Below are 72,089 nucleotides of genomic sequence, written 5' to 3'. Positions count from 1 at the left end.
CAACAATGCCCCACACAAGGGAGAAAATGCAACAAATGTGGAAAAATGAACCATTTCAGCAATGTATGTGAAAGTTCATCCGCAAACACTGTTCATGATGATTCACCCGACCTTCAAAGAGATGAAGATTTTTCACTTTTGACATCCATCACAACATCAATGGCTCCGTTATGGCTAGATGGAATACCGCATGGGCAGTGGCTCAACAACGAATTGTTACCCGAAAAGCCCGAACCACCCCCAACAATAGAAGTGGCAATCTCTTTGAACGTAAAAGCGCATCAAAAATTGGGACATCGTGTGCCAATTAGACAATCATGTGAGTCCTATAGGGTTCGTGCTGTTGCCGACACAGGCGCTCAAACATGTACCGCGGGACCTGAATTGCTAAAGCAAATGAACTGTACAAACAGAGCATTGATATGTACGCGCCATAGTTTACGAGATGTTAACAACGATGGATTAGTCATACGAGGCGCAGTTATCGCAAATATTTCGATTGCCGGTAATACTTCTTCTCAGCTTATATATATGTGACCAGGTTAAAGGATTGTACCTTTCACAAACTGCGCTTAAACAACTTCAAATCATTGATGAAAACTTTCCCAACCATATGATCGGTGTAGTGTCGGCATCCACCATGGAGCACCAACCATCTATTGACAATGATGGGAACCTAGAGACATCTTGTGGTTGCCCCCCCCCCACCCCCCCGCACCTCCCCACCATCGCTGCCACAGCGAATACCGCTACCTGCTACCTCCGAAAACCGCGAGGAGCTCGAGAAATAGATCAAAGAATACTTTGCTACTAGTGCTTTTAACACATGTACCCATCAGAAACTCCAAACCATGACTGGCGAAGCACTTAATGTCACCTTCCTCAACGACCACCACCCGATCGCCGTTCACAAACCGATTCCGATACCGCACCATTGGAAGGACGCAGTCAAAGCTCAGCTCGATGCAGATGGTACACCAACGACATGGTGTTATAGGATAATTACCGTGCCCAAAAAAGATGGCACGCCTTGACGTACCATTGACCTACAGAATCTGAATGCCGCCACGAGACGCGAAACGCATCATACTCCTTCACCTTTTAACGTTGTCAGTGTCGATCCGATCAATCAAAAGAAAACTGTCCTTGATGCGTGGAATGGGTACCATAGTGTGCCATTATCCCCAAACGCTAAAGACGCCACCACATTCATCAAGGTACCGATATTGCCGTGCTCCCCAGGGTTTTCACGCCTCAAACGACGGATATACAAAACGTTTTGACGATATCACATCAGACTTCCCACGAGTAGCGAGGATCGTTGACGATTCTTTATTATGGGACAACGACATTTCCACGTCATTGTGGCACACCATGCAATATATCAAGTTGTGCGCGGACAATGGAATTGTTTTCAATCCTGATAAATTTCATTTTGCCAAAGACACCGTTGAATTTGCCGGCTTCGACGTTACCACAACAGGATACAAGCCATCGCATAAACTATTAAAAGCAATTGCAGAATTTCCAACCCCCACTAATATCACTGGCGTACGATCATGGTTTGGTTTAGTAAATCAAGTATCATACGCTTTCGCTCAGGCGCCAGTGATGAATCCATTTAGAGAGTTGTTACAGCACGGCAGCAGATTTTATTGGGACGAGACACTCGAACGGTTATTCCATCAATCGAAGGAAGAAATCTTGCACAAAATACACGAAGGTGTTAGAACGTTTGAAACGAATCGACCAACGTGCCTCGATTCTGACTGGAGCAAGACAGGAATCGGTTTCACGCTATCACAAAAACATTGCTCCTGCCCATACGCCGATGACCCACTTTGTCGCGAAAGTCACTGCAAAGTCCTATATGCTGGATATCCTTCTTTTACTGTGGATTTCTTCAAACGGGACATCGTCGGGGTTATAAACTATTATCGAGTGTAGATTGATGCCTTCTGATTTATTTGAATTCATTAAGAATGCCTTCATTTGAAGAAATGAATTGATAATTACTTTGCTTCACCTAGCACCCCAATGTTTTTCCCTGCCACGCAAATGCCCAAGTCGAAAGAGCTTTCCACTGAAAATGTAAACAACGGAATTCATCTAGCTATATACTCTATGGGCATAAAAATACATCTTACTATCCTGCAAAAGTTCAAGTCTTTGAAAGATTTTGTAGGTAGCTCATAAAAGAAGAGAAATTTGGAAACTATAGTAGTTAGCTATAGATAATTAAAAAAGAGGAATAACATCAGAAGTCATAGGTTAAAGCTAGCCCATGGAATGGGGAGCTGGACTTGGAGGCTAACATTAGCTAGCTAACGGTAGCTAAGACCCCCAGTTAAGTATACTTAAACTGGGAACACTTAGCTAAAACTAAAGCTAGCTATTTATGCTAGTAAAACACATGCAAAGAGAAGCAATAGTAATGTAAAATAAATAACATTATAGTGAGCAGCAAGTTCAACATACCAAAGTTTTCCGTTTGTTAGTCAGCTAACAGCTTTATGTAGCATTTTGAATTTTAGGACAAACCCATTAGTTACGCGCCAGGGGAGACATTAATTATGCAACAAAATGTAAACAAATATGGTGGCTACGTTTTTTTTAAAAAAAAGCGCAAAATATAAAACTTCAAGAATTTGAGGCATTTCTTGGAAAATGCGAGTCTGCTTGCTCCAGTGACATAAAAACTAAACGTTTGAAAACATCAAAGTTCTTACTATTTGTGATTTCAAATCCACTTCAAACTCTAACCTTTATTTTCTACTTCTAATTTTACTACTTTACTTCTAGCTCTAGCTACCACTTCTTACTTCACTTCTTGGACTTTTCTTTCTCTGAATTAATTTTTGCGCTTTTTTCAAGACAAAGGGACCGTTCTTTTGTTGTTGTTTATTTCGGTGTCGAGGGACACCATTTTTGTAAAGAAAGCCGTTAAATTTATTTCAGCAAATCAATTTAACGTTAAAGCAATATTGACGTCAAAGGAAAGTATATTAAGATTAGTGAAGCCATTGTATTGCACTTTTAAATTTAAGGCTTAATAACTTGGAAACGGATGGAAACAACTGACGTCATCTCCTGCGTGGGTAACAAGGGACTACCTGGGAACAATTTGGGTAGGTTTTCCAAACCTAGGTCACCGAATCCGTTTTGGAATGGACAGGTTAATGACGTCATTAAAAAACCTTTAAGCCCTAAGATCTCTGCATCCGTTTGTCAAAAGTACACGATCCTATACATTTTCTTGATCAGCGTTTCAATATCTATACGATGAAGGCAACAGGCATACAAATTTCTGAAAAAATTTTTTGGTGTTCTGACAGGTCTCTGCTGACGTCAGCAAAATTTAAATGACCGTTGTTTTTCTCTGTTATCCTGCCTAAGTGGATTTTTCCACGGGCCTTATTGACTAGTCTCTTATAATAATACAGAGCTTCTGTCTGTGACTTTTGCAAATACGATGTTTTTTAACAACCGAGTGCGCGAGTTTGCCGAGTTTTTTTGTTTTGTTTACATTTGTCTCGCACCTGTTAGAAACCACGTGATAGAAAATAAGCAGTATGATTCGCTGAAATGCGTACTTTCGAACGGGACGGCATTCGAATCAAAAGTTCCGTTAGCGTAAAAACAAACAAACATAAAAATTTCTCGACAAAGTTCTCGACACAAAAGGCGAACTGAAGAAGCGGTTAAAAAATGTCTTATTTTCGACGATCCCTTAGTCACATAAAAGTGCAGATATTAAAAGCAAGAAAAGTCAAAGTGGAGAAGTAGAAGTAAAAAAGTAAAGTTAGAAGCCACGAGAAGTTGCTTCGAAAGTGAAGAGTGCAGCTAGAAGTAGTAAAGAAAAGTTAGAAGTAGAAAATAAAAGCTTGGGCTTAAAGTCGATTTGGATTCAACTTTGATATTTTTAGATGTTATGTTTTTATGTAGCTAGAGTTAAGTGTCCGGCAGACTCGCATATTTAAAAAGAAAAAAGTCCAAGTGAAGAAGTAGAAAAAGTGAAGTTGGAAGTGGAGCTACGTGGAGCTAGAAGTAAAGTAAATTTAGAAGTAGAAAATAAAGGCCACCAAAAAAAAAGCACAGAAGAACGATCCCTTTACCTTGAAATAAAGGAAAAAAAGTGGTTTAAAAAAGCATAGCTATATATTTAAAAAGAAAAGAGACCAAGTGAAGAAGTAGAAAAGTGAAGTGAGAAGTGGAGCTAGATGTAAAGTAAAGTTAGAAGTAGAAAACAAAGGCTAGAGTTTAAAGTGGATTTGAAATCACAAATAGTACGAACTTTGATATTTTTATTCGTTTGGTTTTTATGTCGGTGGAGCAAGCAGACTCGCATTTCCCAGGAAAAGCTACAGTTTCATATTTTACCGCGTATGTAGCCATATTTGTTTACGTTGCATAATTCATGAGCCCTGGCGCGTAACTAATGTATTGTCCTAAAATTCAAAATGCTACATAAAGCTGTTGGCTGACTAAAAAACGGAAAACTTTGGTTATGTTGAACTGTAGCTAACGTTATTAATTTTACATTACTATTGCTTCCCCCTATATGTGTTTTACTAAGCATAAATAGCTAGCTTTAGTTTTAGGTAAGTGTTCCCAGTTTAAGTATATTTAACTGGGTGTCTTAGCTCTACTGTTAGCTAGCTAATGTTAGCCTCCAAGTCCAGCTCCCCATCCCATGGTTAGCTCTCTAACCTATGACTTCTGTTGTTATTCCTCTTTTTTAATTATATATAGCTAACTACTATAGTTTCCAAATTTCTCTTCTTTTATGAGCACGAATTATGATGTAACAAGCTAGCTAGCTACCTACAAAATCTTTCAAAGACTTGAACTTTTGCAGGATAGTAGGATGTATTTTTATGCCCATTGAAGTTGTCTGATTGAATACTTTCGACGGAAGAACTTGATGGGCTTTCGGTGGTAACAGCTCAGTAGAGTCGATAGAGCACACGTCATCGGGTAGGTGCATCTTGTCAGGAGACTTGGGTCTACTTGGATGTCTAGACATGGTGTCTGAGACGCAATTCTTTCGGCCTGGGATGTAGCATATCTTGAAACGGTATCGAAGGGTCTTCTCTTTCAGGTTTCGTAGGCGGCCATTGGAGATCCTATCGAGTGAGCGATCGGAGAAGATACCAAGCAAGGGCTTGTGGTCCACTGCAACGATAAGATCGTCGCAGCCCAATACGAAGTGTCTGGCCTTGTCAAGTGCATCGGCTACCGCGAGGGCTTCACCTTCGATGGGAGCGTAACGTGATTCAGCAGCATGAGTGAACCGACTACCAACAAGTACCACCTTCCAACCAGTGTTGCAGCAGAAAGGTTTGATGTCAGGGCAGTTGCAATGTTTCTGGAACAGCCAGTAACCAATGCCAGATTTCGACCAATCGGTGGCGAGGCACGTTGGTTTCTGTTTGTCGAATATACGGACGCCATTCTCAATCTCTGCCGCAATTTGACGTTTTGATTTGTCGAAGATTGCTTGCAATTCCTCATTCCATTGGAACTTCATCGTTGGCTTCAGTAGTGAGCGGAACGGTTCCATGAACGATGTCATGCTGAAAGTGTATGTGACTTGATTCACAAGACCAAACCATGAACGTACGTCTGTGAGATTCTTTGGTGTCGGAAAGTCCATGATTGCTCTGATGATCTTCTCGTTAGGACGGACGGATGTAGGCGTGATCTCGAAACCAGCAAACTCGACGGTGTCGGCACCAAATTCAAATTTATCAGGGTTCAAGATGATACCATTACGAGCGCAAAGGTCAAGCCACTGTGCAGTTTGATGAAAGCTCTCCTCCAAGGTATCGGCCCATAGCAGAGAATCATCTACGACTTTGATTTTGTTTGGGAAGTCACAGGCTATTTCATCAAATCGTCTTGTGTAGCCGTCACCAGATGAAATGTAGCCTTGTGGTGCAGTGCGATACCGGTAACGACCCCAAGGGGTGATGAAGGTTGTGAGGTGCTTGTCTTCTTCACAGAGGGGGACACTGTGGTATCCATTCCAGGCATCTGTGACAGTCTTCTTGACGTTGTGGGGCACCGAACGTACTTGATGGAATGGAGACTGAGTATGATGAGTTTCTCTCGTTGCACAGGCGTTCAGGGCTTGGAAGTCTACGGTACGACGAGGTTTTCCATTTTTCTTGGCGCATACTACCATGCGATGACACCAGGTCACAGGTTCTCCTATTGGCACTTTTTCGAGCACTCCAAGCAGAACATCGCGGTCCAGATCGGCTTTGACTTTCTCTTGCCAGTGAAACGGAACAGGGATTGGAGTGTGATGAGCTGTAGGTTCTGCGGATTCGTCGATCTGAAGGGACAGTGGGGGTCCAGTCATCATCGGCAGCGGTTGGTGCTCACACGTATTGAAGGCACTGGACTTGTAGTGATTTAGTAGGAAGTCCTGTAGTTTCTGCCGATTCTCGTCTGTTGCGGCACATGGAAGACCAGTAGGAAGGGCTGGTGGAGGTTCACGTTTTGGGCAGTCGCAGCCAATTGTTGTTGGTGTTGAAGATTGTTCGGGATGATTGAGGTGATCTGTCGCTGTTTTGAGAACGTCAGCTGATGCAACTTGATGATATTTGTTGGCGATGGCTGGGAAGCTGGAGGGGATGATACCCAAGTCAATGCAAGCACCTTTGCTGATGAAGAATTGGTTGGTTTCGTTGGTGACATACACAAGTTGTCGTGTTTCCTGGGCGTTGTTCGAGTTAGTTGGACTGTTGATTTTTAGGATGATGGCACCAAGTACTTTGATGGGATTGCCGTTAGCTGCTCGCATCTCCATCGATACGGGAAGAAGATCCGCTTTGGTCAGTCCAAGTTTCTGTACGCACTTGAATCCAATAAAACAACTTTGACAACCGGTATCAGCCATTGCAGGGATGGTGATGGTCTTCTCTGGGGGGTTTCTGATGGCTTGGTATCCAAGTTGGCTGTAACTTTCGTCATCGACTGAGACGTTGAGGTCGAGGTATGGTTGAGAGCTGGATCTGCGTTTCTCCCAACTCTTTGAAGACTTGTTGTAGATGTGGTGGCTCGTCGGCTTCCTTGGTTGTTGAATAGCTGATTGAATGTAGATTCTTGGTCGAAAACAGCACCTTGATTCTCTGGTTCCATCTTGTTTCGTTTTTGTTTGTCTTTGCTTCTACACACGCTCTCGTAGTGATGTGGATGATTGCAGTGACTACATATGTGGTTGTATGCTGGGCATGTAGTCTTTCTTCGTTTGGCAATAGCTTTGGCACCATGGCCCTTCTTTCCACAGTATGTGCATGGAGTTGAATCGGTTGATCCGGCATTTTTGTAACTGCTGCGGATCGCGTTGTTTTTGTGTTGTTGGAGAAGTTTGGATGCAGAGCGCTTACCAGTTTCTCTTGCTTCTATGAAGTGTAATACCTCGTCAAGGGTCATGTCCTGGTTCGTTTGTCCAAGCAAGTCAAGTTGAATGTCTGAGTCTTCTAGGCCTCTGCAAATGACATCTCGGAGGATTTGCTCAGTGTAGTTGACCTCATGGTCACAGTTTGGACAATCTATAACGTACTTGCAAACATTTGCTTGTCCTCTCAGACGGGCGCAGAAGGACCGTATTGGTTCATCTCGATCTTGGTGGGAATTATTCAGTGTTATTCAGTCATAGTGTTCTCATCTCTTACTGCCAATGACTTTATAGCAGCTAGCACAACTGTTTCAGATTTATCAGAAAGGGTTCCTACTGTGGACCTGGTAAGGTCTTTGCGAAGTTCATCATCACAGCATTCTAGCAGCTGGAGGACTCTCTCTTTTCCAGTAACTTTGGTTGCTGCAACATATTCGGCCCATCTGGTCGTGAAATATTGCCATTCTTCGCTGGTACCGGCGGATGATATTGATGGCCTCTTGACTCGTTCCACTTTAGCAGCACCTTGTTTATCTGGTGAGCTGGTATGGACAGTAGCATGTGCTGTGATGAGGGCGGCAACAATTGTGGCATCCAGGTCAGGTGTGACGTAGTCACAAGACTCAATTGGGCATTCGACAGCAGGCATCCTGTTGAACAACCAAGCGATATCAATTCAATAAAGATCAAACATAGATAGGCACGTTCACCATTTACTTAGTATATATAGATATTTGTAATGTTTGATCTAGAATACAAGAAAGGAAATATAATACATGTTACACCTACTAAATATATATAACTCTCTAAATTCCGTTGTTTACATTTTCAGTGGTAAGCTCTTTCAGCTTTGCCATTTGCGTGGCAGGGAAAAAGATTGGGGTGCTAGGTGAAGCAAAGTAATTTTCAATTCATTTCTTCAAACAAACGAAGGCATTCTTATGACTTTTAATGAATTCAAATAAAACAAGGCATCAACCTACACTCGATAATAGTTTATAACCCCAACGATGTCCCCGTTAGAAGAAATCCACAGTAAAAGACCTTTCTTTACTAAATCCTAGCATCTTTTTTCCTGACACCCAAAAGCCAGAGCCAAGGAGCTTACCGCTAAAAAGTAAACAAATCACGTCACGCTGGATTCATCTATAATTTTTTTCACATTACCTGTGCACTTTACCACATGCAATATGACAAGTGGAATGAATTTTATAGAATTTAAAGTGTGTGTGTTAGTTATTTATTATTGTTTTGTTTCTGATTTTGTAATCTAATGGGCGATGACTGTATGCACTGAAATGACTGATTTTTCTAAGATGGAAGATTGATGCAATATACGACATGCTGAATGAAATTATTTTTGTTGATTTAGATGTGTTTCTCAAAAACCAATCTGTTTTACATTTTGTGTAAACTTTTGTTTACGAACCGTATACAATGTTTCCAAAATAATGATCTTTTTTAATTCAAGTTTATTCTTTGCTTATTGATTTTTTGACATTTAGGTTCAGAATTGTTGGTAAAGGGCAGTACGGATCATCATACTAAAAAAGAAAAATTTTTGTGTTCTTAACTGGTTGATTTTTACATTGTGTGTAAATTTTTGTGGGAGAGAATGGTATGCAACTGAAATGACTGATTTTTGTAGATTTACGTTTAATGTTTTCTAAACTATGGCTTTTTCATATTTTTGTATAAGCTTTTAAGGGAAAGACAATATTTAAAATGTGTAAAGAACTTATTTTTGTTGATTTGTGCTAACTCTTGCAGGCCAACTTTTTGACATTTCAGAATAAAATACTGAGGGTTTTCAACTTAATCACTTATAAGATGTACATATTTGAGATGCGTTATTTCTGACATTGTTATTTCTGACATTGTTATTATCCTTGTTGTGACTGTTGGTGTTCTTACTGTCGGTTTTGTGAGTATTGGTGTTGTGAGTGTCGATGTTGTGAGTGTCGTTGTTGTAACTTTTTATCAACTAGATTTTGCACCTTGCAAGCTGTTCTTTTTTGTGTAAGATTTGACATTTGACATTTTGTGTAAGATTTTAAGAACATTTTTTTTCTATATGCATTTCTTACGTCAGCAAAAAACATCTAAAGCAACTTATTTTTTTAATAGCCTTTTGCCTAAGTGGATTTTTCCACGGGCCTTATCGACTAGTCTATATAATAATACGCCAGTTCTGTCTGTGACTTTTGCAAAGTGGATAAAATTTCTTTGATAAAGTCTATAAAACATCACCTATAAATTTGTTCTGTAAATTAGCAAACTTTGACGTTAGAGCAATATTGACGTCAAAGGAAAGTATATTAGTGAAAGATTAGTGAAGCCTTTGCATTGGACTTTTAACTTTAAGGCTAAATGACTAAATAACTTGGAAACGGGTGGGAATAACTGACGTCATCTTCTGCGTGGGTAACTAGGGACTACCTGGGACCAATTTGGGTAAGTTTTCCAAACCTGGGTCACCGAATCCGTTTCGGAAGGGACGGGTTAATGACGTCATCAAAAAACTTTTTAACCCTAATATCTCTGCATTCGTTTGTCAAAAGTACACGATCCTATACATTTTCTTGATCAGCGTTTCAAGATCTATACGATGAAGGCAACAGGCATACACATTTCTGAAAAAAAAAATTTTGTTCTGACAGGTCTCTGCTGACGTCAGCAAAATTTAAATGTAGGTTGTTTTTCTCTGTTATCCTGCCTAAGTGGATTTTTCCACGGGCCTTATCGACTAGTTATTATATAGAAGATCGATAAGGCCCGTGGGAATATCTGTGCTATGGCAGGTAAGAAATTTTTGGGTATTTCAAGCCCATCCACAAAAATGGACACTGAAGATGTCCTCAAGATGGTTTCCTATTTTGCAGCAGGGAGAGCAAGTCGTGAAATGGCCGTATCCAAAGGATGGTTGCCGGCTAGTATAGTGCCGAAGCCTAAATAGAGTGGACAAACATCAGTTATGGAAGGAGTCAAGTGCTCAAGACGCCATAGTAAATGGGCGTGTTATGTTGTAGAACGTGCAAAGAGATATTACCACCGCATAGGTTTAAAATTAGGGGCAATGGTCGAACCAAAACCTGTATAGACTGCCTTGATAAAGCCAAAAAAAGGCGGGCTGTAGCAAATAGAGATATTGAAGACGTTGAACACAAGTTGGATACCATTGCTATTGACGTGGAAATTCGAGGGCTTGAACAGAATGAGAATTACCTCATCCTGTATGACCTACTCACATACGGGATTATAAGTCAATATACCAAACTCATTGGGGATAGCCCGGAGAATGAACTACTAGTTAGGGTAAATTAACATATACTCCGCTACCCCTCGAATACAAGGCCCGAAATACTAAGTTCTGCCCTGCCTGTCTAGGGTCCTTGGTAAATAATTATGGGGTGTATTGATTTGCTCTACATGTGCCGGGGTATGCCCTAAAATTCATGATAGAAAGTGGAGCAACTATTGAAATAAAAATGCTGGATGTCGTAGGAGATCCGCATACAGCAATTTTCACAGGCCCGACAAGCTGTGGGAAAAAACTACGTGTACTGAACCTCCTCGAGCAGAAATATGAAAAGCACTATCACAACAGTCATTTTTGTCCAACTATACGGTGAAACAGCACCTACCTCGAAAGGGCCTCACTTTGGAAAGACCCCTATATATTTCTGATAGACCCCGGAAATGAGCTGTTTGAATGGATTTAGAAATTGTCCTCATTACTGGCAGGTGAGGAAAGTCTCTTCATAGTCGATGATTGTATATCGAACGAGGATTTCGATAAACGTCGACAATCCCTGCTTGAATTGGCTATCAGTGGTAGGCACAGAAAGCACAGCTTGTGGCTACTCACGCAGTCATATACAGCTCTCCCCAAAAATTTGAGGAGGCAAAAGAAGACCTTGTCCCTCTGGTTTCCTCTTGCACAGGATGACGACGAATACCATCATCTTCCCTATTACTGCACGCGTGTTCAGAGGCGTAATATTAGCAGGAAGAGATTGTGGTTCAGTGACAATTACCCAGGCGCGGAGGAGATTGTCGTCATCGACAACCCCAACGGTATACAAGCCTTTAATCGGTTTGAAGAGGAGGAACATGTGGAACGTTTCAGGAACCATTTCAGGCTTATCGATCTTACTAGGGATGAGCTATATGATTTGGGTGTTCCGGCACTAGACGACTAAGCAGACGCTAATTTTAATACCCTTGCGGTATTAAAGTTATCATTTTTGATCCTCTCAGCTGTATGTTAAAAGATACTGATATATCAACAATATGGAAGCATACATAAAACAAAATCAATTTACAATCAACTACGATATTCAGGCACCTGTGCTACAATGCTGTATCAAGGTAGGGTCAGTGACCGGATATTGCCCTACCTGCCTGGAAAATTTTAAATATCGAGATGGGGTATACTACGAGAGGTTTGAATATAAAACCGACGAGGAGCTTTTAAACAGGGTAGCGTCGGGCGAAAAAGCATGGGGTACATTTGTAAGAAGTGAGATTGACGAAGATTTAGAGAGTGATGCCGAACGCCTAGGGCTCTATATCGTTGCGGCTAAGGAGAACAACTATGGTGCACTCTGTTACCAGGTCATTAAGGATAAGGAAATGAAGCATCAGATTTGGCTGATATATCAACAATAGGCAATATACTTAACTTTCCGATACTGGATAGACGTCTAATTGGTATTGATTTGGAAAATGAACCCAATGTCATCAAAGGTATCGTCTATGGATACCCGTTCTATACCCTACATCCTTTGGATTATCTGCGAGATCCGAATGAAGATGATGATGATGACGAGGATGAGAATGAGGTTGACGAAAAGATTTGGATGACCTAGAGGAACTCGTGAAAGCATATTACCATTTTTTGATAACTTCCGGCGGTACCTGAACATCCTCTGGTACCTGCATGAGTTCTTCTGACACGAAGCTGCGATCAGGACCATCCTTTAGGTAGTGTAAAACACGACTACCTGCTACTATACGGTCCAACCTGTAAGTATGTTTGCTCCAGAAAGCATCAGTTGCGCGTCTCTTTTGATCAGCGTGCTCCTCTCCTGGCTGTAGAAGATAGAGGTAGAAGCCATCCTCGGGTAGAGGCTTCTCTTCGGGATATTCCTCGGTTTTTGCGAGTGGTATCTCATCAAGTTTGATAGCCTTGTTAGGTTTCATGCCGATCATGGCAGTCTTGGTATTGTTGAGACTTTTTACGATAGTATATAGGTGTTTCACCCAAATGGTACTAGTCTCCCCGGAGACTAGCTCCCGCGCATCCTGGGGTTTAAATAGTCTTTCTGCAAGTACCTTATTGTACGATTCGACGAAGGCCGTGAATGTATGGTGGTACTTAGTGGTGGCCCTCTTAATTTCAACACCCTTATCCTCCAGTAGTTTCGTTACAATTGACTTGAATTCAGAACCGTTATCACACTGGAAGGTTTTAGGGTAGTCTAAGGGTCCTGCCTTGTAGATATCTTTGATCATGTCAGCGACCTCGCTGGCTCTCTTCGTTCGCAACGGCCTTGCTACTTTGTAACGTGAGGCAACGTAACCGCCTGTCAGGATGTATTTATATGTACTACCGTACAAACGATCGTGAGGCATGTACAATAGATCAAACTAATGCATCTCATTTGGTGTTATGATGGTAAAATGAGGGTAGTCTATACGTTTTGGACCCTTGATATGCCGTAGCCATAACAGTTGCCTACTCAACCAATGAGTTACTAGTTTTTTGGAGAGGCCACTCTCCTTTGCGAATAATTTGACGGCTCTGCGGCCGAACCAGAGATGTTCCGGGGTATAGAAATTTGGCCTAATTTTTCTGCTTCTTCCTCTGTAAAGATATGTGATGCTTTTGACATGTTTATTATATGTCAAAAACGTTCTTACATATACTTATATGCTATGAACCCTAGTAGGGATAAGGAGCGAACAACGAATGCCAATTCCCCATCTTGTTGGGTTTTTGAAGGGGTGTAGAAATCTTTCAATTGCGGTGCATCCTTCTCCGAGGCAATATAATAATGATACATAGTATCATCGAGTTCACGAAGGCTCTTACCTGCCTTTATTTGTTTCTCTCGTTCTTCGCCGAACCAATCGAGTGTGGCCTGCCTTTTACGTATCCATTCCGCCTGAGCTGTATTAAGCTTTTCAATGGCTTGGTCATGCTTTTTCCGTTCCGCTTCGCCATGTCCCGAGAGCTTCGAAAATAGGAAGTTCGTTCCGCTGAATGCTAGGGCGTTCATTGCGGCGCGCGCGATAATGACGGCAATAGTAGCCATGTCTCTTTATTCTGAGACATATCGGTTACCCTTGGCTATATTTTCGCTTGCCCACATAGGTTGGGTATTGGTGTAGTGCAATCTCCTACCTACCTCATCAAGCGATGGGGCATTGCCATTTTCCTTATACCTGAACGGGATTTTGTGATCGAAATGCCACCCCTTACCATAATTGTCCCATGTTTGACCATTTTTCACCACCCTGAATGCATCTGGTAAAAGACTGTTTTTGCAATTTGGGCAGCATCTGGTTCCCTCCAAGTGTTTGCTCTTTTTGCATTCCTTGCAGCGATGCCTCAATTTCTCATGTTCGCATATCTGGTTGCCCCTGCACTCCTTGCACTGGGCTTTCCTTTTTTCATGCTGGCAGATTTGGCTGCCCTTGCACTTCTTGCACTAGGCCCTCATCCTTAGATGTTTGCAAATCTTACTGCCCTTACAGTCTATGCAGCAAGCCCTCTGTCTCTCATGGGGACAAATCTGACTACCTTTGTAGCTTGGCCATTTTTCATCACCCTAAATGCATCCAAGGCCAACACTTTTTTACAATTTGGGCATCTCTTGTTTTCTTCCATATTGATTTGTATTTGCCTCTGAGGACAAATATAAATTATGGTCACTAATATTCCATAGAATGGAATCTACCGTCCAGGATATTCAGCTGCGCTTCCTGTAAGAGGTAGATGTAAGCCATGAAATCTCCGGTTCCGTCTGCTTTCTTTGTGATATATAAAGTAATCCCATCACTTATACGTTGTAGAGGCCTTCCGCTACCATGTAGGTGGTGATCAAGAGACGCCCGAAAATCTACAAACAGAGCATACCTTTCATTGAAAAAATGTCCGATGGTTACGCTGGAGTCATGGCTACCAAAGAGGTTCACAATCTGCTCAAGGTGATCCTTGGGCAACATGGCATGAGAGTGCAATCCGATGGGCTCTCCCTCGACAGTGACGCTAACCTTCTCAATTTTGGGGTTATAGAAGACCTCGTTAACGCCGGCGTAAGCTTTCACTTTCCCGGGATCTATGAAGAGTAGCAACACACCCTTAAACGACTTCGAGGGGTGTCAATTTGGAGGTTATATGAGGTATCTTCTTTTTTCATAGTGATAACTTTGCTACGGAGTATGTGTTCGTATGACAGGGCCAATCTTGCATACCTCGACATCATAGCGCTCGCGAGACTTTCCTGGCTAATCTTGTCAAATTCAAGCCTAATGTTGTTTATACCATAGGTGGCATCAGCCGCCTTGGCTGCGGTAGACCCCGAGGCCGCTGTCCCGGCATCTTTGATGACGTCACAATAAGCCGCGAAATGTATTACGAATTGCAATCTTTCGTACAGGCCGCTGCATAAAAGGGTAGGTCCCTCGTCAGTTCAAACATTTTTCCTAATGGAATGCAGAAACTGTTGCCATACGCCGCAACAATCGCCTTTTCTTCATCGGTACCTACGTAATTGCTCTCAGTGACCTGTAAGGCCCTGTTGGTCCCGTCGTTGGGGTTAATGCCCTCTAAAACAAGGTTGTTGTTCCTATCAAATTTTGGCAGCCACAAGTCCCTATATACGGCTAGGATATTGTAATCCGATATGATCTGTATCTCGTTGCCGTTCAAGGTATACGTAGGCTTCGTACCAGGCTTTTACCAATATTACTGACAATGGTACGCTTTTTACTGGTTCCCGGCAGCGTCAGGTCAAATAAGAGTTTGATGGACCCCGAAAAGATGACATCATTCCCGGACATATTAGGCATATCCACACGCAGGTCCTCGTTCTGGTTGATTGTTGAAAGTATGTGACTTATTTGAAACCTTTGTTTTCGGCCCTTAATACCAAAGAGTTACTTCATCTCTGCATAGGGGTATAGCGTCGTTCCAAATGCACTCATATTTATTATATAGGGAAATCTTAAATAAAAGAATGCCAACCAATCCAGTATTTGTACCTGACATTGATATTGATGATGATGAGGAGAAGGATGGAAGCCAGATAAGCCCGATGATACTACATTAAAACTCCCCGGAATGCCTAAACTCCCCGGAACATCGGGGCTTTCAACAGAACAACAGCAGGGGGATACGCGGACGGGGCAAAGGCAAAAGTTACTAAAATCAAAGATCGATGGCCTTTACGATCGTCTTACGGAAAAATTGGGGTTACAGCGTAATGCGAACTAATATGATATGCTCAGGGAAGACAAGGGGAATCAACTAACTGTTAAGGAGATAGTGAAGGGTAAGAAAACCTTCAAGGAAATAGTGGTTACAAATCAAGATGGTATCCTAAAAACTGTTGGTCAGATACAAACGCTCCTGGTTAGTAATCGCCTGCAAGCCCTTGGTTTTGTCGACTATGTTACACCCAACAAAGGTGGTAAGTTTAGGGGCTAGAACCTCCTGAAAAGGTATAATAAAATAGAGGAGGAGGCCGAACATATTGAGATGGAATGGAATCGTTGGAGGAGATCGATGAATTTGTAGATGTCACAGAGAGCCTTATATAAGGCACTTCGTTTGTCGGGCCTGATGAAGGTGGCATCACCCCACATGAAAGAAGGGGACTTGACCTCGAGCTTCAGACGTTAAGGGGTAACTTGAAAAGCCTGAAAAATAAGATGATCCTATATGACAACGAGATTAACAAGGCAGAGGGCAGGGTGAAAAAACTTGAGAAGCAGAAGGTTGGGGCGGACAAAGGACAACAAGCTAATCTTGAGAAGGAAATAGAAAAGGCCAGGAAAGAGATTAAGGATCTGAACGATAATAAGAAGGCCATAGGGGAAGCGCATGGCATACTATCCACTGACATATACCCCCAGCTGAGGCACATCAATGATACGCTATTAAAAATCGCTGGAGATAACACAACTCTGCTGGAGAAGCTCCGGATACTCTTCCGCGAACAGGGGATAACCATAGCTAGTATAGTCTCTGCTATTGGGCTGTTGATAAGCACTATTGTACTCTCTGTTACAGGAGGGGGAGGTGCCGCGGCAGGTGCTGAATGTGTCTCAGGTGGTAGTGAAAAAGGGTTTGTGCAGAAACAATTTGAGAGGCTCGGGAACTTCCTTAAATATCTAGCAGGCAAGGCAGGTGCTGCCTTACCTGGAATTATCGGTACAGTGGTCTCCTTCTTTCTGAGGGTAGCGTCAACCATAGTTACATACGCGGCAAAACATCTGTATATGGCCATCGCGGGAGCTGCCGGGCTTGCCATGGTATACGTGAGATAGACACCTATTTTCTAATATGCAAGGATGAGGCCGACCCCTGTTATAACAATGGTGGTCTTGGTATCCTCATGTTGGTTTTGTTGAAATGTAAACTTTATATATTTGCAGAGTTGCTTCGACTGCTCCAATAACTTTATGACTCTATGACTCTAAAATTTACAAGACGTTCTCCTATTTATATATTAAAGATAAGATACTTTAGAATGTTCTAGTATATTCCAGATGTTCTATATTTACTATTAGTAGTTTCTAGTATAGTTATCTTATTTCTGGAATATTCTCCAATGTCCCTTATATTTCTAGATAGTACACAAGGTTCTAGAATGTTCTTGCGGCAAGAGTGCCTATTTTCAACACTCCTCCTCACTCGCAGTCCGTAAGGTTCTTCAATCCGATCATCGTTCAAAAATGCAGTTCCAACGTCGAGTTGATGTAGGAGAAGTTCTTTCTTGACTGCCAATCCAATCAACGTTCGTATTGATTCGAATCTAACTACCGGAGAAGTTGTTTCGTCATAATCTTCTCCATATCTTTGATTGTATCCTTGTGCAACCAATCTTGCTTTGTATCGTTCCACATTCCCATCAGAGTCTTGTTTCTTTTTGTATACCCATTTGCTGCCAACAACTTTTCTGTTTGGAGGTAATTCAGTCAACTCCCATACTTCGTTTTTGTGTAGAGAATCCAATTCGGCTTCCATTGCTTGCATCCACTTGTCTGCATCATGTCCTTTGATTGCTTTAGAAAATGTATTTGGATCTTCTTCTTGAGTGATGTATACCCATTCTCCGTAACGATCAGGAGGCCGTCGTTCTCTTACTTGTCGCTCTTGCTCCTCCTGTATTTGATTATCTGTGTTTTCTTCACGAGGTTGTAATTCGATCTCTACTTTTGGTTCGTCTATGTCACGGTCGTCTTTCAATTCACCACAGATTTCATTGAATGTCACATTTCGGCTGTAAAAGACTCTCTTCTTGTCGTTGTCATATAGACGATATCCCTTGATTCCATCACCGTATCCAAGAAATACACTCTTCTTGGTTTTTGAATCAAGTTTCTTTCTTTCATCTTTTGGTACGTGAGCATACGCATCACATCCAAAAATTCGTAGATTTTCGACATTTGGTTTCTTTCCAGTTAATACTTCAAAGGGTGTCTTCCCTTTAACTGCTGTCGTTGGACATCGGTTACGAAGGTACGTTGCTGTAGCCAAGGCTTCGGCCCAAAATCGTTTTGGTAACTTTGAATCTGCTAACATTGATCTTACAGATTCCATGAGTGTTCTGTTCATCCTCTCTGCAACTCCATTTTGTTGCGGTGTTTTCGGAATTGTCAACTCATGATGAATACCTTCTTTCTTCAAATAGTCTTCGAACTCTTTGGATGTATATTCTCCACCATTGTCAGTTCTAAACGTTTTTATCTGAATTCCAGTCGATTTTTCCACAGTTGCTTTCCATTCTTTAAAATTCTCAAACACTTCACTTTTGTGTTTCATGACATATACCCATACGTATCTTGATTTATCGTCAATGAATGTAACAAAATATTCTGCACCACTAAGTGATTTTGTTTCTATCTTTCCACAAACGTCGCTATGGATTATACCAAGGAGATTTTTCGATCGATCTCCTCCTGTCTTCGGAAACGGTATTTTGCTTTGTTTCCCATCAATGCACGGTTCACAAAATGTCGGTTTCTTTGTTGCATCATAATCAAACCCTTTAACAAGTTTGTCCCTTGCCAATCGCTGATGATTTCTTCGTCATCATCTTCTTCTTCTTCAGCCGTACACACATTTTGCGGCTTCATTCGATTTTTACCGTACGTCGAAGGAGTCTGTCTCTCGAACTTCTTCGTTAATTCTTTGCAATATCGTTTCACATGACCAATCTTTCCACAGTGATAACATCTGGGTCCCTTTCTTGGCTTTCCATGATTCGATGTCATTGCTTTGACATTCGTTTCCAAAGTGTCCTTATCTTTCCGCTTGCTTTCCTCGTGTAACAATCGTTCAGTTACGACTTCAAGCTTCGGTACTTCAGCACTAGCCTCCAGAGCTATAACTAGCATATCATACGAGTCTGGTAAGCTTGCTAACAAATGAACAACTTTACTTTCATCATCCAACGGGTCTCCAATAATTGCAAGTTCATCGAAAATTTCTGTCAAAGCTTTAACGTGCTTTTGAACAGATTGCTCATCTTTCAACTTCAAGTCATACAACTTCCTGCGTAGTGTCAATTTATTACTCCATGTCTTCTTTTGGAACTGGTCTGCCAACTTCTTCCAAACCTCAGTAGGATCTTCTGGATCTGGTCCAAGCAGGTATAACAGCGTTGGTTCCACCGACAAAACAATCGTTGCTAACGCACGATCTCTACGCAAATTAAATTTCGGAATTTCTCTCTCTTCAGTTGGAGCATTTTCTCTTCCATCAACAATTCCCCAAAGTCCATCTTTGATTAACGCCATTCTACACTGTACCTTCCAGGTAGCATAGTTTGTTCCATTCAATGGTTTTATCAATACTTTGGTGCTTTCCATCGCCATTTGTTCCGTATTCAACTAATCCGGATAATCCGTTTCAGGTTTCCACAATACGATTTTTCGTGCGAACTTTACACCAATCCAAACCAAAATCAAAACAAACTCGTGGGACACACAAGATGGCTTCTTCTTCTTGAATATTATTTCTGTAAATATTCAATCTTCTTGGGCATAGACTGGGCCCATAACCTGTTGAAATGTAAACTTTATATATTTGCAGAGTTGCTTCGACTGCTCCAATAACTTTATGACTCTATGACTCTAAAATTTACAAGACGTTCTCCTATTTATATATTAAAGATAAGATACTTTAGAATGTTCTAGTATATTCCAGATGTTCTATATTTACTATTAGTAGTTTCTAGTATAGTTATCTTATTTCTGGAATATTCTCCAATGTCCCTTATATTTCTAGATAGTACACAAGGTTCTAGAATGTTCTTGCGGCAAGAGTGCCTATTTTCAACAGGTTTTGTGGTGGTGGTTTAGGTATATGGGGCGTGACATGTACCTGTATATCTGGGGTATTATGTATGGGCGTGTAATAGGTGTTGTATGCCTAGGGGGTGATTTGGTAGATGCCAAATGCCCGGTGGCATGCTTTGGGGTTGTAGGTGGTATGGTATGTATAGGAGGTGTGGTATGCTTTGGAATATACACAGGTGTTTTGGCAGTATGCCCGAGAGGCGTGGCATGCTGCACAATAGGCTTGTTATTTAGGTCAAGCCGTATACCGATCATTGTATTTGCGAGTGCGATCAAAATATTGTTGTTGTACCACACGATTTTGCCTATACGCAGGTTCATATCGGATGGTAGCATATACACGTGGTGCATTACGGCAAAGTTCACCGGAGTTCTAGCATATTGCAATACCTTCTGGAATTCGGTGATGTCATGGCTTACATTTTCCCGACGTTCTACCATAGCCTCAAATTTCTGTACTAGATTTTGCCTTGCTGTATAATTGTCTGCATTAGATCCAATCAAGGATGCTTTGGCACCTGCTTGCGATCCCAGCAATAGGATCACATAAACCCTGATGCTCTCACTCAGCTTTGTCAAGCCCTCTGACGTCAGACCTTGGTTTGTGGGTATAATAGACTTGGCCCAATCACCGTCAACCTGCGGCCACCATCTACCATCTGTCAATGACGACATGACAACCTTAATTTATACAGCGCATTAGCATCTAGACCGTACTCGCCGCATACCTGTGCGTATCCGGATGTGGAGTAGGGATTTTTATACTGTTTGAACCCATCGTCATACGGCATGGGTACCTTCATCCTTGCCAGGATGCGATGTATATGGTAATAAACATGGAATTTAAAAATCGAGTTGATACGGGGTACTGAGCCCGTCATGTGCTTGGTACAGATGCCTAGGGCTGTTGTTGCGCAATGGGCGGCGAAATTTACCTGAATATTCCAGTAATTCAACGCTTGCCCTTTCCACCCCACACTAACAGGGTCATTGAGATAGGTCGTTGAGACCTTGATGGCGTACTTCGTGAACTCCGGGAATACCACAGAAATATGGGACTCTGTGCTCACGTAGAGGTCCTGGTGCTCCAAATTTGTAACACCAAGTAGCCATTTACCCCTGTTGGACTTGTACTTTGCCGAGTAATTGTATTGGTATATGTTCAGTCCCTTTCTTGTTAGAAGAAAGGGAATGAAACAACTGTACATTACTAATATCGATAAACCTACGATCTTCGAGGACTACCTGGCACAGGACACCCGCATTGCCTTGAAATCGATCAGTATCAAGACTGGATGGTTGAACGTATACAGTTACAATGACATTACGATCAGAAAAGTTGGACCTGATCAGAGGGTGACTCGTATAGACATTATGAAGGGTTTGTATAGGATCGAGGACATCCCAGCTATTGCCAACAGTCAGGCGGAGTGTGAGATTAACCTATTTCTATTGAAAAATGTGTACTGTAGACTCCGTGTCGGTGACGGTTACTCGGTGGTGATTCATCGACCATTGCAGGAGCTATTGGGGCTGCCCTACGACCCCGCATAAAAGTATTATATGAAGGGTGACTACGACAGTTTATACAGGACCGATACATATTAGAAATTGAGACTTACTTGTCCACAATTGGATGAAGACGACTGCCTTTTGGATGGCAAAGAATCCAAGGTTCTGGCCTTGCTTCCTACCAAGGAGTTAAACGCCTGGGGAGACATGTTAACCTGGAGTTTTGATACCCCTGTTTACCTTCCATGAAAAGGCTCCACGGACCGTCTGGAGTTTATACAGAAGTCTACAATCACGAAAAGAACGTCACGTTTTTCAATATAACCATGTGCATTCTGATAGAATAAAGATGAGCGATATCAGCAAACTTTATCCCAGTTTACCGAGTGCACCTGCGCAAGGCTCTGATCAGGATGAGGGACAAATCTTCAGGCTTAAAAAAATAGAGGAAGTAGAACAATATCTCCGTGATGAAATAAAGGAGCGGAATAGACTTTATTCAAAATCCATAATACATGGGTACGGTTCTGCGACCATGGTCTGCTTGGCGTAAGTGTGATTACGTCAGGGCTTGGGATCGGAGCTATGGTCTCGGGTTTGGGGGTTCCCCTGGCCTGTGCCATGGGGCACTCACAATTGCAGCCGGAATAGGGCAGGCCAGTCTCCGGAACGCCTCTAAAAGGTTGCGTGTTAAATCCAAAAAACATGATAGTATAAGGCTACTTGCGGAGGCGAAACTAAACTCGATTGTAGACCTGATCAGCAAGGCAATGGAAAATGGCGTTATCAGTGACCACGAATATAGCCTGATTAGCCGTGAAAAGAAGAGGTATATGCTGCTCAAAGAGCAGAGGTTTAATAGGATCATGAATGCTATCAACGAACAGGAGGAGAGCCCAGTTGGTTGCCAAGGGTAGGGAGGAGGGGAAAGACGAAATTTAAAAAAACGTCAATCTGTGCAATTTTCAAGCACTATGTAGAGTCCCCACCTGAGTATAAAATATATGTTTTTCTAATCCTCGCCCAGCAACCATTCCTTTTTAAAGTCCTTGTACCGACATTCCGTAATATGCACCTGTGGGTAGTGGTTTTTGCCTTGTACATATGCCGATGAAATACCCAGGATGGCACTGACCTGACAGAGCTCATCGTAGGGTACAGGCATACCATAAAATTTGGTGGTAATTGCATCTTTGTAATATTTAAGTTTGGCGTTCACACAGCGGTCTTTCTTAACAGGCTCCGTCGTTAATTGCTCGGATATCAAATCTTCGATTTTTTGCCATATTTTTCGATACTTTGCAACCCAATCGGGGTATTCCTCAGGCTCATTGCCGGTACTGCATTGGCGTTATACCATGTCACCCCATGCGCGGACCAGATTTTCGGTGTCTTCACCCCGAGGGCCACCTCAAGGTCCTGCGTATTGCACCCTATAATGTACCTTTGATCCTTACCTGCATTTGCAGGAATCACATCTGACACCGTTAAGTACTCCACATTGATATCGTTGATGTCTGTAAACGTAGCGGCTAAGTTGTAGAAAAATTTAGTGCTAACATGCTCGTTCTCAAATTTCAGCATCCCCTTTATTTATTTTGAATGACTTCAGAGAATTACATGTCATGGTACATGCACAGCCTCCTCCGTTATATGTGATATGTTCATGGTAACAGTACCAGCATAACATTTTACCACTTACCACGAACCTACGCCCGCAGGTAAATCTGTCATATGCATCAAGTACCCTTTCGCAGTCATTACATTGTTCATTCATTTATTAAGACATCAAGAAGATCCTTCAGGTCTTTAATCCTCCGTTCATTGGACCCCTCCTTCTCTGATTCCTGTACTAGTGCCAGGGCCATAAAAGGTAAGGATATACCTACGCCGGCCATAAATGCAATCAACGTTGCGGTTCCGAAAATATTAAATTTTGATTGACAGTTGACGTACATTTTATTATATCTTACAACCACGTTGTAAGATATTTCAAACCAACCCCAAAAATTCCTTTTGCGTCAAGTCACCTCCAAATCTTTCGAGGCGTCTCCAATCCGGTGCGGGCCCTCCCTTATAGCGCCTTTTCAACAACCAAACCGACATTTCGTACGCGCTGTCATACAACTTTCGCTCTTCCACGTAGGCCAGGCAGCATGCATCCCCACAAAAGTAGCCCTCGTATATGTACTTACTACCATCCTTCATGTGGGGAGCCATATTTTCCATCATATGAAAAAAGCCTGATTTCGCTGTATGTTTTGTACTCACCTGTGGAGGGTTGTATCTCATGGGGCACCTGATGGTGTCACATAGTTCTACAGAGCACCAGTAACAGAGTACCATTTTATATACATTCTAACAAGGTCCGAAGCTACATATTGGACACATGTTGTCGCACATGTTTTGCGTCCTGAACCTTTTGGGGACATACTTGAATAGGTAGGGATAGTCTTGCGTCTTGAACCAGTCCGGGACATATTTGAGTAGATGGGGATTATTTTCGACAACTTTGTTACACATTTCCGGCGTCTTGGCATGGTCCGAAATACTGTGAAACCAACTCATCTTTATTATATACTTTCAACAAAGTCCGAAGATTGCAGAACAAGTTTGGAATTCCCCTTTTTATTGCGCATGCGTTGATGGTCAGTGGATTTTTTGCTGATGATCAACGATATTTTGTGCAATGGAGCGTGACAAAAAGTTGTGACGTCACAAGCAAAATTCTGTATGATAATTTTTATAAGAGTTTGACCGCAAATTCACAAAAAAACGGTATATCATGACCCCCTAAACTAGCTACAATTCGATCAAGCCTATACGTTTTCTTGCTCCAAAAAGCATCAGTCGCACGTCTTTTTTGATCTCCATGCGCCTCTCCCGGTTGAAAAAAATAGAGGTACAACCCATCTTCACGCAAAGGTTTTTCCTCGGGGAACTCTTGGTTTTTTATAAGTGTTACATCCTCCAACTTCATAGCCTTTGACGGTTTCATTCCAATCATTGCAGTCTTGGTGTTATTGAGGCCTTTCACTATAGTGTACAGGTGTTTCACCCATGTACTACTAGCCTCCTTAGTGACCAACTCTTGTGCATCTTAGGGCTTGAGTAGTCTTTCTGCAAGTACTTTGTTGCACGATTCAACGAACGCCGTAAACGTATGATGATATTTGGTGGTAGCTCGTTTAATATCCACCCCTTGTGATTCCAAAAGTTTTGCAACGTCTGACTTGAACTCAGAGCCGTTATCACATTGAAAAATAGTAGGATAGCGTAAGGGTCCTGCCTTATATATATCTTTGATCATGGCCGCAACCTCGCTGGCTTTTTTTGTGCGCAGAGGTCTCGCCACTTTATATCTCGAGGCCACATCGATCCCTGTTAGAATATATTTGTATGTGTTGCCATACAGCTTGTCATGGGGCATGTACAGTAGATCAAACTGGTGCATTTCGTTCGGTTTTGTAATTGTAAAATGAGGGTAATCAATCTTTTTTGGACCTCGAATTTGCCGTAGCCATATTAATTGCCTGGATAACCAATGAACGACTCTTTTACGTGGTAATTTGCTCTCCTCAACCAATAGTTTAACGGCTTTTCATCCAAACCAAAGATGTTCTGGGTTGTAATAAATACTGCTTAATTTTTCTGCATCTTCCTCTGTAACGATATGTTTTTTTTTGACATGTTCTTTTATTACATGTTAAAACGTGTATTTTATTTTACAAATATTTATACGCCACAAACCCTAGAAGTGCTAAGGATCCTACGATAAAGGTTAGTTCGCGTCCTGTTGAGATATTGATGGCATGTAAAAATCGGAAAGTTTTGACGCTTTATTGATAGTAGCAATATAGTACACATGCATACCTTCATCAAGCTCCTTCAAATCCTCACTAGCTTGCCTCTGCAAATCTCGTTGCTTATTATACCAATCAAGTTTCGCCTGGTGTTCACGGACCCATTGTGCTTGCGCAGCTTGCAGTTGTTCGATAGCTTTATCATGGCGTCGTCTTTCTTCTTGACCGTGGCCTGAGAGTTTGCTGATTAAATAATTTGATCCGGAAAAAGCCAGGGCATTAATTATGGCTCCTCCGGCTATAACTACTATGGTTGCCATTTATTTATACATAACGGTTGCCTTTTGCCATAGCACCTGATGCACATTTTATTCTGTTGTCCATTGAACTCAAAATTGTCTAGGGGTAAATAGTTATTACATTGCATGCATTGGCTTGTCTTTTCCATGTCTTTTGTGTTGTGTTTGCCTATATGACACAGTTCTTTTGATGCCTTGCTAGCATCGAGACACCTAATGCATGTCTTTGTCAATTGTCCATTCCCCTTGAACTTGAAATTGTCTAGGGATAAAAAGTGTTTGCAGGTTGAGCATTTCTTGGGCTCTTCCATATTGTTTTGTGTTTGTTGATGTGGGCAAACACAAATTTACTGGACAAAATATTATTATTTATTATTTACTTTTTAGGCACTATGCTCGCAGGTATCCATCTTTTTTTGACCGCTATTTCTCGACTTGCCCTTCCTGCAGCGAAGTACCAAGTTATTTTCAATGCATCATTGGTATCCATCTTGGCAGAAGGCTGCCCTATTCCTAAAAATTTCTTGCCTGCAAATTCATAGGCTAGTGTGAACCCAATGTCTACTACTGTCTCGTATAACATATCAATTATTTTTTTCCTGTGGCGTAATGTTTGAACTCATTTTATTATATGGGGTTTAATGTATTTTAAAAATGTCAGGTTGAACCGTCAGGTTGGTGTGATAATTTGTTTTTAGGCTGATTCTGCTGCTGTTTTTTTAAAAAAAAATTATGATAGACGGCACCAACGCCTACTATCACAACCATTACTGCCGTGGCCCCTAAAACTGCCGTAGAACTTGATGTACTTGATGAACTACTGGGCCCAGTACAGGATATTGAACTGTCTTCAAAAGAGTGTTTAAGTTCTTCTTTCCTCTTTTTTTCATTAATGCAGCTAGTTTGTGGCCTTGTGCTACTCGACCTGGATTCTTTTCTGGTTTTGTAATTATATGCTGTTCTGTGCCTTGTTGAATACTGTCGCGCATTTATTTTATAGAGGATGGACCCCTATAAAAATTTAGCAACGCGCGGAGCAAATCATACAACTTTCCAGGAGCACCTAGCATTCTCTAAATACCATTTAGAATGCTGTTCACCTAATTCTAACTCACCAACATGGGCTGGGAATCTACCTGCGGGCGGAGTGAGTAAAACTTGGTATAATCCCACATCGAACCATAGATTTTGCTTCTTTATTATATATAGATTCATATTTTTCATGTAATCCTACAACTTGTTTTGACAGATTATTCCCCATCTTTTTCTTTTTCTTTTTCGGTTTCATTTTTTGGGGTTAAACAAAGGATGATTCATGGTGTGTGCAACAACCAATAGTGTTGCGAGAAATTTACCGAATGCCGACTACACGAGGATACCCAAATCAGCCATACTATCTTTTATAATCGGGTCCTCCTCAATATCGCGCTTTAAAATTTCAGCACTATCGATCTGAACAAAATTACCTACAACATTGGTGTACATGCTAATCGCATGTGAAGACAGTGCCTTGGCCGTTTTTCTCCTTTCTCGTGGATTTCACGTTGAACATAGTCGGAATAGGCCTTTTCGATCGCGTCGTGTGGCGCCTTGTCTACGAAGCCCTCAGTACATTTTTTTGGTAAAAGATCCCCCTTGCCTTTACGTATAGCATCCATCAAAGCTTGACGTTTGTCCACGACGTTTTCCGGTTGCTGCAAGGATCCTTTTGCGGGAGTATCAACAACATCAAAAATATTAACAAGTTCAGCCATTCTGTTTATTATACGTTTATTATGCGTTGAAAAAAACATCAGTACTATCATATACGGTAGAATTATCGCAATAAATAAACAAAATTCCATTTATTGAAAGTTTGTTTGATAAACCGCGCTAGGTTACAATCCTTTCCACTACTCAGAGATATATCGATGACCTTTCGTCTGCTCACAAAAGTTTTGGACATTTTAAATATTTTTCAAAAAACAAAACCTTCGTAAGGGAACCCTCTGGGTTTTTTTTATTCTTGTTTGTTGTTGTTGTTGTTTGACACCCAGAGGGTTTTTGATTCTGCGAGTATCCCACTCAGAGCCTTTGGTTTTCCATCTCCCAGATGTTTTTTCAGTGCTGTCCTGCTTTGCAGGCTTAACGTACTTGCTCTTGATACTCTATACAGAATGTTGTGCCGTACTACGCATTAATGAACAAACCTTTTTAAGTGTGAACTTTCAGAGGCCGTTCCTTGCACTGACATGTATTTTACCGGCATTTGGCAAAATTTTACAGTTCCACGCATCACCGCCTAGCTCATTTGCGCATCATGCAGAAAACCTATTGCTTATTCAAAAATGTTTAAAATATTTATGAACAGATGAGGCAAATAAAGTTTCATCCAAGTTCATACTGATGAGGAGTGACACTGTACACTGTACGTACCCACGAGCCAATGTTGAAATTAAATCATCTTGCACAATTCGTTTATCATCGTCGCGAATAAGGACAATTTTAGTGCTTTTTACAGTGTACAGTTGATGATTTTTATTCTGGATGAGGACTTGACTTTTATAAAGATTTATACCCTCATCTAAACATTTTTATAATCGTCGATGGTGATTGATTTTTTTATAACGCATTTTTGTAATCATAATGAAACTCATGCATGACCAGTTTCGAAAGATCTAATATGGCCTGTCCAAGATATACCGGTTCAATCATTTTGATCTCCGTCTTACCCATTTCAACACCCATTAAAGTTTTGCTAAATGCATAAGCATCTTTAAAATTAGGCTTCATCACATATTTTTGATATGCTTTTTCACTCGTGACCAGTTTTATATCGCGATGGTTGCGGATATTTTCCATCGTCTTTCCAAACACGGACAAGTTCATTATTTAAAAAAAGTCCTTTTCAAAATCGTTCTTAGCGGCAGTCCTCAATTTTGTGTTCATACCAATGTAAGGCCTAAGCCATGAACTCTGCTTGAACTGGATGGCTCGGTGCACCTTTTTTAGAATTAGACTATGCTTTATGGCTTCATTGAGTGCTCTAATATGCACCACATACTTCTTCTTGTTACGTCGTCATCCGCTCCGGCAAAAATGGCAGCCTATTATGTTTTTGATGCAGTTCCATCGGATAATCCATATCGACTTCCAATATGAAGCCGTGCTTATTTTTCTTTAGCAGTTTTGCGATCTTTTAGGGCGTAAACATATCGACATTACTAACCCATTCAAAATCGTGAGTTGGTAGATCTTCCCGCATAGCCCAACCGTAAAGATTGTTAGCACTGAGGTATTGCAAATATGATGATTCTTCATCCCTATTTTATTGATCTCCCATGTACTTGTTGTTGGCCTTGGCATAGCGATGAACAGACTGTACACTGCCACCTCGAATACATTTTTCAAACATTAAATGCATATCGGGGTCAGTAAAAAGTTCTAATTCAATTCCAGTGCATTTTAATGAAGCCTTCCATGCCAATCCAGGAGCACTGTATAAATGTGCTGGATCCAACTTATAATTTAGACGACACACTCTCCAAAATTTTCAAAAATATCTGCCAGCAGTAACACGTCGGTGGTGAGGTATAGATCATGATAACCACCCAGTGTGACTTGATCACCCTCTGGCGTTATACAATTCCATACTTTTTTCGCATACCTATAACAGAGGTCAGATATGCAAGCCATATTAAGTTGACTATAAAATTATCCCTTTGCTGGTAGCTCCTATTCTTCAAATCGTTGTATTCATACGGATAAACCCCCTTTCGAAGCATCAACCGAAATATATCATCCTTATCGAAGAATCGTGCCATTGAGGATAGGTTTAACTTTAACTTTTCCTGACTCAATTTGCTTTGCGGTTACCAACTTACAATTTTTACATAAAAACCTTGCAATATAATCATTATTTATACTCAGAAATTCTAAACATTCTTGTACACAATTTTGACATTTCATACCACTAGCGTTTTAGTGAATGCTGCTATATTTTGATATGAAGCTTCGTGTGCACATGTGTGTTAAAAGTGATTTTTTGATTTAAAGTTGTTTCTTAGGTCCCAATTTACCGAAAAAACATGGGTGGCAACATTTTTTGTCCCATGGGACCAAATTAGATGACGTCATCACTTTCACAGTCAGGAAAAAAATAATTTCACATTTATATGTCATGTTATATATGGTTGGAAAGAGGAGATCGAGTGGATCAACAAAAATGTAAGAAATATCTCTTCAAAATGTAATGTTCAAGAGATATTACTATTCAAACTTTGTACAAATTACAGACTGGTAATTTACTGACCCAGCACAAAAATGACTATAACTACATTTATCCATCGCTAAAGCAAGTAGCGAATTTCACTTAGACAATTTGTATGTATTAGTATCAGTATGATAACAAGTTTTGTTTTATAATTGTTTGATTTCATAGACATAGACATAGAATTCGAATGTTCTATTTCTAGAAAACATTCCATTGTTCACTTGCATAGCTAGACTGTTTAATTTCGAAGTGTTAGTGAAGTGTAATGTGAAGTTTATAGTAGAGACATACATGCATAATAATAAAATGAATAGACCGAATTATAATGGATGTTAGTTGTGTAAAAACAATAAGTTTGCTGGATTTTTGGAAATGTATAGTGTGCCAAAAAGATACATCAAAAAAGGTACCTCCTTACTTAAACATTTTTCCCATTCTTGTTTTAAGTTCTGAGAGTTTTGAGAGAAAGATTTTTGTTTGATACTTTGACGTAGGACGAAAATGTCGTATTTTGTTTAGAATGTTGGCAACCCAAAAGAGCAGTATTTAAAAAAGTTTATATCATGTCTGGAAAAAAAGTTAGTTGTGGTGGTTCGAAGTTTCTAGATTGTTGGGAAAAACTGAAGTCATATGATATTGTACAGCTTGTTGAAGGAAAGTCTTATACCATTTCTGATTGTTACAAAATGGCCACAAATAAAACAGAGATAGACCGGTTAAAAAAAACGGCCAGTATCGCAAGAGTCTCCTGACAGTCTAGGCTCATCATTTGTTGTATCTGTAAAACAAACTGAAAAAAAAACATTGCGCTCAAGTGGAATTATGTTTTAAAAACACCTTTGCATTATTTGTCAAGAAAGGAGAGAAAAGATACATAAAGTTATGTCTAAGACGGCAGCAACAAAGATGCTGCAGGTCTCGATACTTATAGCAGATAAATCATTTTCATCCGTATAAACAATTTTCCTAACGCTGATGCGATAGCAAATGATGCCCAATATCATTTAGTATGTTGGGTGAAGATTCAGAAAGAGGCTTTAGCATGACATCAAGACATATCACAGCTACAAAATATGGAAGATACAGATTGCACACTTGCAGATGTTGAAATAATTAACACAATAAAACATTCATTGGGAGAATCACAAGACAACGTAAGAAGTATGAACGATGTTAACTGTATATACAACAACTTAATGAGAAACTCCGAAAGCAACCAAATCAATTACAAGCGATATTTAAAGCACTTGTTAACAACTTCCGAATGCAGTCAATTATGGTTGGGAAACAGATAAAGTCGGTAACTTATCCCCCATAATGACTGATGAACTTCCTGCACCGTTGGCACTCATCGAGTTCAGGTCTTGTAATTGCAAAACAAGTTGCATATCCAACCGATGTAAATGCCGTAAAAATGGTTTTTCGTGCACTGACATGTGTAAATGTACGACGTGTCAAAACAGTGGCGGTGCAAGCGATGAATCCGAGTCAGATGAATATAGTTCTAGTGACGATAAGTGAATGAAACATTGTACACGCATGATGAGTGAATGAAACATTGTACAAGCATTGCTGAAGTTGTTTTGTCATTATTTTCCGCAATTTTTTTAACTTTGTGAAATTGCTTAAATGAAAGAAAGTAAACAACTAAAAACGTGCTTTGGTTTGTAAATTACTGGTCTGTAGTTTATTTCTTGAAGTGATTTGAACAATAAATTTTGATCAAACAGAAAGACATTAGGGTGACCCAATACCATACTAAAATTCAACAAAAAAACTTTGCTATTGAGCAAGTTACAGTCATTTATGTGCTGTGTCATTAAATTACCGGTCTGTAATTTGTAAAAAGTTTGAATAGTAATATCTCTCGAACATTACATTTTGAAGACATGGTTCTTACATTTTTATTGATCCACTCAATCTTCTCTTTCCAACCATATATAACATGACATAAAAATGTGAAATCATTTTTTTGCTGACTGTGAAAGTGATGACGTCATCTAACTTGGTCCCATGGGACAAACCCGTCACTCTTAACACACATGTGCACACGAAATTGCATAGTGACCCTCACTATTTGTTCCAATAAGACTACTTGATAATTTTTTCAGGCCTGATGCCATAAATCGAAAACTGTCGATAAATCAAAGCTCTATTTTTTCAATACCTGATCCCCACTAGAATTAGTAACTCCCGCGAGAGGCACGGGGACCTGACGCTGAAACTTATATATTTCTCCTTGTTTTCCGCAATACAACCAATATCTTCAGTGTTGAATTTTTTTTCAAGCTCCCTAATGAACAAATGCGCGTCGTACCCACTCAGATTGTGGATGATGATGGGGATGTGGACAGGAATTCTATATTGTAAATTACAATTATTGTGAGCTGCTCCTCAGTAGAGACCTGTATAATGGCAATGATATCGTACCTTGCGATTATTTTTGATGTGCTTATCATCATCGTTATCGTCATCATCTATGAACCCTGTTGGCTGTACTACGAAGGGTTTCATACAAATATGACATTCTGTTGCTAAATCGAACTCTTTCTTTTGCTCCTCCGTTAGCTCAATCATCGGCTGCTGTGGAAACATATCATACAACCTCTTTACCTCTTTCCAAGTGCCCTATAAATCTTTCCACGCAATACTTACCACGGTATGTTTTCAATGGATCTGGTACAGATCCGTAAGCAAATGTGCTATATGTGCACCAGCCTGATGGTACATGCTTGTTCAGCTTCATGGTCTTACTTTCCTTACGGTCTTCTACTGGGATGAGTAGACTTTCAAAATCAGCATAAATCGCAAACGGGACCTTGAATTGCTGTTGACCATCCTGATGTTTCAACCATTTTTCACTTTCTTTTGGCATCGTATTTTTAACCGCTTCGTGTTCTATGCAATATTTATGTTTGTCCCTGGATTCTACACAATTAAAGGCCTGACGGCAATTTAAGCAGAAATGCATCTGCCCAACAGCCTTGAGAGATTTTTTATGCAGATATAGTGCATCTTTTCATTATCTGTGATGAGCAGCAGGTTCACCTGTTTTTCACGCGATGCGTTGTAGTCTGACCTACGCAAAATATTGATGCTGTTAGTCCCCGAGGCATATAAAACGTTGACCGCAAGATTGGGGTTGTTATTTCCAAATGTTATTATTTTTTTTAATGTCGAGTGAAAATTCCAAGCCTTCCCAGTTGTAGAGATATGCACAATCTTGTAATTTAGGTATTTTTTGCACATATTTCCTAATTTCTTCATGATGCAGTACCGCAATAACACTCCATTTGAAGCATTCTTCATCGTTGTTTTTTGGGTTGATGATAGCCTTTTTTGCACTTTTCCAAGATGGTAATTTTATGTAGGAGTAGCTTCATGTGAGCTGCAGTTTATGGAAATCGATATCCAAATGCATGATTCGATCGATTGTAAATCCACTCTGCGGTGGCGCTGGATTTTCCACATAAACCCTTATTTGTGCAAACATATTATCCAGCAGCTCATTTATGTCACTGCCTTGAAATACCTGCATGAGTCTGCTGTTAAATGGCTTTTTAACCCTTGCGTGTGGATCAATATCTGCATACATATTGTGTAAATCTTCAGCTCCATAGAAATCTTCTGCATCAAGCATGATCTTCTTTTTCCATATGATCTACATTGGCAGCTCCACTTTAGCGGATCCCATTTCTTCCACTTGTTCAACAATCAATTGTTCCACATGAGCTCTCACTAGTGCTAGATAACTATCAACGTCAGCTTTTTTAACGCCGGATATTGGAAAACTTCGAAAAGTTTTGTGGAGTGCACGTTTATGCTCCCGAGGAGTGAGGTCAATATCGGCTTTTTTACCTTCTTCGAAGAGATTATGGATACTATCGATGTAGTCCTCCTCAGCCTCTTCTTCAACTTCATCATGAAGCGTAAGTTTTGCAACGATGTTTTCTGCCTTCTTGTACAACTCCATAATTTCGCTCTTGAATCTTTTGTAAGCATTATTTACATGATCTTTTATAGGCTTCGGTATAGCGTTGATTAACCAATCGTACCATCCTTGCATCTTACTTTTCACTACCGATCAATTCTTTGACATCTCATGTTTTTGAAATATACCCACAGGCATGACTACTTTTCTTGATCCTGGTAATCTTTGCGGTCTCTGTGGTGTTTCTAATAACGAGACGAGATCAGCCTTGTGTAGCCTAGAATAACGAGTCAAACCACGGCTCTTTGCCGTTGCGCGTAATTCTTTAACGGTTTTCGTGTTCATCTTTAAGATTTCGGATAACATCTGAGATCTTATGAAAACGGGCGGCCTTTTCCTTCTCCTTTTCCTTCTTCGACCGATTTTTTAACCGATTGCCGTAACGTCACGGCTTTTAAAGTCCGACCTGACCCCGCGATTTAGCGCTACGCCGGCTTTGTGTGTATCTTGATAATCGTAAAGAATGAAGACTGCGCTAGGAATTTGATCACAAATATTGTTGTAAACTGTTATTTTAATATTATTTGATAAGCTATGCTAGATACTCCTTTAAATTTTCGTTTCCAAATGTTTTTAACTAGGCGAATCTTGTTTCACTAAACGGAGCTCTAGGGGTTAAGGTATGAGTCGTTACTTTCGAGGGACCGAGTTCAAGCAAAGCGAAGGTTTTTGAAGCGAAAGGAAATATTTGGTTCTGGTTAGTATAATTATTTAACTTACGCCTACTTCCATTGCTTTTGTTTTTGTTTTTGAACTTGTAGGATCACTCTTTATGGTCAAATCTTAGTTATCTTAAACTTCATAACGATTTTAGTCGTATCGCAGGTATAATAAAACATTTCAAAAAAATCGCTACACCACACGCAATAATATTTAATAAACTGCTATGCCAAAACGTCTTTGTTTCTTTCTTATGAATGATAAGTGTAGTGCAGTATTGTTTTAAAGTATTAATTTTCACAGGTTATTTTTTTACAAGCATCTGATTCTAAAGTCTGATCAGCTAGCGTTTTTTTTACTGCTTTGGGCATCTTAAACTTATGACCCTTGCTTTGCCAACTTTTTTTAAGGAACAATTATACAATGTCACAGTCAGTTAAAACATGTCAAAAATGTTCCTTTCAACATCTGCACCTGCTGCATTTTCTGTAGTTCAACAGAACTTGCTGGGTCTGCAGTACTGTCAACAGAATTTTCTGGGTTGCTTACAACATTTTCGTCAACTTCTTTTTTCTATTATTAAAAAGTTACACACGTCGAACAAGAATCTGAAATCTTTTAGCCTGCAAGGGCTTTTCATTATTATATAATTTTGGGTTGGATTTTTTTTTCTCTGGACAAATTTGGCCAGGTCATTATATTTATACAGAAAATTTTGATCAAGACATTTTTCAACTCTGACAGAAATTGACACCTTGCGCATGATGACGTCACACTCTGGAGGAGATCGTTGAAGTTTTGGCGCATGCGCAGATGTTTGTTGGATTATGTTGGATTTAGCGGATTTTCAGAATTTATTGGCGCAAGCGCAGATGGATGTGGTCAGTCACCAATACTAACGATTTGAATTTGGGGGTAACACTCGTGCACTGACATAAACATCGGTGGGAGAGGGTCGAAGGAATACTGGCGATGTGGAAAGTTCATCGATATCGACGATTTTCTTTGGGGGGTTAACACCTTGCGCCAGAACATACAAATATATCTCTTGATGGTGATAGTAAAGCCTTCGCAGCCGTCAAAGATATCTACGAAGACAGAAAACAATGAAAAAACAAGAATGCATCGGCCATAATCAAAAACACATCGAATGATGACTACGCAAACTAAAAAACCCACTAAAGGTCTTGGAGGTAGAGGTAACCTCAATGGAATGAAAAAATCATGTCTCGCTTCCATGTTTCATGTTGCGGAATACCATGATTCTTGCCCTAAATCAAATGACTCTTGGTGTCAGTATCAATGATACAAGATCAACAATACCAATTTATGCAAGGGGAAATTAACAGTTGATATCAGTTGATTAAATATCAGTTGATTGAATTTGGAACAGGGCGCCCAAATCAACACGTCGGTCTCAGCACACTATGCTTTGGAGTTTATGATGCTATAAGTCATTTTAATTATGGACAAAAGGCTGCTCTCGACACCATGGAATTTCTAACATAGATCCCGGTTTTTATATGAAAAAATTATGTAAAAGTGTTAATCAAAAATGAAAACGTCTGTCCAATTATAATGTGTGGTTGCCCGTCACAAAAGAAGCGTAAAAAATTTCCTCCGGCATTCCAAAAAGAAGCTAAATGAGAAAATTTTCGAAAAAGAAGGAACATCTTATGAAGCTAGAGGTTTTTAAAGGATTTTTAGGACTGTAAAGTTTTATTTTAATTCAGCATTACAATAACAACTTAATATTTTACTGTTCATTTTTTTAAATAATTTTAGCCAATTTCGCTTGTTTACCTGATCGGTCGGGTGTCAGTTCAGACCTGCTAATCCATTTGTCTTCAAATTTTCACAGTTTGTTCACTGTATTTTAAGCAATTTTAGCTACAGATATAGTTTGAAAGAATTTCCTGCAGCTAGTTTGATAAAATTTTGTACCACGAAGGGACTTTAAGAAATATCACATGCTGTAACACAGACGCAATACAAAAAGGTTTAGGTCATAGATCAGGATATATTTGAAGTTCTTGCCAATTTTTAAATCATTTCGACTTTTCGTCCTGAAATTATTACCCAACCGGTTTCGTCTATAAAGCGGTCATATATTGCCACTGTGAAATCGCCATTATGGATTTTTTTTTAAATTTTTGATTGTTTCAGTTTTTTTTATTGTTATGCATCAGTTAAGTGTGACAAACCATAAGAAAAGTGTAGTTTTGAGAATCATTTCTTGATTTTAGTGAATCCACCTTAACCATGTAGCTACCTAAAAGTGATGCTGTTTTTGAATTCTCTTGTTGTTTTTACAAACAAGAAATAAGACAGAAGTGAAACAAAGTCAATCATAGTAGTGTGATAGAGAGCTCGAATGGCTTATTTGGTAGAGAGGAAGGAATTGACAAAGAAATAGATATACGAAGACTTTATTTCCACATAGAATTATTGATGTAAAGGGCAAATCCGTTTAAATTTATTCCAAAATACGACATTTTAAATTGATAACTTTAAAACAGTAGCCAAAAATGTCAATTATTCTAATATAGCTTAGCTAAAAGCGTTCCTCATACAAGTGTGTATTGCAACTAAAATGGAAATCGAGTTTGAAAAAATGGTTCTTCAATCTATTAGGAATACGATTCCTCGCTAAATTCTTCATTCGTAGATATAACATATGGATCTTCCTCGCCATCTTCTTCAAATATCGGAACTATCAAGTTGTCGCGTGACATTAAATCATACTTGGTTACGAACCGAGTAAATCGTTTACACAAATGCGTTTCGTTCTGTAAAAAAAGTGAAAGTAGCTGTGAAACAACGACAACGATCCCGAAACGAAAACATAAAAATACTTACCTCAAAATCACGAAAGAGTGCTGGATGATGGAAATACGCATGTGAAAACACGCGATAGACCCGCCTACAAACCGATCCTAACTTTGAAACAGAGGAATCTTTAATGCTGACTCTAAAAGCAAAAAGCTACACGTTTTAATCAAAATCAAAACCAACATATTTGCCCAAAGAGAAACAAGTAATAGAGATGTTCTAAGAATCGATAGTTAAGTCGTAAAAAGTTTATTGAATGTATGTGCATTAATAAAAAGAGTTGTTCGCTGGTCAGTGTTACAGTCCGTGAGTTTTATAGTTAGTATCTAGTTCATTTTATCCAGTAAAAACCTTTGAAATCACATTCCAGTGACATAATATTTTTTTTTGGCAAACTTCTACACTCAATTTAAAGACGTTTTACAGCTTACCTGCTTGAGAAATATTTGTTACTATTCAACAATGAAGCTGCACCATCCAAAGTATGTCTCGTGTAATCAACAGCTGGACACTAAGAAAAAATATACACGTCAGAACTAGGAAGCCCATAATTTTTTAATGAGAGAAAATATGAACTGACCGAGAGCTAGAACAGATTAAACAAGATGAAGGGGCTGCATAAATCTCGCATGTCAATGCCAATTACACATCACTGCAATAATATATTTTTAATTTCTTAACGGGGTCATTTCGCAAAACTTAAAAATTGATTTACAGCTGTTCCTGGCGTGATGGATATGATGCATGTCTATGACGCTTACTGACTTTTTATATTTATCTATTAGGCACCATGTGAAATTTTTAGGTCCCATACCTCTGAGGGCCTTTGGCCATTTCTCGAAAATACAGCTAAAAATTCTTATGAAATCATATCATATCACAAATGGTTTTTCACCAAAGAGAAATTGGAAACTACATACCTCTTTTGGAGTTTTGTGAGCAGCACATAAGAATATCCATTGCTCAGTAGCAGTCATTTGTGTGCACGTGTCTGGTTTACACTCTTGCTAAAAAGGTAGAAGTAAGGAATATCACGTTGGCAACCTCATAAAAAACTCAGTGTACTTGTACTATGCCCGTATTGTTATTGAGACAACTGCAAGACCCATTGGAGATATAAATACAGTACACCCTTGATAACTTTAACTGCTGAAAAAGTTTTGCCATACTAAGTGTAGAGTTTTTGAACTTAACTTAGACTGGGAACAGTATCACCAACTATTAGTTGATGTCAAGGATTTGTCCTTCCTCTCAATAATCGTAGTAAGATCTTTTTTAGGAGTTTGTCATACAGTGGGGTATTGCAGTAGTGGCAATTTTTTAAACAACACAAATATGTGGTGCATATATATCTTGAATGTACGCACAACTTGCAATTTATTTTGTAGTGTAATGTTTTGTCAACTATAGCTTTGCCCACCTGCAATTTCACAGCTAGCCCATTGAATTCCAAACAGAATTGCCTAAAAGATTGAAAGCACTTTTACAGATTGAAAAGCACTAGTAAATCACTCGTTAACTTTTTTATTTTCAACAAAAATAAGAAACAACATCTGATGTTGAAATATAAACTTAAAATAAGTTTAACCTGAGATGTTCATATTTCCACACACCCTCATCTTGGCCTTCTGGAGGTTCCAGTATTTCTTCAATTTTTGTGTTATCTTGTCGAATCAATTGCTGTATATACTAATATATTAAAAAGCATTACTAAAATAATAAACTTGAATCACATTATTACAGAAAACTTAACCGTCTTACTAACTCCTCAGAAAATAAGGTAAAAAATTCTTAAAGAAATATTAAAGTCCTCACACCAAGTAGATTTATTTAGTTCCTTTAAGTAAAAAGTTGCTATAAGGATTATTAACAAAAGTAGAGATGCTTGAGTGCCTACCTGTTGGACAGCTAGAGTACTATCCATTTCCTCAAATGCCTCATCTGGCCAAATATACATTTCCTATACAATAATAACAATTTATTTATTAGGTCAAAATTTCAGACAAGTTGTTTCAAGATTTCCACCCCAACATAATTTTTTTCAACAAATTACAAGCATTGATCCAAAAGTAAGAAGAGCATAAAAGGATAGATGTTACAAATTTCTCCATTTCTCAAATTTAGAATCATGAGACTTTCCTTCCCATGCATTTCACAGAGTTCAAAAACATTTTTATTTAACTTACTAAACTTGTAGGTGAATTGGCAAATAGATTTGGAGTAAAAGGAAAATTGATTTTTACTTTAATTAACAGTAACTGTAATAATAATAAGTATATTATATCCAGGATAACCTTGTGTATCAACAAATAACTTCCTGAAATAACTTAAAAGATGCTAAACATGTGAATTGCTAGTTAGCTACATAAGATATTTCTAAACTTTGGAGCTGAAAACTTATTTCTTAAACTTCGTTTATCATAAATATATTCTAAATGCAAAATTATATTACATTGATAATATAATGCATCCATCCAACAAATACATCATGATAATTCTTATTAAAACACATGCCTAATTTATGTCAATTTCTAACAGTTTCAAACACGCAATAATTTCGGCGATGCTTTCTTGCTTATCCAATGAAGAAGTAAGATAGTGTTACCGAAGTAGTAGTAAATCCAACTACATAATTTTTTTTAAAAAAACAAGGCGAATATCGGAGTGCTTAAAAATGTAAATTTCATATCAATTAACAAGACTTCTGCACTACAAAGCATTCCATAGGTATAAAACAGGGATCTCTGAATGAACAAATGTTCACAAATCTTCTCAAAATATCCAGACTGAAACCAAAGAGTATGTTTCTTTTTATAAAAAATCGTGAATGTCAGAATTAAAAAAAATACACTTATGTTTAAAAACGAACGAACGCACAGCAAAAAGTTTAAATTATGTTGTAAATAAATTTAACAAGTTTCAAATTTTACTAGTTTTCGTCATCAGTCATAACGCTTCGTCGTTTGGGATGAGTGTTGTTTGAAAAATTTGGTGAACCAGCAGACAGATTTAAGTTTATGTAAAAAGGGAAATTTTAAATGTTTACTCCTTGCGGGTATCCAGTACTCCATAACTCTTGTTTTTAACGGGATAACAAAAGAAGATTGGAAAATACTCCGCAAAGAGGATAGTGGACGGCGAAAAAGGGTGTTTCTGTGTTGCTACAACTGGAAATCACACGAGACATATTTTTTGTCGAGATATTGTTGACGTGTTGTAATGGTTTAAACTTTCAAGCTTTTCATGACCATTGATTTGCTGAACGTGGAGAGGGTTAATGTCTTCGCTAAGGTTAGTAATAGTAGTTTTCTGTGCATTGTGGTTTGATAATTTTTCATTTTGCGATGTTAAAAATTCTCTTGCTTTTTTCATAAAATGACCGATGCTGTTTTTCCCAAGAGGCTTTTCGTAAAAACAAATTCTGTCAACTTTAAAATCAATGTTGTGCTGGGCTTGTAAAAAAAGTGGCTAATCTTCCATGCCTCTTGCGCAATGGTCAAATTATTGCGCTATGCCAAACGGGTTCGAGAAAAAAATGGCCTATTGGACATGGCCCATACATATCTCATGGTGTGCCCTGAAACAAAACATTCATCAATTTTTTTTGCATGCCTGTTGTGCGTAGAATAAAATGCATAGACAAGTTCTGCTTCTCGTCCGTAAGAGACTCTTTTTACACCCTGTGTCTTTTTGCCTATACACCCCTCCTCCCTCCCCCCCAATTTACATACCATGTTCTTTAAGAACGTACTTGGCGCTGTGCACTTATTTTGCAGGTTACGCGTGGTCTGACCTACTACAATAGCATAACAAGCAAATGTTATATTTTCGTCGATGCTAAATCATATCCACTTAAGAACGATTTCTATTTCTGTATATTTATGCGTAGCAAAGTAAATACTTTCTAACCGTACTCTCAAACAAGCCCAACAGACAGAGTTTATAAGGGACGCAAATGTTTAACAAAAGCAATTATCACTGTTGACAGAAACATACAATATAAATAAGCGTTTTAAGACTATCAGTAGTTTAAAACCATTAAAAAATGCCTTAGCCTGCATCTGCCCGTAACGCACACCGGAACGAAAACGAAAAACAATATTCTCTGCCACGTACGTACCCAGCCTTAACCAGAACTCTTATTCCTGTATCATACTTTATGAACATAGAAAACAATAGATGTTTTCTGGTACAGGCTACAGAACTCAACACCGGTTTTCTTGTTTGAGTGAAGTTGGAGGCTAGTAAACAGACAACTACATAGTCACTTCGATTTGAAGTTAGTATGTCACACAGGTCAGCATGGAAATGTAGTTCAAGGATCCTACACTATTAGTTACATAGGCCATAAGGGCTAGGATACGGAATATATCAGGTCTTTGAAAATCGTATTTGGCAAGGCTTTAGACGTTAATTGGACAACAACACCAACAAAACAATATAGATAACAACAATGGACACGTTATTAGATACTTTAGCCCTATCGTAAATTATTTTGGAATTATGCCGAAGTGTTGTTGTTATGTTGCGTAAAGTGCTGAAAGCAAAATTTTTACTAAAAAATGTTTTTACATGTTTTTAAAAGCTTTATGTGACTTCTTAGTCTATATATTGTTATATTATTTTATGTTTCTATTATTATTGTTACTAAATTCACCGCAATTATACAATCGTTAACAAAATTCAAAGTTAGTGCTTTTTTCTATATGTCACCGAATTTGATGACGTCATCACAAAAAATGCTGAGGCTATCAATTTTGTTTTCACCAAATTGTTTGTTAATACCTGGACAACACTTGTGGTATGTTTCAAGGAAAACAAGTGTAGAAATTACACAGGGGGTTCAATCAGCCCCTAATTATCAAATTAGTGCAAATTGCAAGCCACAAAACTTCGGCTTATTGTAATATGATTAGGCTGAATCTAATTGGTGAACATGGCTAAGGATTTGAAAAGTGTTCTTATAATTCCTAAATTCGTTCTTCATTATTCTTAAAAGTTGAAAAGTTGTGTTTTTTAGCCTGCATATGTAAGTTGTTTGAATTTCCTTGCATTAACTAATCATAAAATGTTTAAACCCGCTAATCTCGAGTGGAATGCTATCTTAAAAATTCTACTTTAATCTCAAAACAGCGTAAGTTTTCTCTTCTGTTCATTGTAATGAAAAATATTTTAACGCATATAAAGGCTTTCTTATTGTGTAATTGGAGGAAGAAATACAGAAGGAGAAACAACTACTGAGGTTCTGACAGGTCGTCTGTATAAAAATTTAATTTCAAACCTTGGCGGTTTTGTGAATAAATTATTCGTAAATTGAAATACGCAGCTATGATTGACGTTGATTGAACAATACGATAAAAAAACTGTAAACGAGCTATTATTCTCTTTTATTTTTTCAAAAACCTATCTCTTCAAAAACTGAAGTTTTGATTACATTTTTTTGTTACTTTCTTCTAAAGCTCGGTTCCCACTGTGGTTTAAGTGTGTTTTAAGTATGTTTTAAATAAGATTTTAAAGTTAAACCATAATGTGAACGTGTTCGTGTTAAAAAATTTTCGGCATAAAACCTGTTTAAACCACAGATAAAAAAAAACCTTAGATCAAAAAATTTTGATATCGTGGTTTAAAGTTCAAAGGCGCCGACAAATGCCGAAGGAGTTTTCAACGACTTTAGGGCACATTTTGCACATTTTCATGTTAAGACAGAAAAGAGAATAAAAAATGCGTTGCTTGTTTGACGTATATAGTTGTGAAGTGCTATAGCCGCTAAAACGTGTTGTTCAACATGTTCGACGGATGCTCTTATAGGACGATGAAAAATTCTCCATCGCGCAGCTAAAATACCGAAAGCATTCTCTATTACATATTACTGCCACGCCAAAAGAATTAACTTCACGGCAAAAGAATTAACTTCACGCCAAAAGAATATAACTTCACGCCAAAAGAATTAACTTCACGCCAAAAGAATTAACTTCAGGCCGAAAGAATTAACCTCGCGCCAAAAGAAAAAAACATTCCTTTTATTGTTACAGAGAAGTAAAAATAAAAGGAATGTTTTTTTCTTTTCTCTAGTGTACCAGTCATTTTATCTTGCTACCAGGTCATTCAATGGACAATAATGATCAATATGGCTGCTGATTCAGAAGATGATATATTAGTGCAACAAGACGTTGATATATTTGACGAAGAGGAGTTGCTGAGGTATTACTTTAATAGAGGCTTTGGTTACAATAATATCCTGACTTTTTTGAGAAAATATCATAGCTATACAATCAATTATCGAACTCTTTTGAGACGACATAGGAAATATGGATTGAAGCGTAGGAATAGAGATACATATCTTCCCCAGATAACGGACGCTGTAAGACAGAGAATACAAGGAATGATAAATGGATCAGGTTCTGCAAGCGGATACCGAACAGTTTGGCATTCTTTGGAATTAGAAGGTATCAGAGTTCCTCGATCAGTAGTCCAATCACTTTTGAAGGAATTAGATCCAGAAGGTTCGGAGAATCGAAAACGTCACCGCTTGCGTAGAAGAAGATATGTTAATCCAGGACCCAATTTTGCATGACACATTGATGGCTATGACAAAATAAAGCCTTGAGGATTCCCAATACATGGTGCCATAGATGGGTATAGCCGTTTATCCTCTGGTTACAAGTAACACGATCAAATAACGCACCGGACAATATTGCATGCTTATACTTAACTGCCGTTAACACTGCAGAAGGTTGTCCTGTAGAATTGATCACTGATCTTGGTACCGAAAACAGCATTGTGGCAGCTATACAGTCTTATTTTAGAGGTAACTCAGACGCACATCGTTATGTATCGTCACCAAGAAACCAGCGAATCGAATGCTTGTGGTCTCAATTTTGTAAACAGCGGGCGTGCTGGCGGAGGAACTTTTTTAAAGACTTGGATTCAACAGGGGAAATTGACACTGCGTCAGAAATTAAAATGGAAGCTCTATGGTACTCATTCTCTTGAGTTCTTCAGAACGATTTAGATCTAGTCAAAGAGCATTGGGAACACTCATCGTCTAAGAAAGTCCAAATTCCAACCCGTTGCAAGGCGGCCGGACGCGCTATACTTTTTACCAGAACAAACCGACACTTGTGATTATAAAAACGAAGTAACGATTGAAGCTTTTCAGAACATGTGGTTGTGAGGGACTATTCCAATGAGTATACGAAGTACTTTGATTATCTCACTGAAGAAAATGACATACAAAAACCAGCAGAATGGACGGATGCCTTGGAGTTGTACCGATTTATATTGTCTGTTTGTGATTAAACATACATTTATTTGTTTCACGACGAACATAATTTTAGAATAAGCTAAGAACATAAAAGTTAAAAAAGTTAAGAGCGTTTGTTGCAATTAAGTGTTCTTATAATAAAGAAAAACATGTAAAGCTAATAATAAACAATTGTTAATAACAGTAAACTATGAAAAAGTATACAGGAAGATAAAAAAGCAAATGGAACAATAAAAATAATTTAACTTTTAAAAGGATATGTTAAAAGCATGTCGATTCTCAAGTGAATTTACGAAAAGTAACAAATGTAAACGAGCTTGCAGAATTAAAAAGTGGAAACACAAACAGTTTTAACAAAATTGTAAAAATATCCTCAAACCTATTAGTTTTGTTTTTACACATCATAAAGTATCATGTGCAATATAAGTTGTAGAAAATATAATGTCCGAAATTCCAAACAAAAACAAACAAAACGTATCTAACTTAAATTTTATGCATACTCAATAAAATATATCACAAAAGTGTTTTTAACTGAGGACAAAAGCCTGGCCTTGTGAAATGGCCAATAGGAAGTTATCTTTAAATTCATCATAAGATTTGCAGTGTTGTGTTGGTAGTGTTAACTCCCTGCTGCATGCACTGACAATTGGGAAACAAATTCTATGGTTAGGATATGCCGCAAAGCAGTAATGGTTAAACAAAACTGTGATCATGAAATCTTTTTCAAAAAGGGGATGGTGCTTTTGGCCGGTTAACCATCCAAGCAAACCACCAGTAGACAAATCAGCATCAACTTTGGGCATATGAGAAAAGTTAGACCTGATACCCTATGTGATACCAGAGACCCGATACCCTGATACCGATACCCGAGACCCAATACCCTGACACCGATACCCGAGACCCGATACCCTGATTTTTTTTTTATTAATTTTTTTCGGCGATGTTTTATTTCAATAAAAATCTAATTTTTCTCATTATTTTCTTGTTTTTTCAACCTAACATATCAGAGATGATATGTTAAGTTTATTCGAAGCAAGACGTACGTTCGATCGAATGAATAATTAATGAGGAAGTCCAGATTAAGCATGTGAAAGTGTCTGTTCGATGGATTGAATGGGAAAGGAAAAAGCAAAGAGTGAAGTTCGTGTGTTTAGTGAAGTAATAGTAATTTTAAAACGCGATTTTATTATATTTTACATTCAATTACAACTACAATGGAATCAAGGTATGTTCTTTTTTAAATATAAATTGTTTTTCGAGTAACAGAGGCTATGTAATCTCACCCAATTTTTCTTCTAACAGTTACATTTTGAAAAAAGTGAAGTTGATGGAAGCGAGAATTCAGAAAGTAAAAGGAGATGGTTTTTGTGCACTATATGCAGTGTTGGGTGCTATGAAGCAAAAAGAATTTAGCGCGACACCTTCGTTGGATGGTCTCATTGAAATGACAAGATATGAACTCTTAAGCAATTTAGATTATTACGTGTTTACTGCCGATGACACTGATATTATCGAAGAATTTGATGAATACGTAAAGATGAGGAATTATAATCAGAATATAGTTGATTTAATCTTACACGCTATTAGCAATAGCATGCATTTAACTATAAAAATATTTTTACAACAAGAAAAAGAATACGTGTTGTACGATCTCAACAATATTGTGCCCAACAGAACAACATCGTATAACGAAGTAGACGTGTTGAAAGTTGGCGAACACTATGATATTTTGACATTGGGTGAGCATCATTTATTTCCGTGTATAATTCTTAGTTTAATACAGACAAGTTTTAATTTGAATATTATTTTTTTTATTAGGCACCCATGGCATCTGTGTGGATTTCATTAATCTTGATTCTGACGATGAAATTTCAGAGACAATGTCCGTTATGTCTAATTATCATATACTTTAGTTTTTCTCGCATTTTGATTGAATAATCTACACAAAATATTTTTTCTTTTTCTACCGAGTGCATTTTTCACTTACTTTTTTATTTCTAACGTGCAGAAAGCTATTATTATTTATGTGTCTAAGTGATGATTCAGCATAATTTCTCTAGGCATTAAAAGAGAGTGATGATAGAGAATGGATCTGGGTCGGAAAAGTGGAGAAAAGGAGTAAGTTAATTTTTTCGATAGCTTTTCATGGTGAAACAACGTTGGTAAAACGGTAAAATATTATCATTCATAAAGTAAAAAATTTATCATTTTTCACTTTTAAATGGTTTAGAGCACCGGGTAGATAACAAACATGATACGCAAAGAAAAGTTATAATAATAGGTAAATAATTTTATTTCCATTTTTCAAACTTGAAGACAAACTTGATATTCTGGATCCTTGGGTATGGAGCTAGTAGAGTTCAACGTTATAATTGATGATAATTACATAATATTATAGATACAAGTAGTGATAGTGAAGATAACATTTTATCGAAGAATCCATTCGAATGCAACTTTCCAACAGGTTAGGAGGTTTAACATTTTTAACAATATTTTGGTGTGTCTGTTCAATGATTTTTACGTGTCATTAATTATTCGAATTAGATAACGCGGGTTTAAATGGAGAAGAAAGTATCTGTGATGAAACAGCTTCCGATAGTTTCATATGATGGATGGGAGTGATGGTAATGAAAGTGATGTGGATATCATACCAGACGGTAAGAAATCAGACGACCTCTCTTTGGTGCACCTGATGGCTTAATGAACCTTTTCAACAGGATAGCCAATAATAAAAAAAATTATGTTATAGGTATATCGTATTACAATAACGACTTGACGCTACCAATTCTTAAATCTGGAAGCTCTGGGTCATGCGAAACAAAATGGATAGCAGATATGATCATTCGTCAGGACTTTCCTACCGGAAATATTGCTTCTCCAACACCCGTTTATGTTCAACATAATGTTGAATTTGTTGTCGACACAACTAAGCTTGGAGATTGGAGGGATGTGAAAGTCGATCTCATTCCTGACATGAAGAGGAAGGCTACAAAGAAATTTTACTATGTCACTGATATTGATGGTGAATTGAGATCTGCAGATCAGTTCGAGTCGCACGAGTACAAAGTCACGAGATTTGTTTATTCACATGGACAAACTGGTGATTTTCATAAAGTCATCATCACTGTAACCGAAGGAATTGGTGGAATGAACCCGTTGGTGTACATAAAATACTACTTTGATAGCCACGAACATGCAATAGATATGAAAAAAGAAGGAAAAAATAACCGCAAAACATTGCACTCAACAAGAAAACAATTGCTAGAAACACGTAGTAATATTAACAAAAAGGGTAAAAATACTTTCCATAAAGTCAGTGATAACATTGGTGGGTTTGAAAATGCACGAACTGTGGCTGAAATACCTAATAACTATAGACAATCATACGATGTCAGTAAAAAAACTGATGGTCTACACAGTAAAAATGAACTAGTTGAGTTGCTGGACTTATGCCAGGGTCAACTTGGCACAAGTAACGCGTTATATAAGAACTGCACCGGAGCAAACACTGTTTATGGCCACTGATACTCAGTTAAATGACCTTGAGCGTTTTTGCATTAACAGTGAACCGCCAAGTATTTTAGGTGTGGATGCTACTTTCAATATTTGTGATTATAACGTAACAATCACCACTTACAAGCATCTGTTACTTGTAAAAAGTAACACTGAAGAACATCCAGTTATGATTGGACCTACCATTATACATTCTCACAAAACCTTTGATTCATATTACACACTTCCGAGTAATATCGTCAGATTTAAGCCTAATGCTGTCAATTTGAAATCGTTTGGAACCGATGAAGAAACAAACATCCATCGAGCATTTACAACAACCTTCCAAAAAGCCGATCATCTGTTATGCTCCATACATGTCAAAGACAATATAGTCAAACAAGCAAAAAAACTTGGTATGGAAAAAAACGAAATTTTGTAGGATATATTTGGCAAGATCAGTGGTGAAACAAAAATAAAGGGTTTAGTGGACTGTGAAACAGAAGAGGAGTTTGAAGAAATGTATGAAAAGATATCAGAAAAATGGAAAGTTAAACCAAATGGGCCAAAATTCATAGAATATTTTGAAAATTTCAAAAAAAATTCAATGAAAGAAAAAATGCTGTCGAGTGTTAGAATCAAGTGTGGCCTTGGTAATCCACCAGAACCATATACACAAAATGCGAATGAGTCAATCAACTCAATGATAAAACGGAGCAAAGAAAGTGGAAAACTAACGTTGAAACAAACAGTGAAATTGATGCAAGATGAGGTAAAGAAGCAAGAAGAGAAAGTCAAACTTGCTTTAATTGGGAAAGGTGGGCTATTTGATATTTTATTTCTAAAAACTTTATTGCAATCGTAATACTAAGATGAAATTATATGCTTACTCTGATTCAAAGAACTCTTAACTTGTGTTTTTTTCTATATTCGACGAAAATTCGCCAAACATTTTCGTCTGGGACTTAAGTTTAATTATTTTTCCTGTGTCTCCATAGGGGATTGGAAACTGGCAAAGGGATACCAGCAGTTCTTTATAATTGAGAGCAAATTTTACAACATGATCTCGACCCAAAAGGAAAGCTGAAATCGATAAGTTCAATACATTCTTGTCCCCGATGCTGAAAAACAAGATACACCAAGAAAATCTGATATAATTCAGAAAAAGAAAATTACTTCTTCTCAAACTCAAAATTCAGATGGAAAAGACGTCGAGATTGTGAAAACGTTAAATTGGATTCCAGAGTCGATAGTTGAAGAAATAATGAAAGATGCCAGATTGTTAGCTGGTAACAATGAAGATGTCATCAAAGGATTTGGCGATACATATTATGTTAAAAATGCTCAAAACGAAAAACAACCATTCACAGTTGGAATAAACAAGAAAAAAAACATTTTAACTTGCTGTGAAATTTGCTATCGGTTTAAAGGTTTCGGAATATGTGCGCATACTGTCTGCATAGCATTCAAGTTGAATGTGATCGAACCTTTTTTAAAGCAATGCGAAAAAAAGACAACTAATGTCAGAAGCCTAGTAGACTTTTCCAAAGAGAAAAACGCGGGCAAAAAGAAAACGAAGGCAACTCAGAGAAGAAAAGGGCCAGCTAACGTTGAAAAGGTTCCAATCACAAATTAATCAATCCACAAGCTTCTGCACAAACGAGAACACCATCAATGCAACCTATTCCACCTTCAGCAACAGTTAATAAACCAGCACCATCTGTACCAACAGATAATGGTTATGTCTTGTTCCTACTCAACTACACCCACAAAAATGTATCAACTTGCTATGGTTGTGGAGGAAAATTTCAGTCAAATATTCCATCAGACAATATAGAAAATTTAATCGTGGTTTCGAAAACTAAAAGGAGTTATTTCGACCCTACAACGAAAAAACAAACATTCTCTAATGAATTTAAAAACGTCTATTATCACTTTAATTATTCATGTTTGATCAGACAAAATAATTTTTTTGATGCTAGTTTCATTGTAGTTCCTGGTGATATAAAACCATTGTTGAGCCAGCAACATATTCGCATATTACGTGCAACAAATATTTCCGTATAATGAAGAAATATATACATATCAAAATGTGTTTTTATTATCGTTTATATTCAAATAAAAAATTTAAAAAAATAATAAAAAAAAAATCAGGGTATCGGGTCTCGGGTATCGGTATCAGGGTATTGGGTCTCGGGTATCGGTGTCAGGGTATCGGGTCTCGGGTATCACATAGGGTATCGGGTCTTACTTTTCTCATATGCCTTAACTTTGTGACCGTATGGTATTGTTTCGTCCATATTTTCGTTGTCATACCAACCAAGGACTTCACTAGAAATTCCAACGATTTTTGAATCTTCAAGATCGTTTATAAAGTCTTGTAGGTAATCAAGAAATTTTACTTCCAAAATTTTCCTGCTACTTCCATCAGAAGAAAACACAGGTTGCAGCAGTGAAAGAAGATAGTTTGAATCTACAACTGAATTCTCTTTACAAACAAATAAAGGTTCCATTAAAGCTTTATTTTGCATGATCTTTGCATGCAGACTAAAGAGCTCCAACCCTTTTGAAATTTCTTCCAGGTAAGTTCGTCTTCTTGAGATTATACTGATCATAACAGTTTCCAAAATTTTATCAATGTGTTGCTTGTTAATTAATCCACTGTAACCATGATCTATGACAATGGAGGAAAGTCCTTCTTGTCTTCTGGCACTTTTGTCTATTCCGTGTGGCATTCAGGAATTCTGTCCTTTATCTTTTCCAGAAAACATTTAGCACATGTTGTGTTCTTTTCCATCGTTTTCTGAAAAATAGCGGTGCATCCTTAAGTTTCCTGGTGGCGGTGAAACAATCTTGCACTTCATAGTGAGTAGCGTCGTTAGTGATATTGGTGCAATGCTGTTGGGGTCACTTAATGTTTCGACGGCTTAATTTACAATACTCTGGGCTTCCCTTAAAATCGTGTGCAATGATTCCTCATTCAAGCTTTGGCCATGGTGGTTAAATATGTCTTTCAAGATGAAATGTACAGATCAAATTTGGCATTCCTATGATCCACCTATATGTGATGCCGCAGGCGGGTTTCTCTTCCATCAAGTCCCACCCGGCTCCCAGTTGGTAATGTTTGACCTTCTGTTGGTAAATTTCTTTAAGGGGTTTTACGAATTCATTTTCTGCCCCAAGGAAATTCGTTATATTGTCACTGCGCATTGTCCTTACATTGCCTCTTTTAGCGACAAATCTTCGCAAGGCCAATATCTGTTTCCAGAGTGTGCACGATATCTATGAGAATTGCTCTACTAGCAATACAAGTGGACAGACAGCCATACTGTTTCACAAGTCTTCTGCATGGCTTGATTACTAGTGGTCAAAGAGATCAACGGCTCAGTGCGTGAAGAGTGGGCTGGCTGTCAATCTATCTTTAGGTAGGTGGGCCATAATTCGCTGCCCGTTTTAACCTCTGAGGCTCCTGCATCGTACGCACTTGTGGATTAATTTTCTAAATTCGGCATTTACATGAATTATCCAGTAGCCCTGCTGCCGAATTTCGTGTAAAGTGATGCCGTTTCCAGAATGATGAGTTTTTTCATGACACCATCTTGGTACTTAAATTCAAATTCTTCCTCCATCTGAAATAGTCTTCCACCAACGCGTAACATTCCTTCTTCGTCGACGAAAGGGTCCAGTTTATACGCTTTGTCTCCTTAATTCACGTTTTGTGATCCTTTGATCTGTTTGACAAACTCCCCAATCATGTGATTGGATTATTTCTAGTTCTTCCGCGAAGTGTTCTCTTTAAACTAATTTTATCAATGTGTGTCCGCTCAGCACATTTCAAGTGGCCCACACATACTTTATATGCTTTCAAGATTTGGATGAAGCGTATTACCAATGCCATAACTCTGATGCATTTTTGCAGGTTTGAAAAACGTTCCTCGCAACTCTTCGTTATGCTATAGACTGACTTTTCTTCTCGGTTCAGGATCATTTTCTGCTGGTATGAATGATTGGTCTGCAGCCCAAGCTTTCTTATCATTCCAACGAAATTTGGGTCCGTTAAACCAACCATTGCTTCTGATAACGTTTTTGAAGCTGATTCCTCTCGAGGCATTGTCGGCTGGATTTGAATCTGAGGGAACGTATTTCCATTGACTCAGTGCAGTATCCGATTTGCCACAAATAAGTTTAATTGCTTCCAGTCGTTGCTGCAGTTAACTCTAACCGCGGGATTGAGGTCATTTACATTAGTGCTACGCCAAGCAAGCAACAGTGAATCTGTCCATCCATATTTTCTTGTCGTGCATAGGTGTTCCATAGCCTTTGCAGGATGCATCCGAGAAATGGTGCAACAAGCATGATTTAATTTCTTTAAAACTTCCAGGTTTATTACATGTTTTGACTTCTATCTTTTCCTAAAGAGATAACTCCATCCTCCACTGCTTCGCTTTTCATATTATTAATGGCAGTGATTTCTGAAAAATCGATATTGTACATTTTTATTAGCATATCTTTTATTGATATATCTTTCAACTCGCTTTGTTGCATGAAATGATGTGGTGCTAATTTGTTTGTAGCAGTATCCACCACAGCTATTTTGTTGCATGTCAAACGGTTTCTGTATATTCCATCGGTCTTGACGGAACCCGCAACATTCCAACCAATCGAGTTCTAAATACATATGGACCATTGTTTTTCGCAGGTATCACCTTCAATGGTTCTAACGCCTGCAGGAATGTGCACCAATCAGAAGACCTATTGGTATGCTCGGATCATATTGATCAAATGAATTAGCTACGATTCGCAAATGTGACCACTGTCCAACGTTGCTTGGAGTTGGTATTTCCTTCAGATCTATCAGGAATGTTTTTCTGCCGAAACAATTTGGTAATTTAATCCTTACATTCCCTTAACAATGGTTCACTGTAAAACCAGTGACCAATTGCGAATTCTCACAATATTCACTCCTCAATGTCTTCACCACAATTCTTGAAGATATCCCTGACATGTTCATACGACCAATATCCCTTCCGCTATGGATGTTCCTTGACTGCATTTATCCAGCAAAGCATAGACTTTTAATTTTTGTCTTGCTTGTGGATGCGTCAACACTACGGGTAACATGGACATGCTAATTACATCTATGTTGTTTTTCGTTTTGTAGCAGGCCGCCTTCTTAGTCGTAGTGAATGCGTTGGCGAATTCAGCTGCTTCTTCTTCTCCATTATATTCTTCCTTCTTGGGCTTCCTTTTTATATACTCATGCAGAATACTTGGATGGTTTCTTTTGCACGTTTTTCATGACAACCTTTCTCTACAATTCCTCGCCATGTGACCTTCTCCCACTGGCTGTATATATTCAAACCAGAGTTGATTTTGAGCGATAAACTTGTTTCAATCTGCGATATCAAGGTTTAGTATTTTTGGACAGTCTTCCAGACTGTACTTGTTTGTGCAATACAAGCATTCCTTGGATATACCTGTTGGATTCGCCTTGGATTTTGGTAAAATCGTTTACCGCTTCTATTGGGTAGAGTGGATAATTCTTGATTGTTGTTTGTTCTTCCATAAACTTGACGAAGTGGCCCAATTCTGCCTAATGAAAGTCTCTTTGTCTTACTTTGAGAACCTTTCGATTCCATCTATGATGTGGCACAGCTTGAACTGTAATTGTCTTGTGTAGAATTTTCCAAAACTTTCGACGTCTCCAGCCTTTAGGGTTGGCCAGTCCCTCAACTCCTTTCTGTAAGCGTTTGCTATCCTGAACTGATCACCGTATATTTCTTTCAGTAGTTGCTTTGCTCTTTCGTAGCAATGTTCTGATGTATCGCAAATGAAACTCTTGATCAATTCCTTCGCTTCACCAGACGTATAGTTGATCAATCGAGTCAATCTGGCTTTACGGTTGAGGATCTTGCTTTTAATGACAGCTTCAAATGTAGTGAAGAAGTATTGAAACTCTAATACATTCCGATCGAAGATCTCAACCTTGAAATCAGGTGCACTGTGTTGAATTAAAAATCACAAATCAGTTTTTCGGTTCTACTGCTCTCCGGTTGATAGCTGTCATATTTTTTGGATGGATCATGAAAAAAGCCATGTTGTTGGTCGACCTTTCAGTACAGTCGGAATGTAATCTACCGCGGACGCGAAACTCGCATGAATAGTTACACAGAACAATAGCATTGCGATAGCTTTTGTTTTTTTTATGAAAATAATTGCCGCGCTGATAAACAATGACCCCGCGCGAACGATTGTTTAATCACGATAGGTTGCAAGATCAATTTTAGCAATCTATTTTGCGCGAACTCTTTTGAAATTTTTAACTGCAGTAATTAAATATAAAAGTTTATGATAAGAACATTGTGGCGTCACATTTATTATTTAAGAATTAAACCAATAATGATTATCTTATAAAAGATATAAGGTTAGTGGTTTTAATATATTTATCAATGGTAGCAGAATTGGAACGATCTATATTATGACCTCAACACGTTACAAAAATCCACCTGTGTTAAAAGATGGGTCCAATTATATTGATTGGAAAGAGGGGTTAGAAGTGTGGCACGCACTGACAGATTTAGCTGATGAGAAGAAAGCTTTAGCTGTATTTGCTTCATTAGATGGTAAGGCTAAAAAGACTGCCTTACAACTTGATATTCGAGATTTAAAAACTGAAGATGGTATTACAAAACCTACGGACAAATTGGACAAGATATTTCTTAAAGATGTAAAGCATCGTGCATATGAAGCATAGGAAAAATTTGAGCAATTTAAAAGGAAGAAGGACGTGTCGTTACAGGATTATACCATTGAGTTTGAAGACCTTTACTATAATTTGAAAAAGTATGATATTGATTTACCAGATGCTGTTACAGCTTATCGATATTTAAATAGTGCTAACTTTCCTACGCAACAGAAAGAAATTGTTTGAGCAACAATTCCAGAATTAAAGTATAACTTGATGGTTGATCAAGTTAAGAAGGTATTTAATGAATCTTCAAATTCAAAAGAAGATGACGATGCGCCGGTTCAAATTAATGAGGTTTCGGGTGATAGTACTTCCAACGAGACATTTTATGGTGCTTCACACAGCAAGGTTCCTCACTCACGGTATGCGGACAGAGGGTGGAACAGACGGTGTCAGGGATATCATGGGCAACGAGAAACACAAGAGTATAGGTTAAAGGATTATCGTGAAGCAGTGGAAATCGAAATGACAGAGAGGAGAATAGAAGATCGGGTGATCGTCCAAGATGTTACATCTGTGGAAGTATTTACCATTTTGCTAGGGAGTGTCCAGATAAAGCTAAAAGTAAGAGTGATGAGATTAAACTTCAATTTTATACGGAGGAAATAATGGAAACTCTCGTTGGTGAGACATTTACCATGGCAGTATTGGATTCTGGTTGCACTAAAACAGTTTGCGGGCAGAATTGGTTAAACTATTATGTAGAAAGTCTTTCAGACGAGGATGCTTCATCAATCAAAGAAGAGCCATCATCAACAGTTTTTAAATTCAGAGATGGTAAAGAAATCAAAGCAACAAAACGTGTCACCATCCCTGCTTGGCTTAGTGGAAAATATGTTAGCATAACAACAGAAGTTATAGACAAGGACTTACCATTACTATTTAGTAAGCAAGCAATGAAGAATGCAAAAGTTTTTATTGATTCTGAAAATGACAAGGTTGAAATTCTGGGACAAGAACACCAGATCGAATTTAGTTCCACCGAACATTATTGTATTTCCATTAACACAGAGGGTAGCGAAATTGAAAAGACTTCTGCTCAAGTATTTCTGATAATGAATAATTTGGATGATACTCAAGAAAAAGAAAAAGTGGCCCTGAAATTGCATAAACAGTTTGCGCATCCATCAAAAGCTTCAGCAGCTTTTGAGAAATGCTGATGTAACTGACCCAGATCTTTTAAAAATGATTGCTGAAGTTTCAGATACTTGTGATACATGCATCAAGTAGAGAAGAAATCAACCAAGACCAATTGTTGGGTTACAACATGCAACAGTATTTAATGAATGCGTTGCCATGGATTTGAAGTAATGGTCGTATGGTGATAAAATTTGGTTGTTACATCTTGTTGATCACTTGACCCGATTTAGTGCATCCTGTGTTATTCGAAGTAAAAGGAAAGAAATTATCATTAACTCAATTTTTAAGAACTGGATTTCCATATTTGGGTCTGCTAAAAAGTTTTTAGTGGATAATGTTGGGGAATTTGATAATGAGGATTACCGTAGCATGTGTGAGAATTTAAACATCAATATTGTTACAACAGCTGCTAAGAGCCCATGGAGTAATGGACTTGTTAAGCGACATAATTCCACACTTGGCAATACAGTCTGTAAAATGATGGACAAGCCTAATTATTCATTAGAAACAGCTGTGGCTTGGGCTGTTGCTGCTAAGAATTCCTTAAAAAAACGTACATGGCTTTTCACCGAACCAACTAGTGTTTGGCAGCAATCCCAACTTTCCAGTTATAGAAATGAATGATCCACCCGCTCTAGAAGGAAGGACAAGTAGTCAAGTAGTTGCTGATAACTTGAACGCATTGCATGCTGCCTTTATAAAATCTGAATCCTTTGAAAAGCTCCGAAGAGCCTTGAAACATAATGTAAGACCTTCAACAGGTGTGAAGTATGTAACAGGAGATAAAGTATATTATAAACGGAGATCTGATGATACTTGGAAGGGTCCTGCTACTGTGATAGGACAAGAAAGTCAGCAAGTTCTAGTGAAGCATGGATCAACATATGTTAGAATGCATCCATGCAGACTACGATTAAAAGTAGAAAAGTTAGAAGCACATGTAGAAGTGGAAATTGACCATGAAGACAAACAGGAAACTGGAAAGGAAATATTGGAAGATGAGGAATTAAGTAGTGAAGCATCAATTACTAACAGTGATATTAATAATGATACAGGTATGGATACTTCATTTGAGAATAACAATTTATTGAAGACAAATGTGAAAGCAAAGAATATCATGCCAAACACTAAAAGATATAGTGAAATACAAAACGGAAGTTGGTTGGAAAACAGGAACTGTGCACTCAAGAGCTGGGAAAGCAAGTGGAAAGTATAGGAATTGGCTGAATATTGTTAATGAAGTTGGGAATGTTGAGAATTTAGACTGGACAAAGGTTGAAGAGTGGGATTTTGCTGAAAAGGTATCACAAGAGGCTTTGATATGCTTGAATAAAGCCAATGAAAATGAGATTAAGTCTGCCAAGGAGAAGGAATTGAACAACTGGATCGAAAATAAAGTTTTTGTTGAAGTGGAAGAAAAAAAGCAAAGTTGCATTAGCACCAGATGGATTCTGACAGAGAAGAATGTTGATGGACAAAGATTAGTGGTGAAGGTTTTGAGGAGTTTGAAAAACCAATTCACACAGACTCTCCAACTTGCACAAAGAAATCATTACGTTTAATGTTGTCAATTTTAGCTTGTAAGGAATGGGACTGTAACTCTATTGATATTAAAGCTGCCTTTTTGCAAGGAAAACCCATTAAAAGAGATATATACCTTAAACCACCTAAAGAGTTCCAGAAAGATGGATATGTCTGAAAATTGAATAACACAGTCTATGACCTTGCAGATGCATCTAGAACATGGTATTTCAGAGTAAAGGAGGAACTGTTAAAGCTTGGAGTTGCAGTAAGTAAATTTGATGCAGGATTGTTCTACTATCGAAAAGATGGGCGTCTACATGGAATTATGACAACCCATGTAGATGGCTTTTGTTAGGGTGGTACCAAACGTTTTTTAAACTTTTAAGCTAAATGTAAACCTGTGGAATTGAAATTCAAGGCAGTTGGAAACATAGAGGAAGCTAAACTTCTAGTATTTCATGATGCATCTTTGCTAATCTAAAGGGAGAAGGGTCTCAAGGTGGATTCTTAATTTTCTTAGCGAATCAACTAAATCAATCACTATCCCTCATTTCGTGGCAGTCAATAAAAAGTAGATTTTGCTATTTTGAAAGAAATGATTCGAAATAAAGAAATGAATCAAATAACATGGGTTTCAAAAAAACAGCAAATCGCTGATTGTCTTACCAAACGAGGAGCCAGTTGCAAGAATCTTCTTTTTACGTTGGCAACTGGTGTACTCAAACAAGAAAAAGAAAAAGAAAGGAGATCTGAGGAGAGATGTGTACATATTTTAAACATTTTTGTTATTTTGTTAATACTTACCATTTTGGAGTTGATTTCGTTAAACTGGCCACAATATGAATTGGTTAAAGTTGCTGTTTTGTTTATGTGTCAAATGACTTATGTTGTTGTTAACTCGATTATAGCTGCATATGGATATCCATTCAATTCTGTTAATAAATTTGGTTAAACTAAAAGTTGATCAAACTGACAAAAGAAAGAAAAGAGGGGAAGATTGTTAACATATATTTATTGTCATATAGAACAAAGAGTAAGGCAATAGCACTGACACCGTAAATATAGCTAAGAAGGTGTTGGGTTATACAAGAAAGATTGCATATGAGTATTGGATGAAAGTATTATTGAGCAAGGAAGAATATTAGAAAGCAAGAGAAGCTGTTGGATTCCATCAAAAAGATTATAGACTATCAGAACAAAAGATCCTGAGGAAGGAGAATATTAGAAAGTCTTATAGAAAACAAAAGGTTAGTGGTTTTAATATTTATCAACTTTTACTGACAGTTTTATTACTTTGTTTGGATCGCTTGCACGTAGTATACATAAGTAAGTAAGAGTTTATTTGCTGAGAACATAACTAATTACAAAAACAAAATGTTCTATCGAAAAAAGGAACTTTAACTAGACAAATTGCTAAAACTTTAAACAAGCTGGAGACCATCACACAAGTTAAATAACTAATCTAAGGAGATGGCCACCATCATTATATTTAGAATTTTCCATTATAAATAAAATTATTATAAATATAAATTTAAGTTTATTAAAACTATTAGAAATGAGAAGGGGATTATTAATTTGTTGATCGTTAATCTTAAGAGATACGTTGTTGTTATTATTTTTGTTGTCTACTTTGTTTAAGATCTTATTTATCCCTTTCCAGATAATTTTGGTATTTAAATTTATTTCAAAGTATCTTGTGAAATGGTTTTTTTTTACTGTTACGAATTAGATCGACTATACGGTTTCTGTACTGCTTGTATTGATTATTGATGTTAGTTTTCTGGATTAGATTTGTTGTTTTAATAAAAGTTTTTAATAGTTTATTTCGCTTTGATATAGCCTCCCTTATTCCTGCAGTAATCCATGGCTTAGATTTAGTTTTGATTTGTTTTATAGTCATCAATTTAAGGGGAGCAAAAGTATTTAAATCATTATCAAAAAATGTGTTAAAAGAATTAAAAGAGCTATTTACATCGTTAAAATCAAAAACCTGATACCAATTTTTACTGGATAACTTTTTCTTGAAGCCAGTTTCATCAAAAAATTTCCAATCTCTATAGTGTTGTTTGGTGTTAATTTTACTGGTCTGATAATCAGAATATAATAGTAGAAATTGTGGTAGATGATCAGAGAAACTTGATATTAGGTTTCCTGAAATAGTTTTATGATTGGACATAGACATGTATATGTTGTCGATTAGTGTTTTTGAAGCTGGAGTTATGTGACTTGGGAGAGTAATATGAGGTTGAAGGAAATTTGAGCTTACAAGGTCAAGAAATGAGGCAATTTGGGGGTCTTCTTCTACTTTCAAAAGATCAATGTTGAAATCTCCCATAAGAATTAAAGTTTTGTTTTCAAGGTTAGTTTTACTAAAGATTGGTGTTAAAAAGGAATTAAATTCTTTTAGGGATAAAGAAGGGTGCTTGTAAATGCAACCAACTGTGATGTCAGATTTTTTCTTGGAAATTTCAACAAAAGTTCACTCAAGTAGTTTTGGAGAGTAGCAGAGACTAGATAAGTCATCTCGAGAATTACAATTGAATTTTTTTGAAACAAGAAGGGCTGTCCCACTTGCTAAACCCTCTGCTGGTGTTAAAAAAGTTGAGTATCCATCAAACGATGGAATAGGAGAATGATTCTGGACTCTTGTTTCAGAAAGACCGACAACACTGAATGGGTAATCTAAAGAATGGATTAGGTCATCTAGTTCATTAATATGCTTAGAAAGAAAAACAACATTTATATGCAAACAAAAAAAAAAGGGATTTAAAAAAGGCTTTTTGGAAGTGCTATAAATTCATCATGATCATAGTACTTATAGTACTTACTTATACCAATCAAAATGCCTAATTTTTTGAAAAAAACAATATATACAAGATTTTTGCGGCCTAGCGATGCCAAGAGGGAACATGATGACAAAGGCCATTTTGGTTTTGAAGGTGGTCATAGTCAGTAAAGGTTCTAGGTCTGTTTGACCTTTTTTTTCTTGTAAAACCTTTTTATTTTGTAATATTTGTTTTCTATATGTTTTTACATGTTAAGATAAATATATTGTCACACACACCATTTTTAGGATTTTTGGCTAGGAACAAAGGTTTTTAAGGATTGTTCTACAGCCACCTAGCTAGCTACCCTTAGTTATTACTATTCAGTTTGTATAACAGCTTTTTATCATAGCCAATATTACTTATTTTTATGATAAAGTTGTTGTTAAAGAGCTCCTTAAGCTACTTCTAGATAACAAGTGAAGGTAGGCAAATGCACTGTGTTTGGCTGCAACACAATTCTTAATTCTTATGCTAAATAAATGCAGTTAGGCAGCTACCACTTTTATTACTGTTATGAAAACTTACGTTGCAAAATAAAAATGCTGAGTATTTTAACTGAACAGGATAACGGGGGCGGTTTCCGATTTTTTTTTTTAACTGAAGTCTCAATAAACTTTTTAAAAATTGTATTATGTATATATATACTCATCTCTGCAACACTGTTTACCTGTACTAATCGCTCAGTCCAGTGTTAGCAAGGAGCTGTTTCCTGTTTTTCTGTTTAGCCGAAGTTGCGATAATATATATTTTTGGAACAGACTATTACACCTAGCTATATGAATGTGTCACATCGTTTACATGTACTAAGCACTCAGCTTGGAGTAACATTTTTTTTGAACTTTTACCGACATATGTATACCTATACTAGAGTACTTCCCCTGAATGTGTTGCACAATTTACGGTTCTTATTTATTGCGTCACAGGGTTTTTAAATGATGGGTAACACTTTTACTTGTGGCTTACCTCGACATGCGATGCTAGGTCCCCCAGCTAGTACATTAATATTACTTTGGTTGTGCTAATCACATGGATTTAGTTCTACACTGATTAATGCTAGTTTGCTGGGTCTGACAGCAAACAATTCTTATGCAGGGTGGATGAACACTTCGCTGGGCAGAAAGTAGTAATTTTTTCCTCAACATACTGAAGACAACGTCCAGGCCATTGACCGGGTGCATTTAAAGTCTAAATTTCCCAGGTTGTTTACACCAGCCAAAGTGAACATACTGCATTCCACAATTTAATCAGTAATCACATAATATTTGCTGCCATTTTATTAACACATACCTGTGCACATGTACCAGGACGATTTCGTCTTAATACTCCAGGGCCAGAATCTGACATAACAAGGTATTATTCTCAGATCTAAACGTATCTACAAAAAATTGTTGAAATATGATTAACTTGTAAGAGTGTACATTACATTATACAGTATATACTCCTTAAATACAGAAGGTAATTTTGCATGTCAAAAACAATAGAGTTCATGTCTCGTGCACACGAAGGTCATGTAAACTTCGCGTAAACCATTGTTTATCATCATCATCATTCTCTGCTTAACCTCCGTTTTTCATGCTATAGCAAATTTGACGGGGGTACAGTACTAAAATGAGGACACCTCACATTGTGAACTGCTTATCATAAGCATTGCCACAATCCATGATGCTGTCACGATCACAAAATTATCATGACCATTGTGATCTACTGTGATTACATCGCAATTTTAGCAACATTAGTATTATGATCTTTATTTAATAAATAAAAAATATAAGCAGTTAGCAAAATAGATCAAGAAAAAACTATAATGTTAATCGTCGTTCGTTTAAAATTTTAAATGCCTAGCTAACGTTTAAAAAGGTTTAAAGAAAAAAAACAAATCAAAGAACTTGTTTTTTCATTTTCAAGGACATTCCACTGCTTAGGTAAAGCTAGCCGTACCTAACAGCCGTACCTAAGCCGTACCTTAGCCGTACGTAACTACACTTTTCTTTTTAAGGTGAGGTAATGTATTTTAATGGAAAAAACTGAGCTAATCGTAGTGGTAAATTTGTTGTGTCACTGAATTTCTGTTTCTCAATCGCCAATGAACCCGCAAAATACGAAAAATGTTAACGAAACATCTTGCTCTTATAGAAACCAAACGGGGGAGAGCGCGGGAAGGTGATTCCCAAATCGACAAATTAAGTACGGCCGGCAATAAAAAGGTGGTTAGTACGAGCGGTGAACTTCAATGCGACTTATCAAGTAAAGTAAAATAAAGGGGATAGGTAAGGAAAAGAGAGGAAAAATATGAAAATTATAAGACAACATATATTTTACGGTTGGGTCCTATCATATAAGAAACAACTTTAAAGGCTAAAATATGTACAATAAAAACGAAATTAAGTTAAGTACGGCTAGCTAAAATAAGGTACGGCTGGACCATATTAAGGTACGGCTAGGTCCTATCGTATAAGAAACATCTTCAAATGCTAAAATTGTTCCATAAAAACGAAATTAGGTTAGGTACGGCTAGCTAAAATAAGGTACGGCTGGAAAATATTAAGGTACGGCTAGGTCCTATCGTATAAGAAACATCTTCAAATGCTAAAATATGTACAATAAAAACGAAATTAAGTTAGGTACGGCTAGCTAAAATAAGGTACGGCTGGAAAATATTAAGGTACGGCTGGGTCCTATCGTATAAGAAATATCTTCAAATGCTACAAATGTTCCATAAAAACGAAATTAGGTTAGGTACGGCTAGCTAAAATAAGGTACGCTGGACCATATTAAGGTACGGCTGGGTCCTATCGTATAAGAAACATCTTCAAATGCTACAAATGTTCCATAAAAACGAAATTAGGTTAGGTACGGCTACCATTGATCAAAATTAAAGTACGGCTGCACATCTATTTAAAGTAAAATAAATTGTATAGCTGAAAATATAAAAAATATTACCTAAGAAACAAAATGTTTTAACAAATACGAACACGATAATATATAATTATATTTTAATAAATATCACTATCAGTGTCAGATTGATTGCTTACATTCTCTAACGTTTCCATTTCTAGGACCAAATCTGTAACAGATCTATCCGATCTTGATGCAATATATCGAAACGCTAACAACTGTAAAAGAAAGATGTCGATAAAATCAAAGGTCGTAAAGAGTGATTTAGAGGTAGCTGGGATAGATACAGGCCAGTTCTGTTTAAAGTCAGTCAGTGTGACTCTTAACCCAATTGCCAAACAATTCAAAAAAATACTGGGTAAGAACTTGGCCAGGGCTTCCTTCCTTGACGCTGCTAATGACATTCTCTCCATATTACTTCGATATTGTCGACTTCTGATGATAGTGGCGATGCTTTTATCGAAGGTTTCATCATTGACTGTTGCACAACAGTAAGAACGTATAAAGGACGCTTCAGAACAAATAAATTTCAAAACATGCTTACATATATTTTCAGAAAGTTGATATGAAATATCATTTTGAAAAAGACGTTGCATGTCTTTAACTACTTTGTTTGTTGCAATCTCCTTTACAAAAAGTGTTTCGTCTGATTCAACAAGGCACGAAAAATGCGAGCTGGGATGGCTGTCCAGCGTGATCAGCTTTAAGTATGAGAAACGGGACTCTAAAAAGGCTTTAATCTGTCGTAAACAACCATCTGTATTCTCCAAATCGATTGCAATCAAACATTGAGCTACCAAAAGCAATTGCCGAAACTTATATGGATAAGTCAGGATGTTTCTCTTGTTCAGAAGACCGAATAGTACTTCGCAACAAATAGCATGTGTTTGATGAGATTGAGATGTTTCATTTTCCGATTTTTTCAATTTAACAATAGAAAATGTATCTTTTGGATAGATCCCTGTCCTTTGTAAATAAAGAACATTTGCAAAATGAATAAGTTTTACAAATGTCACACCTGAAATAGAAAATAAGAAGAAATTATATTTATGCTTTTCAAAAAACATCTCCTACTGCTTTAAATCATTTTACTAGAACGAACGTGTACGCATGTAAAGCCGTAAAACAACATAATGCATTTCTAGGTTAAAATTTAGAACAAGTTAAGAACAGTATCTTAGTAGGTAAGAACATTTGTCACAAAAATCAAAGAACCTGTGTTACCTGTTTCCTGACTTTAAAGAACGCTTCAAGAACACTTTTAGCCTTATAACCTCATTACATTTAAAAAGTTTAAAAACGCTACAAAATAGCAGTGAAGTAATAATAAAACTAACTTGAATTCAAAAACGTTTCGTTGCCAATATTGTAAAATTTGACTTCGTTGATATCAATTAAAAGAATACCATATGGAAGTACAAGGAACACCAAGTCAGTCCTTAAGCTTTTCTTATCTTTTATTGCTGTCTTCGCCAACATCGATTCTAAGCTCTGGTTATCGAAATCAGTTGGTGAATTAAAAGCAAGAACGCAGCAAAATGACCCACGATGCCAGCATAATGTTGCATAATGTTGGCGAGAACAAATTTGAAACCTTGTCTTCATGAACTTGCTTTTCGATAACAGCTTTTTTTGTGTAGTACAATTGCGTGTAATGTTTTTTAAATGGAGAATCATCTGCCATTATGTATGACTGTTCCTCGGTCCCAACTTCTCGCTACTTTTTCTTATCAGAATCAAAATCTCCGCATTCTGCTTCAATAAGGACAACTCATAACACGGGCTGACCACATTTGACAACATACCGAAAATACCAGGCGTGATTTTGCATGTTTAAACTAGTATGCCAAGAAGTGTACTTCATCTGAGCATAAAATATTTTTTAGGTGTTGAAAATAGAAAATAGTAGTGTATATTTTGCTCTTGTAATAGAAAAAAAGAGTGTGTGAGGAATGAAGTGACAGTTTTTTTTGTAAAAACCACCTAGACTTGGATTCTCTTGGTTATTATTTTTCATCTTATTTGTTAATGTGTTAGCGCATTCTCATTTTAATTATGTCAAGAAATATTTCTTTATGTTTGTTGGTTGTTTTTAGAAAAATCAGTAAAATTTTGCCCTTGAGTATAGTTGTTATTTCGTTCTTATTTGTCAATAATTTTTAACCTTATTGTTCTTATAAAAAATTGTTTTTATAAAAAGTGTATATGCTGAATTAAATCGGGACACAGTTAACACAATCAAAATTAAAAATCAAAAACCTTTACTCACACATTGTTCGCGGCTTTATTAGGTTCTTCCTTTTTCTTATCGTTTTCCATCATTAAAAAAACGTGCACTCATAAACAACAACGAATATTAAAATTTTTTAAAAGTTCTTTTGTTTTATATAAAAAGTTTACATCTCTTCCATTAACTATAACATCCAACGAATAAAAACGCGTGTGTCCTTCAACTGGCGAAAACGTTAATTCTACTCCTTATTCAGACATTCACTGTCTATACCTCAGTTAGACAGAAGATTTACCGCATCACTTTCAAAGTAGCATTTTTTTATTTTCCTGTGCAGAAAACAATGTGGAGCCAACCTAGTAGAGCATATTGCATACAATTTTTTTCTTAACCTCGCCCGCACTTTACTTTCCAGTAAACTCTACTTCTTCTACGTACTTATTGTTTTTCGTTTATATTAATTTTTTTTTAGCATTTGAAGTTGTTTCTTATATAATAAAATCCAGCCTTACCTTAATATGGTCCAGCCGTACCTTATTTTAGCTAGCCGTACCTAACTTAATTTCGTTTTTATTGAACGTTTTTAGCATTTGAAGTTGTTTCTTATATGATAGGTCCCAGCCGTACCTTAATATTGTCCAGCCGTACCTTATTTTGGTTAGCCGTACCTAACTTAATTTTGTTTTTATTGAACGTTTTTAGCTTTTGAAGTTGTTTCTTATATGATAGGTCCCAGCCGTACCTTAATATTGTCCAGCCGTACCTTATTTTGGTTAGCCGTACCTAACTTAATTTTGTTTTTATTGAACGTTTTTAGCTTTTGAAGTTGTTTCTTATATGATAGGGCCGCCGTACCTTAATATGGTCCAGCCGTACCTTATTTTGACTAGCCGTACCTAACATAATTTCGTTTTTATTGAACATTTGTAGCATTTGAAGTTGTTTCTTATATGATAGGACCCAGCCGTACCTTAATATTTTCCAGCCGTACCTTATTTTGGCTACCCGTACCTAACATAATTTCGTTTTTATTGAACGTTTTTAGCATTTGAAATTGTTTCTTATATGATAAGACCCAGCCGTACCTTAATATTATCTAGCCGTACCTTATTTTGGCAACCGTATTTAAATTTAGCCAGCTGTAGTCACTTTTAGCGCTAGCTCTAATATTGTCCGCAGCGTAATAATGTTCAATCTTACTTTACTAATGTTTTTCATACATTCAATTTTAAAAATCTCTTTTGTATTTGTATTAAAATCATTTTATAAAAATTATAATACATGTAAGATATATTATTATCGGTATTTCATCATTGAGGATTCCCTGGGGGTTACTGGGGCTCGACGATGGAGTGCTCCATTTTGCATCATTTTTATCGGCATTTAGAAGCAAGTGGTCTTACACAGAGCTGCTAATTACGAATTTTCTTAAGTACGGCTAAGGTACGGCTAAGGTGCGGCTGTTAGGTACGGCTAGCTTTACTTAACCCATTCCACTTTGTGTTAAAAGTTTATGTATTTATTGCGAAATTGTGGAGCACGTTTGCTATGTTCCCTTCTCTTCTTAATAAAAACACTTCTCTTCTTAGTCAAAAAACTTCTCTTCTTAGGTAAAACACTTCTCTTCTTTCCTCTGAAATCTTCTCTTCCGTTCGAAACACTTCGCTTCCAAAGTGAGAAACACTTTTCTTCCATGAACTCAAAAAATTCTCAGACCCAATTCCGGTCTGGAATATTGATTGAGCTAGATTTCGCAAACCCACGTTTTTTGAATAAATGACCAACCCGTCACCTCCAGGTTTTTATATTTATATGCGATATATTTCTTTACACATAATTTTACAACAATAAGTAGAACATTATATGACTACGAGGGACTAATTTACGACATAACACAACATATTCCTAGCTAACGATTTAACAGTTCAACTTTGAAATTTCATGATCAACCACAATATCATCTCCTCCATCGAACTTTTTATATAAACTTCTCGAACCTCTTAAACATATTAAACCAGATCTCAACAGAGCAAAACAAAGTTTTGTGCGTATATGTGTGACTGCAGTTAAAATGGGTATGTTCTTCTTATCCGCTATCATTTCCGAAAGCCGACTGTAAAAAGTCATGCATTCGCGACCCATGCTTCCGTGAATTGAAAATATAAGCGGCGTGAAACTGCCATTATCAACACTGTAAAGTTTGGTTGCTGCACCTCGAGGCAGTGGGGTCAAAAACCTTTACATCAAACGTCTGTTGGCTGTTTATCCAAAAATTACGAGCACGAATGTCCGGTCTACAAACATCACCGGTTTTTACACTCTTTAAATCGAAACGTTCTCCAGTCAGCGGTAGCAAATTCGGTTCTAACTGTACGTCATGACAAACATCCTTGAATAACTTTGATGTGAGGTCACGAATGTCGTTGTGACGTCTCGTAACAAAGCCAACCATTTTACACTTCATGCTGTGTTCAACGTCAAATCGAGCTCCACAAACGCAACTGCTGGGTAAATTGGAATGCTCCAATTGTATCCTAAAACTCTTGCTTGTTGAGATAAAAACCTTGCTAAGTGATTGGCAATACATTGAGCCAATTGGAGACTCTTTTTTGTTGGTTGATGTCGTTTACCTTAACTTCTTCACCGTCATGTTATTTCCGCATAGGGCGAGATTCTCTTTCTGGATATCCAATTTTAAAGTTCTAACTTGTGCTTTAGCTGTTTTTGTTTTTTCAACGTCGTAGATACCGTCAATGTCTTGCTTTTTGATAGAGTCGACAAGACATTTTGTGATCCTCCAGGTTTTTTGCGTTTTTTATATTTTAGGGAGACGAGAGTGAATAAATGACGTATCCGTTTAAGGCATTCGTTTATCTTTTTTAATACGCATGTTCTTATAAGAACACCAAAATTTTAACCAGGCTGGCCATTATTTCTTTATTGTTCTAAACAAAGTACGTATTGTTTTAATCTAAAATCCTAGCCTGACATTTTTGAAAGGAAATTGCTTGGTTGACACCACCATGATTTTGAGGACTCTCGGTAGCCATCTATTTTGCCATTTATTGTAATTTTGATAAATAAAATTAATTACTTTGCTACTGATCTGAATTGATTCGTGATATTATTTTAGTCATGCACATGCTTCGGGACCTGCTACAATATTTTAATAATTTTTATTCGTAAATTGAGCACGTGTTAGCCAAGTATGCTTCTAGCGAAAAGTGAAAAAAATTATACAGACCATGGGTGTAAAATTGCGGACCAGATTTTTAAAATTACTTGTGAAGTGAAAGTTTGGGACCACATGCAGAGAAGTGTTAAGTGCAGAAGTACGATGGCCCCTATGGCTCACTTCTCTTCTCAATCAAAACACTTCTCTTCTTAGTCAAAACACTTCTCTTCTTTGTAACAACACTTCTCTTTTGTATAAAAACACTTCTCTTCTGTATAAAAAACTTCTCTACTTTGATACCCAAAGTTCTCTTCCGTTCGAAACACTTCTCTTCTAAGTGCGAAACACTTCTCTTCCAAGTGCGAAACACTTCTCTTCCATAAGCTCGAAAATTTCCCAGACTGAATCTGGTCCTTAATATACGAATTTATCCAGATCTTGTTTATGAATAAATGGCACACCCCGGGCCCTGCGCATAGGAAATTTTAGACCCAGTAAAGTTTGCATAAATTCTTACGGGGCATATTAACGTTTCTGCAAAATTAGATTTTTCGCGGGAAAAACTTTTCGAAATTTCAAGCTATATTCTTATACGGTCCCAGAAGCGTAATACGAGATTGCTTTTTTTTATCTAGTTTCCACTAACTTTGAACTTTTATAATTGCGATTCGGCGAAACTAGAATGTTTTGCGGCTTACAATTGACCCTACTTTATCCGGGAATAAACATTGATTGCAATGTCTGTTAGGAACAGAACTCGTGGTTTACAAAAACCAAGATATTTTTTTGCAGCAATGTTAGGAAAATAACTCGTGGTTTTGAAAAGCAAGATATATATTTCTAAAATCCAAGTATTTTACATTGTTACAGGTGTTGTATTACATATATCTTTTGACTGCATAAATCAAGGCAATATAATAATCAATAGCTTCATGAGCTGTATCTGGCTTAAAGGTTCCCTACCGCTAAAAATAAAGTTGAGCTCATATTAAAGATCTTTGAAAGTTGTCTATAAATCTTTTTATTTTTTGAAAAATCTTGATCCGTTCTCGAGATATATGTCTTGAAATGTCATGAGATGTCATGAGTATGCATTGAGCATAATTATGGTAACTAAGTAAAAAAAATATGTAGAATGTTCAAAACCCGTCAAAGTGAATGGCCAGAAAATCTTTTTAACTCTATATGGCTTTTCAAAAATGTTAAATTAACTCCCTTGCAGACATCATGCATAATTATTGTATCTTCTTAGTCCAAATTCTAAAGAACCAATCAAGAATTTTTAAAAAAATGTTTAAATTCCTAGACAACCTTTCAAGCTCTTTCATATGAGCTCAACTTGATTTTTCATGGGAGGTAACCTTTAAGTTTGGAGAAACCCTCCATTGGAAGAACTGTTTCCGCAAATTCAATAAATTTAGGCTCATTATCGTGATCTGGTACAGATAGTTCGCTAAATTCTTCTAGCTCATTAAGATCTAAAGTTTTTTTAAAAGACTCGCAACAATATAATTCTGGAACAAAGTACAATGTATCAGGCCTTCCACGGGGAGCAGTAGCACCTTTGCTTGGTGCTAACAGATGTTGATTCCAACAGATCGCAAATTCATTAAGGTTCTTTCTGATCAAATCCATAAAGCAGTAGCGTACACATTCAGCAATGAGTGCATCACCAGCATCTAAAAATCCTAAGTGCAAGTTCCCTAATAATAACCTCCACCAACTTGGTCTGTCTTTTGAAAGTTGTGACCAAAAAGACTCAATTCTTTGTTTAGCTGTTGGTGTACCAACAATAAAACTGCCAGTGCCAGCATATTCGTCATTATGCTGAGATCTTAATGCAATCTCAACAGCTTCCAAAATACAGTTTTCAGTACCATCATCAGACCTTAATCTTGTTGAAAAAATATGTCACATGGCGAGCGGACTGGTCCCGTGTAATAAACCTCACAACAGGTTAAAATTACGGACCAATGATGTAAAATTGCAGACCAGATTTTAGAATTCAAGTTGTAAAGAGCCACATGCAGAGAAGTGTTAAGTGTAGAAGAGAAGTGTCAAAACACTGAAGAGAAGTGTCAAAATACAGAAGAGAAGTGTTTCGTTATATAGAAGAGAAGTGTTTTTGATTTGGAAGAGAAGTGAGCCATAGGGGCCATCGTACAGAAGAGAACTGTTTGGATCATAGAAGAGAAGTGTTTTTAAATTGGAAGAAACGTGAGCCATAGGGGCTATTGTACGAAAGAGTTGATACTATGACTACTAAAATTCCACACACAATTTCGAGCCCATCCTGGGTGTAACCTTTTTACCAGGTTTGCCCACCACATTTTTAAGGTTTGCACACCACGGGTTGACATAAAAACGACACCCCATCTTTGGCAAAGCCTTTTTAGCAGGTTTGCCCACCACGGGGTGGCATAAAAAAGACACCCCATCTTGGGCGAAGCCTTTTTAACAGGTTTGCCCACAAAGGGATGGCATAAAGAACCACACCCTATCTTGGAAGTAGGCTGTCTGGCACACATGTGCAGCGTGCAGTGGTTTATGATTTGACACATCTTCAAGCATATAGTTCCTAACTGTTATTGCGTCACATTAATAAAATATCTAAGTCAATTATCTGGTTGAGAACTTGAAAGGAATTGGATCCTTTTTAAAAGGTACTCCATGTTGGCTGCAACTCAACCTGCACCGCCAGACTTTTCCGGATTGGTTGCGTCAAAGAAAATGTTTTCAAGACTGCCGTTCCTTTTAAGTTTTAGTAAGCGTTCTATCCACATTTTCTCTTCTTCTTGGTCTTTTTTTTCTCTGTCGGAGTTTGTTTCCCCCACATAGTAGACAGAACAAGTATTATAGTATGTGTTATTTCAATTTCAAAATTACAGGTAAAGTAAAAAACTAAATTCTTTTTGTCTGCATGTCAATTAAATTAAATCAATTTGTGCAAAAAATTCAAATTGGTAAACATTTAGGTTGACGTTCTTCTTTTAATCTTTTTGTTATTTATCATGGCATAAATTAGGAATTAAGAATTAAATAAAAAAAAAAAAAAACTAAAAATGCACAACTTTAACACAAAACATTTGCTTACAGTTGGAATAATTGGTCGTAATGGGGCTTTTTTTCATTTGAATGGTTTTTAATGCGCAAGTTACACAATTTCGAATATAAAAATCCACAGCCGTTCTTGGTATGTTGTCATATGTTCGAGATATCTATAAATAATTCCAAGCATATTTAAGACAAAATAACAAAATATGATAAAAACCCAAACCCTTTCATAAGTTTTTGCAACACCTGAATGTACAGCCTCTTTATGTGCTTTTTCAATAATGTCAAATGTTTGTGTGCCAACAATTACACGCCTAAAAGCACATTTATATACATGTTGATATAACTTGTTTTTATCTGTTTTAAATGCAATAAATATTTAAAAAAT

General features: G+C 37.6%; 2 protein-coding genes across 2 annotated transcripts; one reads left to right on the top strand and one right to left on the bottom strand.

Annotated features, from left to right (window-relative positions):
• Positions 1-36,932: 36,932 nt before the first annotated feature.
• On the bottom strand, positions 36,933-61,790 carry LOC130621140 (MOB-like protein phocein). The gene is made up of 8 exons (XM_057436451.1): positions 61,635-61,790; positions 39,249-39,311; positions 38,940-39,040; positions 38,772-38,814; positions 38,272-38,358; positions 37,783-37,862; positions 37,379-37,490; positions 36,933-37,308 (listed from the first exon to the last, which is right to left on the bottom strand). Exons 1-8 carry the CDS (start codon positions 61,689-61,691, stop codon positions 37,150-37,152), a joined length of 702 nt encoding a protein of 233 aa, XP_057292434.1. The 5' UTR covers positions 61,692-61,790; the 3' UTR covers positions 36,933-37,149.
• Positions 48,131-49,208, top strand: LOC130621141 (uncharacterized). Its single transcript, XM_057436452.1, has 2 exons — positions 48,131-48,925; positions 49,106-49,208. The coding sequence occupies exons 1-2, from the start codon at positions 48,628-48,630 to the stop codon at positions 49,192-49,194; spliced, it is 387 nt and encodes a 128-aa protein (XP_057292435.1). The 5' UTR covers positions 48,131-48,627; the 3' UTR covers positions 49,195-49,208.
• Positions 61,791-72,089: the final 10,299 nt, after the last annotated feature.

The sequence above is a fragment of the Hydractinia symbiolongicarpus genome, chromosome 12 (assembly GCF_029227915.1).
Source record: "Hydractinia symbiolongicarpus strain clone_291-10 chromosome 12, HSymV2.1, whole genome shotgun sequence".
Taxonomy (NCBI): domain Eukaryota; kingdom Metazoa; phylum Cnidaria; class Hydrozoa; order Anthoathecata; family Hydractiniidae; genus Hydractinia; species Hydractinia symbiolongicarpus.
This window is presented reverse-complemented; position numbering and strand designations above follow the sequence as displayed.

What these genes read in the sequence shown, in the direction of transcription:
- LOC130621141 (XM_057436452.1), top strand. Translation starts at nt 48,628, where the DNA reads ATGTATGAAAAGATATCAGAAAAATGGAAAGTTAAACCAAATGGGCCA. An exon ending in ACTTGCTTTAATTGGGAAAG is followed by an intron (nt 48,926 to 49,105) that starts GTGGGCTATTTG and finishes GTGTCTCCATAG; the next exon opens with GGGATTGGAAACTGGCAAAG.
- LOC130621140 (XM_057436451.1), bottom strand. Translation starts at nt 61,691, where the DNA reads ATGTCAGATTCTGGCCCTGGAGTATTAAGACGAAATCGTCCTGGTACA. An exon ending in GTCCTGGTACATGTGCACAG is followed by an intron (nt 39,312 to 61,634) that starts GTATGTGTTAAT and finishes ATTATTGTATAG; the next exon opens with GAAATGTATATTTGGCCAGA. An exon ending in CTCACAAAACTCCAAAAGAG is followed by an intron (nt 37,863 to 38,271) that starts GTATGTAGTTTC and finishes ATTTTTTCTTAG; the next exon opens with TGTCCAGCTGTTGATTACAC.